The sequence below is a fragment of the Salvelinus namaycush genome, chromosome 6, assembly GCF_016432855.1.
Source record: "Salvelinus namaycush isolate Seneca chromosome 6, SaNama_1.0, whole genome shotgun sequence".
Taxonomy (NCBI): Eukaryota; Metazoa; Chordata; class Actinopteri; order Salmoniformes; family Salmonidae; genus Salvelinus; species Salvelinus namaycush.
The window spans coordinates 36,837,474-36,908,415 of record NC_052312.1 but is presented as its reverse complement, the minus strand read 5'-3'; the positions used below and the strand labels follow the sequence as shown (position 1 = coordinate 36,908,415).

The window sequence follows — 70,942 nt, the reverse complement described above, 5'->3', positions numbered from 1 at the left end:
GATGGGATCCACTAGAACGGAGCAAGAAGAAAGCGTGAGAACATGAGAAGAAAAGGAGAAAAGAGGAGATGAAAGACCAGAATGATGTAGAGTGGACATGGACATACTAACTGACAGATAGCTTGACTGACGGGCTAGAGGGGGGAGAAAGTCTCAAACTATTGTGATAACGCCTCAGAAATACTTCCTAAAAGGATGACACAGAGTAGATCATACACAAAACAAATAGTTGAGATCCCGCACAAATAGTTGCAGCAGGTGTCTCTGTTCAAGCCCCTTGATTAAGCTGTATTCTGCTGATCCATGTCAACATGACACCAGAGCTGGCTGAACTGAGGAATCCATCTCACTCAACAGAAACAAATCCAACTGGAAGCTAACAGACAATGGGAGCCAAGCCCAGAGAGGTTAGGACCTCTGGCAGACACTCTGACCTCCGTGGGAGGCTGCGACCTTCTAGCTGCTACAGGTGGCTACTCCGGCTGGAGTAGAGTTCCCACGCAGGAAAGGACAGTGCTGACAAAGAGCACAGCAGAGTTATGGTAGGGCAACCTGCCAAGTTTACGAACACGCACAAGTAGAGAAGACGGTCCACTGTTCTTTTCTCTCACCCTATCAGGGGTCTCGGTTCATGTGGGCTGCCTGGAAGGCCCCTCTCCTGTTAACTTGATCTTTCCCTAGTTCCACCTCACTCTTCCTCCTGCGTCCTATATTTTTTCAACCTGACAGAATTTAAATCTTTCTGCAGATGGAGCCGAGCAAGCGTACCCGTTTTCTCTGGCCAGACCATTATAGAGGGAGGCTGAGGGAGAACTGTGCGCTGATGTTTCTCGCAGTAGCAGAGCTTCATCACCAGCCCTAGCTGAGGCCTCTCTCTCCCCACAGCCCTCATCCTAACCAACACTTTAGAGCATTTAAGCAGGGCGGAAGGAGATTGAGGAGATAATTCAACCATGGCCTGTATTTGATGACTGGAAGTGTAACCGCGAGTTCCAGGCTCCTGAAATGATGAGTTTATGAATAGAAAGCAGATGTTTCAGGTGTGTTTCTCATCCAGGGAGCTTTGGGTTTAAAGATGGATATGAGAGACGTGCTCTTTCAGGCTCTAGCGGAGAGAAAAGTAGGGGCCAGTCATTAATTTCTAAGCTGCTAACTTGATTAAACGTTCTCCCCCATCAATCACAGGTCAAACAATAAGAGCTCACATTGTGTGGGAAGGGGCAAAGAGGAAGTAGGATTTGGGCCAGGCTTTCGCCCTGTTTGGACCCTAGCTACAACCCTAGTTACTAAGGTAACAGGAGGTCCCTCATGTTCAGTGGAGGCTGCTGAGGGGAGAACGGCTCATAATAATGGCTGGAACGGAGCTAATGGAATAGCAAACACCGGGTAACTATGTATTTGATACCATTCCACTGATTCCGCTCCAGTCATTACCACAAGCTCGTTCTCCCCAATTAAGGTACCACCAACCTCCTGTGCCAGGTTACCCCATGGTTACACATTTGGCTAACGACACTCTTTCCTTCCTTGCTCCACTACCTAGCTACTGATTGATAGGCCACAATGGGGGACCTTGTTAAGAGTCAACCCTAAGGAGGGGAACAACCTCCACCAGTACTGCAGCTAATTGGATTTCCATATTTAACCAATTACTTTGAAAAGCTGGAGAAGCAGCGGTGTGATTCCGCACGGCAACACCGGGGTGTGTTGTGATAAGCATTGGGTTTCATTTTGGAAACAGTCAGGACTTTCTGCACCATTAACAGAGAACAGAACGCATATCCAAGAGCTGGGGGAAGACACACTCATATTATTCTTGCTGAATGAGACCGGGAGGAGGTTCGGACTGACCTGCATGTATGGTCATCGCTGACCGAAGCCATTTGTTTCCCCTCCGTGGGTTCGAACACTAAGTGGTTGATGTAGCTGGTGTGACCCTCCATCACCTAGACAACCACACAGACATCACCACAGAAACACAGAAGATACAATTAACAAAACACTGCATTTGGTGCAAGCCTGTAAGACAGTTCCCTGGCTCCTTATGTGCTGGGTTCTTGATTAGGCTAATATATAAAGCCATTCACTAAGTGCCTACTGTCAGTGTGCTATATACAAACGGCTTGATTTAAAGAAACCAGATGCCAACTGAACTGACAGGTGCAGTAGTTCCAGTGGGATCTAGTCGTGAGAGCAGGGGCTCCAGTACTCTACCTTGACTTCATGTTGATTCTGAAGATCAGAAGTCAACAGCCTCACTTTTCTGTCTGCTGCAGCAGTGCAAAATCTGAAGGGAAAGACGAAGAGAGAGAAAAACATAAACACAGAAAGAGAATATCAAAACAGAGCCCATCCTACTATAAGACACGCGTACGTACACGCACCCGGGCACATGTCCATGTCTATGTGTGTGTCTGACTGCACTGCAGCGTGGGCTGACACCTTTGGATGTGTGTGTGTGGTAAACTACTTGGACATGGATCAATGGAAACACTGCCAGGGAGATTAAGTGCGAAGATAAACATGGAGAAAAACAAAGATTCCTCATGCCATTTGAGCATTGCTAACGCCTGGGAGACGACTTTGCCTCTAATCAGTTGTAGTATATACCAGCGCCTGCAATTACTTACACAATTACACTAACTCACTTACAAGAAAAACACACATATCACACACATTTGCAGTCACAGGAACAGACGGATTTGGCATGATGTCACGATACACAGACAGAATATTCCCCCAAGCAACTGGTACAGGTGAGTATACCAACAACTGATACATAGCCTAGTAGTCAGCGAATTGTGGAGGGCATTCCACCCTTCTTTCACTCATCAAACCTATAATTCAATACATACTTCACAGTCTTGCAATACGAACTAGGCTATTGAGATTTAGCCTATGCTGCACGAATATTGTCAATGAAAGAACAAGTTCCAAGTGGGAGAACATTTCTTCATGAGACAATCTTCAAAGAGTTGTCAATGTCACAGGGTTGACTAATGACTGGGTCTGTTTTGGCCCTGAGCTAATGCTGGGGAAGTGTTCCTGACAGTTCCCCAGAATCTACCAGGAGGTTGCTGACTGGACCTCACATGGCTGGCCTAGTAGAATCTGGGATCCTCAGAGCGTAAGCCCCCTACCCCCTCCTCCTAGCACCCTCGACGGCCCCTGCCTCAGGCACGCCCGTGAGAACACTGTGCTTTTCCTGGAAGGCATAACTACGTGTAAAACTAGGGGAGGGACGGAACTTGAGCGGGGGAGCCATCAGTGCAATAACACGTGCGCACGTCACACGCCGGCCCCAGGGCCCTGCAGACTTAACCACAGAAGGCCAGGAAGTATCGTTGTCTTTCCCTTTCAATTAAAGCAACTTGGAAACATCTCCCGCGGGATTACAGCATTCCCATCCACCATTCCAATTAAGAGAAAAACCTTGCTTTCTAAGTAATAACGTTCAACTTCCCTTTTTTAATCAAACCACACCTGAAATAACTGGGTTGGTATTACACTGCTAGTGGGCCACAGACTAGAATGATGACTGAGCTTCATACGGTAGGTGAATGAGGAATACAGCTGGGCCAAGACTACTGAGGGTTTCATACCACTGACTGACACAGAGGTGGTGTAGATGGATGACCCAGAGACATAGTTAGATAAATATATGGCTCTGGGATAAGCAGGTGGTCAAGCCGTACATACCTACACGTACCCAACCTTCACAAGAGGCAGGCCTCATTGTTCCTAGAATTTCTAAGCAAACAGCTGGAAGCAGGGCTTTCTCCCATGGAGCTCCATTTTTATGTAATGGTCTGCCGATCCATATGAGAGATGCAGAAACGGTCTCAACCTTTAAGTCTTTCCTGAATTCTCATCTCTTCAGTAGGTCCTATGATTGAGTGTAGTCTGGAACCAGGGGTGCGAAGGTGAATAGCAACGCATTGGAGTGATGAACCACCCTTGCTGTCTCTGCCTAGCCGGCTCCCCTCTCTCCACTGACCCTATTACGGGGGCTGAGTAAGTGGCTTGCTAGTGCTCTCTGATGCCGTCAGTAGGAGGGGTGCATCACGTCTTGCCAGGCTCTTTTCGCTATACTCAACTTGAGTGGGTTGAGTCACTGATGTTATCTTCCTGTCTGGTCTTGCGCCCCCTCGGGCTCATGTGATGGGGGAGATCTCTGCGGGCTATACTCCGCCTTGTCTCAGGGTAGTAAGTTGGTGGTCTGTTGATATCCCTCTGGTGGTGTGGAGGCTGTGCTTTTGCAAAGTGTGTGGCCCTGTCCAGGGTTATCGTGGGACAGAGCCACAGTGTCCCCCGACCCCTCCGTCCCTAATATATATGCTGCAATAGTCTATCTACCGGGGGGCAAGGGTGGGTCTGTCCTATCTGACGTTTTTCTGTCTTACTGGAGTCCTGTGTGATCTTAAGTATCCCTCTCGCACTCTCCTGCTTGCTCGCTCTTTGGGGTTTTAGGCTGGGTTTCTGTATAAGGACTATGTGACAACTGCGGATATAAAAAGGGCTTTATAAATACATTTTACGTAGGAAAGATGAAAAAAAAAAAGAACAGTAGTGCAGCTTCAACCCACAGCAGTGGCTGGTCCAAATAACCACGTCTTCAGTCTGCACCATGATGAGCTGAATCAGCTGTTACTTACTGCAGGGCTGGAAAGAAAGCCTGAAACAACTAGCAGCACTCCAGGACCAGACACCCTGATGTAAAGACAGAAGACAGCTGTAAGAACTAAAAGGTTTAAGGTAGGCTACCTGATGAGTTGGGGCAGCTTGTCCAGCCGAGACTCAGGGCTCCATGCGAGGCAATCCACACGTAACGCATGATGGAAAACACGCAGTGTGGTGAATTCAACCCCCTCTACCTCCATGTCCTCCTCCTGCACAAACAGTGGTTCACGTCACATATACAGCAGTGGTTTACATCACACATAGCACCAAAAGACAGACCGTTTCTCATTTCCTTGTGTCCCCTATCCATGCCTCCTCAGAGGAGAGGAACCTTGGGAGGATCTTCTCTTCAGATGCATTTTGAGAAGGGAGGCTAGAAGAGAGGACATGAGGAAGAGGAATCTGGCAGGCTACCACTCACCTGGAAGCGACAGGTGCCAACCACCACATACTGGTTTCCTCCATAGGCCAGGAGGGACGCAGCTGAGCCACTGTCAAAGGGGCTGAACTCCACCACATGGACGTAGTCGTCACAGGGCACTGTGTAGCTGGCTCCTCGACCTGAGTCCTCCATGCTAAATGTATTTTTGGTGCTGTTTATGTCCGGTGTATTTACTCTTTGGTTTGACTTTACCACCTGCATCAGGATTGAAGAGGGGTTAATATTAACTTCCTTATACAGAAACAGCACATCTGTATTGAAAGCCAAAAATAATACCTCCGTATGCATACTCAAGCGAGCCAAAGCTTACATACTCCAGTATTGGGCTAACTCGTTGAGGGGGATTCATATAGCCTAAAGCCTGAACATTAATTAATGTGCCTGTATAATTTCTGTGGTAGTCACTGAGGAAATTACTGTAGGGAGTGACAATAAGATAACCATGAGATCAGAACTTCCCTAAATGCAAAACCAGTCATATAGATCCCTTGCTACAATTTGACTAGGAGAGAGATATACCAGAAACACAGACTTGCCCAGCTTTTCTAGGAAGGGTGCGGTGAAACACCCTTCTTCCGGCCCATGTGGGTCGGGGGGTTGTTTAGATGGAAGCTTTTTAAATGTGTGAAAGGTCATAGGTGACAGCTGTCAGTGATCACATAATGGGACATCATTCTTTCTGTTTAACTGACATCATGTAGGCTATAGGCTCCCAAACTGTACGTTCCCAAACCTTTTCACTCAGACCCCGCTTTCAGCATTGGAGAACATCCCACGCCACGTCTATTTCTATGGGCATAAGCACTGTTCATGACACAAATTGTTCACACCCCTCTTGTTGGCAGAGAGAAAATGTTGCTGTTTTAAAGCACTAATGTGCATTCATGTGAATTGAGTGACTCAAACATGACAACACTAGCTGACATGGGCTAGTTGATCTGGACATGTCTGATAAGTTATAAATAGGTATGCAATGATTGACATGACAAGAGGAAAACTGACAATGCACTACCCCCCAGTTTGAGAACCACTGGGCTATTGGACTCCAAAGGTTAACAGCAAGGGGGATCCACCAAGTGAAGGCAACAGAACACCATTTCACTACACTGGATCATTCAGTCTCAAGTGTCATTGATTGCAGTCTTAAAGGGGCAATGTGCAGTTCGAACAATTACAGAGCGGACCACACCGCCACTGATTTGGTAAACAGCTGCGGGATGGGGCTTGAGAAATGTTACCACTCAAAGTCATGGACAGAGCTATGGATGGAAGTACTGACCATCTATGACAGGGGTAGGCAACCTTGGTCCTAGAATGTCACAGACACTTCATGTTTTTGATTTAACTGACCTGAGTTCTGATGGGGGTATGACAGTTGAACTAAGCTCACGAGGCATCTACGAGTTATATTATTCAATAATCAATGGGTATGCAACATTTTTTTTTTTAAAGGTCTAAAAATGATTGTTGTAACTCCAGATTGCCCTTTTAAGTAGGCAAGCTAATTACTCTAGTTAACGTACTGGCGACTTAGTTCGCTCTAAAATGTTTTAGATAAACCCGTGTCTCATGAGTTAAAATAGGTCTGGATAGGCATGAACAATCCAAGTGTATATGTTACTCATAAGAAGACAGGCATATAGTTAGTAGGTTAGGGTCAATGAGGCATGTCCTGGCTATTGCTAGCTCAACAGTGCACAAACGGTCAGTACTGTAGCTAGCTAGAATACTTAGTTCGCGGCCGGTAGCTAGGTAGACTATCTTCCTTGTAACCACCAGAAAGGTGGTAGCCTTGGCTTCAGGACATGCTCTGATAATGTAACATTGTGAAATGCTATGTAACTAGCAGTCTCCCCACTGTTGTAAAAGCTAGCTTGCAATATAGCAGCGCTTGCTAACTAGCTATTAACGTCTAAACACGACGCTAGTTAGCTGATAGTAACAGACAGCTAATGTCAGCCAGCGAAACTACTCAAACGCTAGCAGCCTACAACACACTACAGATTAAAAGTGATGACAGCCTTTGGCAATGTAATACATAATATTTCAACAAATAACGCGGCCTTTTAGCTAGCATAGATAGCTAATTCATAACCATACCTACGCGCGCCTTTCAGCATGTTAGCTACAACTTCTGCCCCCCCCCCAAAAAATGCATTTGTTACCCAGTTGATGTCCTTGTTGGAACGTACCATGCCATTTTATTATTCAATTCTAGGGGGACCACGCTGAGATTAAAAACGCAATGGTGCAGCGCTTTGACACGCTACACACTATTGCTATATTAAAAACACGTTATAAAATAATAATTAATAAACGTTCTCACACGAAACATAGTCAGATATGCTAAAAACAATATTGGGTTCTGTGATAAAGAACCACAGATAGCAGTTGTAACAACATAGGCGTGGTTAAATGATGACACAGATTCTGATTGGTCAGAGTAGTTATTTAGCAGAATTTAAAAAATGTCAACGCATCAGCTGCTTGTGCATTGGCTACGTGGGTGAATAATGTATTTTGGCGATACGCGCACTACATCCTTATCCCTGTTTGAGGCTGTAACATTTGTTTAGGTAAGTATGTGTTTAATGGTGTTTTATTTTTTCACTAGCTACCAGCAACCTACATCTGTATTGTTGTAGGTTTTATATCCACTTTAATTAACGTTAAACATTTGAACTAATACATTGTTATAAGCCGTCATACAGTACTTTGTTTGTATTAGTTACATTGCCGTTTTGAGGGTTTCAGTACATATAACTAAACAGTCTTGTTTATCATCTTCACAGGGACAATGGCGACTTTAGAGGACAATCTGAAGACAATATTGAGAACCTTCAGGCCCCTGCAAGACTGAGAAAGCCCCCAACCTCTCCCAGGCGAGAATCCCACCGGGTTCTTGAGTCAGAGGACTACCATCCACGGGGCAGATGGAATGTTGATGGTTCTACAGCTGGCTATTGCAGAGGTCAATAAACAGGTACAACTGGTAACATTTTATAAGCTATGAATCCCTCACTGTGGCAAGTGGCCTACAGCAGTTTCACAGGGCCCCTGCAAGACTGAGAAAGCCCCCAACCTCTCCAAAATAGTAAAAAAAAAAAATGTGGGGGTGGGTCTGTTAACTTACTAGAATTCTACACTTTATGCCATGGGGCAAAGGAAAAGGGTGTTTTTTATAGCTACTCATGCCATTCTGCAATGAGGCTGAGAATTTGTCATTTTTAAAGCTAATTTCCTGTTATTCTTAGCATATTTGATATGGCTTATAACGTGTTAATATTCTATTGGGGACCATGTATATGCTACAATATCAGTACTTGTTGCATTTACAACTTGTCTAAGTCCTAGCATCTACTGATTTCAACTAGTTTATAGCTGTGGATTGACTGCATTGTTTGACTGTAATAGTGGCAGTTCATTTTTTAAATATTTATTTTACGGAATCATTCATCTAAATCTGGCTAGCTAACAAACAACATACAGTGCATACATTTTTCTCATTCATTATTTTACACCATCTTATCACAGCACTGGTAAACCATGGTTGACCAACTCCCTGACCTAAATGGCTGGTCTTTATCCCATCAGAAGAAGCTTCATGTCCATTCTGGTGTACCATTCTTGCATACCACGTAGGCCCCCCAAGCCTGCTGTGGTACGCAAGTGACTGTGGTCCTAACAGACACTGGGATCAAAGCCATAACATTTAGTGACAACACATTTTGGAGTTACGCCATTAAGGCAATGAGTTTATCTGCACCCCTATTATAGCCATTTGGGCCTGGTTTCCCCTGATCACATGGTCAGAAAAGACTCCTGACCCTATAATAATAACATCATTTGTCCCACCAGACTGTATGGAAGGATAATTCACCATGAACTATGCATTCTGATTCCCTTCACAGGCAGCAGTCATGGCTTTAAGCCATCTGCTTTTGCTCTCTTCTGACAGGAGAGTGGAGAGTTCAGTGTTGCCCTGAGCGACGTCCTGATGGCCTGGAAACACTTACTATTAGACAAACTTCACCTGCCCCTTGACAATGACTCTTCCTGACCAGAGAACTATGACATCATCAGGAAAGAATACGACGCCTTTCTGAAGCGCACCAACACTATGGACCTGATTGATATCCACTCTATGTACAAACAGCTGAGGGTTGATCCGGGACCCTGAGGAGCCTCTGAGCTCAGTGAGTATTAGGCCTGATTGAAACTAGGATGAATGACCATGATTGGAAGTTTTAGTCAACTGTTTGATATAGTCTCAAAGGCCAGTTACGCTAACTGCCAAATCTGTGTTCACGTTGTTGACAAGGTCCAGCTGTTTCAGTTTCTGTCCAGTAACATGGAGACCTATGAGGTGAGGGATTCCCTGTCCCAGGTCCCCTCGACTCCATCAAGCAAGTCAAAGTCATGCAGCACACAGGTAAACAGATATGTCATAAGCATGTATGAACATGTCAGCATAGTGTAAGCAAACTGACTCCCATTCTCTCCTCACATAAGAGGAGGTGGTTTGGCCAGAATATTAAATGTTACATTGGCTCATATCGTTGTGCAACCAAGGTACTTTCTTTCACTGTTCCCTCTCGTTTTCCCAGTCAGCCTGGCAAGCCTTTCATTCTCTCTTAGCTTTTCCAGTCTTTCTCAGGCACTGGAATCTGTCTTGCTCTTATTAACAGGAACTTTAAATCATATCACTCAGATTTAAGAGCGAAATGTGAATTAAATTACCAGGCAGATGTTTTAAAACGCAACAGACATTGTGGGCTAGGACATGCGCTGCTCTCTCCAGGCTGCTGCCCTGTCAACTGTCTGATTTATGAGTGGGTAGAATACGGGTTGCTACTGTAATACTGCCTGGGGATGACAAGGTTTTTGAAATGTTGGTTTGGGTTGAAGATGGTGTTCTGACTGTAAATTGGGCCGTGTGTGTGTAGTTTGTGGCATCGGCTGTTGTTTTTAAAGGCTGGTAAATCTCCAATAGGTAGGAAAGGTGGTGAGGAGGGTCTTCTGCTCCTATCTGGATCAGCTGGTCAACTCCAAGAACGACATGGCCCTAGTGCACACCCTTGACACCCGTAGCAGATCGCTCGGACGCATAGCCTTTACTGACCTGACGCGTGAAGCACGGAGCAAGAACATGTCACTCTTCTTGGTAAGAATGACAAATTGGCCTCTACTCTTTCCATGTCTGTTTCCTATCATTACACTGACATATGGGTTTAGCCAATTAATGTTAACGACATGACAATCATATGGTCTCGTAATGTTAATCATCTATATATTGCAGTCTGTGACATCATTTGTGAGAGTGGTCCAGCTGGGAGGAAAGGGCTATGCCCCCACTGAGTCTGACCTGAGGAAACATGTTAAAGGCCTGTCAGACTTTGTCCATTTCACAGACAATCTGGAGGAGATATTGGGAGACAACCCTAACCCAAGGTACTCAACCAGCTGGGTTGTATTCATTAGTGCACATTGTAGCAAAATGTTTTGGAATGGAAGGTAAAAACCAACCTTTATTAATGGATATGTTTATGTACTGTAGTCCCTCCTGGTTTGTCTGTTTTCTTCTGCTTGGTGCCTAATGAATACCACCCTGGCCTGGCAGACTCCGTCTCTGCTTACCCTTGTCATCAAATCCCACCTGCCTATTGCTGTGTACAGATCTGATTTTCCCCTAATGACTTCTGCTCCAGGTTCTCATGATAACATGTGAATTACTAAAACATGTTTATCTTGGCTACATCAAAGGAAAATTGACTAAAAGTAAAAAGATAATATGTTCCTTCCTTGGTTTGATTACTTAGTTAAATTATCATCAAACTTTAAGATTTCCTTGATCACTTTCATGGCCTGTGTATAATTGCAGATTGATTCAGGTTTTCTCCATCAAGCGTTTGGCAGTGCCACAAATGTGGTTAAGAGATTGTTTGGTCATTTGATGAAAACGTGTGGACTGAACTTTGATCTAAAGCAATGGGAGAAGCCATGCTGTGTCACAACAAGGCCTCATTTCCCCTGAATTCCAGTAGCAACTACAGCGCTAGATGATTGACACCTTGGCACTCAGATATATAGCTGTAGAGTCCATGATATTGGATGTATTGTCCCAGTTCCCTCATAGCAGGGGCCTTCTGGGTGTTTATGACTGAGGATTTTCTCCCTGCTCTGCTATGGTGCCTCTGATGGGACACTGGACTGATCTGATGCCAGAATGGCTCTTTCAACAGCCTGCACCCCTACCTCCCCCTTCACACCCTCAGTGGAGTACTGTATTTCCACACACAAACACCTTCTCTGAAGGGTTCAGGGCCTCTTGTTCAGCTAACATCTGGTATCCCAGATGATTCTCTTCCAGAGACTCACTCCCCTCATAATAGCTGGGTCAGGGAATCTAGCCTGCTCCTTCTCCACCCCACCTTGCTACAGTGTTGACACTTGCTGCTCTTTTCACACACCCCAATAATGTTGCAGTCACTTCATGGTCAGTGGTGAATGAATAAGTAAAGGTGAAATAAAAAAGTGATGAGTGAACCCTTAGAAAAAGGGAGCGTCTTTATCATCTTTCTACTCGAGGCCTATAAGTAGAAGGCTGCTTGACTTGTCTTCTTAATAGATTAGATAATTACATGTGTTTTATTATATTTTATGTACACCTGTTTTTCTCAGTATTGCTGGCATTCGTCTGGTGACCAGTATCAGGGCAGCTCTGTTGAAGGGGCGGGCCAGTGGAGCTGCAACTGACGAGACCGCTCAGATCCACCTGTCCCACAGACTGCAGTCGGCTAGTGGGACAGGGATCAGCCCAGCCAGGGTATGACACCTTTCTGGGCCAACGGATCCAACCTCTCTCAGCCTACATGTATATGTCAAGGCCCTTTTTGTTTGATCCACATTAACGCCATCATCTTAACACTATATGGTTTTGTGTATATCCTCTTCAGCCTAGATACCATGCTATTAACCACACCACTGCTTATGGAGGTCGGGAGACTGAAGGTCCTGATAGCATTGCTGGATGAAGATGCTTTGTCACCGCCCTGCAGGAACAAGGCGGTCTTACTCTCTGCGGATCAGGCTGTCCTCAGTGGGGAGGAGGGGACCTGCATGCTCACACTGTTCCGGTAAGTCTCATCTCGTGCACACACACACTAATCAAAGCTTAATATGCTAATAATTCATAGGTTTTCACAGCCTCTCTAACCCCTAACTCATAAACAGCTGCTTTCAGTCTGATTGCTTCTGTGTCCTCAGATCTCCTGAGGTTCCCACTGGCTCTTCTCCAAAACCCCTGCAGTCCCGCGTCCAGGAGCGACAAGATCAACTCAAACCCAAGGTACACACAGCCCGCCCACCCTCCAAGTAGGACCAGGAGACCCAAATACGAAACATCGAATCAGATGTCCGAACATTGAAAAAGAATGTCTTTACGTTCTGTACTTTCTCCCCGGTATTGTATTATTTATTTGCTCAGTTGACGCCCCTCATCTTATAACTGGCTTCTACACGTTCACATTTGTACAGCTGTGTTTTTGCTCCCAGCGTTAATCCAGTGTGTTGCTCTGAGTTGAGTCTGGGGTATAAAACTACTCCTCTACAATCGGGGATTCAACCCGGCAACCTCCCAGTGACACATTTTGTTATGCTTCTCAACAGGGCTCCACCCTCTTGGTTTGATAAGTAGCTGGTCAGAAGATGCTCTACTCTTCTGTTTTTGTCAATCCCTCTGAGGGTTTGCCTGTTTACTGTGGTCATTGTATAGCATCCCTAGATGTGTTCTCTTTTCATTCATTATCAGTAGGCCTGGGACAATACCAGTATCGCAATATTTTTCCATGGCAAAAATGAAAACACAAAACAGAACTTTTTGGTCCTTTAAAAATACAGGTTTTTAAAGGATACAGGTTGTCTGCTGTAGCTTGGAGAAAAAAATAAATGTGACTCTGGATGACAACATGTTTGTTTCCAACATTGGGGCTCTTTTCCTAAAGTGAAATCCGCTTCATGTTTGTTTGTTTTTTTCCTTGCCACGATACTAACGAGTATCGTGATACTGGTATCGGCCCAAATTATCGGGATGTAAACGGATTGATATAACCAGCGGATGTGGATAGATTCTCAGTTCATAGTGTGGTGTTTGCAGCCTGGAAGGCTGTGGGCTTATCGACTTGCCTCAGTGTACATGTTTGCTGTTTTGACTATGCACGCGCGTGTAGAATTGAGACCTGGTGCTAACATGCTGTGCTCGTCAATAACAAGTATACCATTCCGCAAATACAACCTGGATGTAGAAACTGCTTACTCCTCTAAAACAATGACAGTTTGAGATTTAAAGGGGCTGGGTTGTTCTGTCTCTACATAAAAGACTGCTTGAACCCCTTTCAAACATGTGTGCTAAACACATTTTGTGGAAATGGGCTCCTTTATTTGATTGCGCTAGCAGATGTCACTTTAGCTCCCCACATTCTGGCCGTCTTCCTGTGAGTGCGCTGTAATGGTCCCTGGGCTGCTCACCGCTTCCTGAACTCGGCGGGCGGAAGCTTTCTGCATCCACTTCACTTTAAAGATGCCATATCAGTCACTTAACTCGACTAGTAAGGGAAACTTGAATGGTTGTTGTCTGCTGAATGTCTTTATCAACCCGGGCCCCTGTCCAATAGTTTCATCATACGCTGACGGCAGTCACCTGGCACACGTGCAGATAGTCACATTTTAGTTTTTGCATTGTGGTTCTTTTTTCCATGCTTTTGTGTCTGTTTCAGACAGATTAAACACAGCAAGTTAAGTGCGCTTAATGATGTATTGAATTGCATCATTTGGATGAATAGTATGATACATTATTGATTGACGTCTCTGTGATAATTTGATCTCTGTAACAAGATGCCTTTCAATGCTTTGACTTATTCCTCTTCCCCATGAAATCAAAGCTGGCTCATCATAAGAGGAGCTGCCATAAGAACACAATGTGTCTGCCAACTTCTCACCTAATATCCTGATCTTGCAGGTGGGCTATTGGGCTTGTGTGCGTGCATTCAAAAACAAACACCAGACCCGAGAACAGAGCAATAGCTTGCACCTGCTGTTCCTTGAGGTCTCATCAGGATGGGCTTACCTTAGCCTGGCCAGGCCAACCAGTCTATAGAGGTTGTCTTAGGACAGCCTCAGAAGCGGTGAAACCAGAACCCCCCCCCCTTATGTCATCCTCTCCCTGTAATAGAACTAGATGCTGCTCTTTCCACCTGCTATAATTGGATTACGTGTGAGCTGCATGTCAGGAGGACGTCATGTCAGTCTTTTACCTCTTTGCCTGCGTTATGTTCTCCCCTGTCCGTCATTATTTCTGGCTTTAGCGAGGTGTTTTTATTAGCATGTAACGACGGTACGTGTACATTTCATGCCTGGTGATCCAAGGGTTAAATGTTGTTTTAGGTGCTCTTTTGAGAAGTGATTTTGAGTTCTTTGAATAGCCTTCTCTCGGGGCTTTAATTTCCCCCCTTTGCTTTACAGTCCCACCCAGTTTTGCACACCGTTCTTTTTTCTCCACTGGATTCCTCCTTCCCTACTGCGGTTCTGCTGCTGGCCTGGAGGGAGAAATCCTTGAGTCGTGATAATCCCCAGCAGGCCTAGATCAAACAGGGGATAAAGGAGTGGATCAGCCAGGGCCCGGTTTCCCGATAGCGATGGAATTTAGGCTTACGGGTGTTTTTAACGATGCATCTTGCCTACAACGGATAAATATGTAACATGCGTCTCCCAAAACATAACGCAGAGAGAAGGGTCGTGAAGTGCATCTTGGAGCATGTGTCGAGACTAATGGGAGCGCTGCTCTCGGATCCGCTTTCAAATATTTCCTTTATTATAAAAAGTTATTTCACAATACTGACAACAGATCAGCTCCGAGAGATATTACCACCCACTGCTGCACAATTTGACGCGGCTTATTGTAATGCCTACCCATTTAAATCGCAGATTTGGCACATTGTGCACATGATACAGTAGGCTACACACCATGCAATGTATTGAAATTATACAGAGCAGCCTACAAGTAGAAACATTTATAACTCAATTGATTGAACGTAACATGTATATTTCAATGTTGTCGTCTCGATTTTCATTTGTAGCATATTTTTATACGTCGCTTGTTTGTTAATTGCAAAGACAACTTGGTATTTCTGTTATCCGTGGTCAGACGGATAAACCATGTGATTCTTTGTTTTGCGGGGATCTGTATATAAAGTGATGCGGGAGGGCAAAAAAGCATCTGACGCACTTAGCTGTTCTACGAGTGTGAGGCATGCGTTACATGCTGACCAGACCGGACACGTCGCGTGCGCGAGCGTCGCAAAATAAATTTAGAAACCCATGTTATTCAATTATTGCACCCACACTGCTTGCGTGCCCAAGGAGCGGCTGCGACACCAAGGGCTAAAATAGATGTCGTTCCTATTTCTGACGCAGATCGCGCTGCAAGTCCTGCCTCTCCCATCTCCTCATTGGTTTATAGAAGCAGGTATCCACGTGCCATCTCCTCATTGGTTTATAGAAGCAGGTACCCATGTGCCATCTCCTCATTGGTTACACCCACATGGGTGATAGAAAGACGAAAACTGTTTTACCGGTAGTCGTGGTAATACAATGAAAGTTTAGATGTGATCACCATATAATTTAAACGATGAAAAAGCCTGGAAGGAGGAGAGATGACTAGAAACGATACGGTTGGCCGTTTTATGTGTGGATTAATTGTCGGAGTAGAGATCCTTGTCCATTTCAGGTAAAATAACAACTCAAGGTTTATATCCCAGGACAAATTAGCTAGCAACAGCAAGCTAGCTAAACAGGACAAATTAACGTTAGCTAGCAAGTGCAAGCTAACTAGCTAAAATACCATACATGTTTAATGCTTTTCGACCTGTCCCCAAATGAATGTCATTGGTTCAGAGTTTGTTTAGATATTTTAACCTGCGTGTCGTGATCCCGTTTGGTGTGGGGGGGCAAAATAAATTTATGCACGATAGCGCACGCGCCGCAGCCGGTTTGGGCAAGGTGTTACGCTTCGAACACACCGACAGCGTCATTGCATCACTGCTGCATAACATTTTGCGCAGCTAGCCAACTATACTGATGCAGGTACCTTTTGCAAATGGTCGCATGCGGTTGGACACATGGAGGAGAGAATCATTTTCGCAATATCCTCAAAACCGTGTCTTTTTGACACAACTGCTGACAGCTACAGGGACATAAACACAAAAAATGCTGCTTGGAGACAAGTGTCCACGATAGTAGGATTGCCAGGTCAGTTTAGTAGTGAGCTTGTGCTAGATGTGGCTAGTTAGCGTTAGCTAGCTTTCGGCGGGGCTGGTCCCGGCCCAACAGCGCGATCAAGACCACCTTCCTCAACGTTGGTCTCATTGTTGAAAGAGCCTACTCTGCCTATCTTGACTATTTATTATTGCATTTCGCTCCAAAACTGCATTGGAGGGAAATTATATTATAGGCTCTCACAATTAATTTGAGGATGTCATCGAATAAATAATATACTTGGCAAATAAATAAAAAATGTAAAGAAATTATGCAATCAAACTGTTTTTATGTAATCCCAAATTTTTACTGAATGTGTGCAACAAAAAAAATCTACATTCATATTTTGCTACTTTCTGTCAAGTCCACTCATACAATTTGATGCATACGTTCGATTTATCGAACGTATCGCTTCGAACACACCGACTGCGTCATTGCGTTTCGATACACCAGAAGTACATTCATTTCCAATGGAACGCTGCATTTGCCTTGCAGCATTGCGTTGCAGAGGCAGTTGCAGTGCGTTCTGTGTGGTGCATACGTTCGATAAATCGAACGTATGCATCAAATTGTATGAGTGGACTTGACAGAAAGTAGCAAAATATGAATGTAGATTTTTTTTTTGCACACATTCAGTAAAAATTTGGGATTACATAAAAACAGTTTGATTGCATAATTTCTTTAAATGTTTTATTTATTTATTTGCCAAGTATATTATTTATTCGATGACATCCTCAAATTAATTGTGAGAGCCTATAATATAATTTCCCTCCAAAATGCAGTTTTGGAGCGAAATGCAATAATAAATAGTCAAGATAGGCAGAGTAGGCTCTTTCAACAATGAGACCAACGTTGAGGAAGGTGGTCTTGATCGCGCTGTTGGGCCGGGACCAGCCCCGCCGAAAGCTAGCTAACGCTAACTAGCCACATCTAGCACAAGCTCACTACTAAACTGACCTGGCAATCCTACTATCGTGGACACTTGTCTCCAAGCAGCATTTTTTGTGTTTATGTCCCTGTAGCTGTCAGCAGTTGTGTCAAAAAGACACGGTTTTGAGGATACTGCGAAAATGATTCTCTCCTCCATGTGTCCAACCGCATGCGACCATTTGCAAAAGGTACCTGCATCAGTATAGTTGCCTAGCTGCGCAAAATGTTATGCAGCAGTGATGCAATGACGCAGTCGGTGTGTTCGAAGCGTATGCACCACACAGAACGCACTGCAACTGCCTCTGCAACGCAATGCTGCAAGGCAAATGCAGCGTTCCATTGGAAATGAATGTACTTCTGGTGTATCGAAACGCAACGACGCAGTCGGTGTGTTCGAAGCGTTAGATTACGAGCGTTTTCAAGTGCAACGTTAACGAGGCAGATTTAACAGCTGAGATTTAACGCTACTCCTACGAAGGTTCTAACGATGAATGTAGTCTTAAGATGCTTTTGAGAAACCGGTCCATGAGCCCTATACTACGTACGTGGTTTGAGACGTTAACGGGGTAACTTTGTTCAACTCGAGAGAACCAGTTCCATTGCCAATTTTAGCATGTAAGTATTGGTGGGGCTAACTACCCCAATCGTTTTTTTAATGCATGCCAGCAAAGCCACCTCACAACACTAAACAATACATGAATTGCACTGTGACAAACGGTGCCCACAAACTGTTAGGGCCCACATAAAGCTTTCCCAACAGCAGAGCTTTCTTTTCAGCACCATGGAGTTAATCTTTACCACCACTACACCTGGATATCAGTGGAGCCTTGTCTGGCTGCGAAACAGTTCATTCAGCCTCATTTACTGCCTTTAAAAAAACATAGCTGATATGGCTGACTTGCTTAAACAAATGTGGTTTCTACTGACAATTGAGATGTTCAAACTATGGCATAAGGGAATGATGAGCGGATGAGGCAATCCGTAATTTTGAGTAAGACATTTAATGAGCGAGTTAAGACTGTAGTCTATTTCAGCACTTTTGAAAAGTACAGCGACACAATTCAGAACATGGGAAATTCTTACAGTATTCACACTGTACACCATGACCTTTCCAAATATATTTTCCAAGTCAGAGCTTGTCTGAATTTCTCCCATTCTTCTCTCAAGCTCTGTCAGGTTGGATGGTGAGTGTCTCTGCACAGCTAGTTTCAGGTCTCTCCAGAGATGTTCGATCAGGTTCAAGTCCGGGCTCTGGCTTAGCCACTCGAGGACATTTAGAGACTTGTCACGAAGCCACTTCTGTGCTTTGCTCCATTCATCTTTCCCTCAATCCTGACTAGTCTACCAGTCCCTGCTGCTGAAAAACATCCCCACGGCATGATGCTGCCACCACCATGCTTCACCGTACGGATTGTGCCAGGTTTCCTCCAGACATGACGCTTGGCATTCAGGCCAAAGAGTTCAATTTTGGTTTCATCAGACCAGAGAATCTTGTTTTTTTTGTGGTCTGAGAGTCTTTAGGTGCCTTTTGGCAAACTCAAAGTGGGCTGTCCTGTGGCTTTTCCTGAGGAGTGGCTTCCACCTGGCCCCTCACCATAAAGGCCTGATTGGTGGAGTGCTGCAGAGATGGTTGTACTTCTGAACAACTTCTCCCATCTGCACAGAGGAACGCTGGAACTCTGTCAGAGTGACCATCAGGTTCTTGGTCACCTCCCAGACCAAGGTCTTTCTCCCCTGATTGCTCAGTTTGGTGGTTCCAAACTTCTTCCATTTAAAAATGATGGAGGCCACTGTGTTCTTGGGGACCTTCAATGCTTCAGAAATGTTTTGATACCCTTCCCCACATCTGTGCCTTGACGCAATCTTGTCTCTGAGCTCTATGGACAATTCCTTCAACCTCAGGGCTTGGTTTTAGCTCTGACGTGTGTGTGTGTCTTTCCAAATCATGTCCAAAATCAATTGAATTTACCACAGGTGATGATCAATGGAAACAGGGTGCACCTGAGCTCAATGTTGAGTCTCATAGCAAAGGGTCTGAATACTTATGTAAACAAGGTATTTGTTTTATTTTTTATAAATTTGCAAACATTTCTAAACCTGTTTTTTCGCTTTGTCATTATGGGGGATTGTGTGTAGATTGGTTAAACATTTTTTTAATTATTAACTCTTAGAATAAGGCTGTAACAAAATGTGGAAAAAGTTGAGAGGTCATAATACTTTCCGAATGCACTGTATGGTTGATGAGTACCGATACGTTTTATCTTCGTATGACAAGGATTTGCCAGTAGATTGTCGACTTGATTCACGATTACTGCTTGCTAGCTAAGATTTTGAAAGTATGATTTTGACATGATCAGTCCAATCAAAGCTACGGTAGTTATGTCATTTTATCTGTGGCCAATGAACTTCAGCCTTCTTGGATGGGCACTTCTAATGCAAATCTATGGCAGCACCCAAGGTGCTTGAATTTTCGAGCTCTCCCGGTAGACTTTGATGTGGCTTTGATGTGGCATAGTGTCTCCATGAGTGACAACACTGAGCCTATCACGGCACAACTAGAGAAAATTACCAACACCTACGCTCTGTATTTTCCGCTGGCCCAGCACCACAGAAAGCACTAGGCTGAAACGCCTGCATTTTGGAGCTGCCTTAATCAAGAAAGCAAAAAAGAGACCACGTTTGTATGCGGCTTTAACTCCACGATACATTTTTAAAAAATATATAGGTTTTTACATTGTTTGTGAACTGTTGTGACACTTATTGCCAAAATAACATGCAAAAAACAAAAATATTGTATTTTAGCTAATCAGGTGCAGCTCTGCCCCACCTGCCCTGAATGACAGGTCGCCACTGGCCAGTTTCACAAAAGTGCTCGCTCACCTTTAAGCCAGCTACATTTCTACAGCAACGAATACTTCAGAACTAACCTGATCCCAGGCAGGCAAACTCCATTTATCCTGAATGAAGCCACAGTTGAGGACCAATTAAATCAGATTCCCTCCCTCTCTCAAATATTGCGTCATCCCCTTAATTTGAGGAAGTCTACTGATTTAAAAATATTTGATTGATCAAATGTTTGTTAAAAGAATGCCTCAAATTACAGGTATCCTAGTGGTTAAGAGCGTTGGGCCAATAACCGAAAGGTCGCTGGTTCGACTCCCCGAGCCAACTTGGTGAAAAAGCTGTCGCGCCTTTGAGCAAGGCACCCTAATTGGGTCTGGATAAGAGCGTCTGCTAAATGACAAATGTTAAATTTCACATTAGTAATGACAATGCATTTGAAACTTCACGCAGAGTAAAACTTGTATATGATGTAATGCTATTTTATCAATAGGAGTGTGTGGGGGGGGGTGCTTGTGCATTGATAAGCACAGTAAAACTATATTTCAAATAAACACTGCACTTCAAGCCTATTTCACACCATCGCCTATGGAATTTGCAATGACTTTTCATTCATTTTGATTTCAGCAGAAATTAAAGTGTGGCACTGACTCGCCCATGGATTAAGGTTTCGGCATTGTCTCGATGAAGAGTTTGGCGTTTGACTAGCCATGTGCGACATGCATGTGCAGTTACGGCGGACAAGCAATATACACTGTTGTAGTATGGAGGAAACCTGAGAATGTGAAGTTAACTGAAGCTGGCTAGATTTAGAAAAACCTGAGTAGCTCTAGCTTCAATCATAGTATACTCCTGGGGCTGCTGCGATCGTGGGCCCTGGAGATCAGACTCACTACTTTTTTTAAAATCTTTTTTTGTATTTTAATGGGCTTCTAGGTTCATTGTCTAATGGCGGCTTGGCTGATAAATTGTGACGTAATGAAGTTTTTCCTCCAGAACATGCAACAAAATTGTTTAGATTAACATGCCTGTTCCTGGAGAGCTACCATCTTGTATGTTCACTCCAACCCTAATCTAGTGCACCTGACCCTAATAATTAGCTGTTTGATAAGCTGAATCCGGTTGGTTATAACTGGGGTTGGATCGAAAACCTACAGGAGGGTACCTCTCCAGGAACAGGGTTGGAGAGCCGTGACAGTTTCTCTTTATTTTTTTTAGTCCAGAGAGCGAACCATCCGATCTCAGTTTGCCTGCACGTACCAGGACGACTTGGAGCTGCCCCTCAACCGAGTGCTGGACTTCCCCAGCATCATCCAGGGCCCCACCTGTGTGCAACAGGCTGCCAAGCGGACCCTCACTACTGTGGAATCCACCTCTGCCCAGCTCCTCGACAGCAGAGGTAAAAAATGTCTAGTTGTGACATCATTCTCCCTTTTTCAGCAGAGACCTGTAACTGCATGTACTAATCTGCATGCATGCTGGTGAACTGCTCCAGATTTCCTCACATATAGTGCAGCGCAGCTACATACACACAACCCCCCCCCCCCCCTCCCCCCCTTCAGGGATTGGCGTCTATTCCCTCTGACGCCACAGATTCGGATCGATGCCCAGACCCACCTTCCCAGCCCTGGCCTCGAACCCTGCCCAGTCCCAGCCCTGGGACTGGTACTTACGATCAACCTTTAAATGATTCCCCATTTTATAAAACCTGGCCGCCCCCACATCTGTAGTAAAAACCTAACCCCCCCCCCCTTCTTTCTGTGGGAATCCAGGCTCTGCGCCATCGGGTTACATGACAAATGTTCACTTTCAGCTCGCTAGAATAAACACTCTGGCTGTTAAACTGCAGGCTAACGTCAGCAATTTTATCAGGTTCTTTTTGTTTTTTTCCCCCCTTTTTCCTTCCTCTCTTATGTCAATTTTTTTCGCCCCCAATTGTTAAGCTCTATTTCTGTTTCCTCTCTCCAGTGGAGGTTTACCCAGAGGCTGGGAGGAAAGAGGCCCAGCGAGGAGGCACGACCCGGGGGGGTGCCACAGCGCTGGGGCCCAGGAGTGGAAATGATGCCCCAGGCAGCAGAGCAGGCGGGGGTGGTCTGAAGACCAACATCCAGACAGAAGGAAGCAGCAAGGCCTGTAAACGGAAGCTGGTGGATTGTAGCGAACATTGTGGATTAGAGAACCAGCTCCCTCTGAAGAAACCCCCCACCACTGTAACATCAACCAAATTGTCAGGGAAGAATGGAGGGGCTAAAGCCCCAAGTAAGAAGAAACTGATTGCCGGACAGGGCAAGCTCACCAGCTTCTTCAGATTGTAAACTATTCATTATCGTGTTGAAGTAGAATGCAGTACTACTAATGTTGCTTTATTTAATCAATGGTCTGTCTTCTTTGAAGCTGAATGTTCCCGTAATCAATTGCACTTGTTTTTCCCCCAGTGGAGTTTGGCCTGATTTCAGAGGCTTTATTGTACTTTTTATTTATTTTTTGCCTCTGTTGTGCTTTCCAACAATTGACAGACATCATCATTTTGAAAGAAAGATCACCAGCTGTAGTGTGTCTGTGGGAGAGTGTAATGCAATGATGTAGAATAGCTGTTGAGGCAATGTGGGAAGTCTGAGAGTGGTTGAAACCCAAGCAGATCTGTTTGATGGCCGATCTGCGGAGGCTTGGCCTGCAGTTTATCTCCCTCTAAGACAAAAGGCCCACCGCCAGACACTTCTCCTCTCTCACATGCATCTTCACTACTACTATCAGAAACAGTATAGAATGTCTTATTTTCTTCACCTGTACAATGGTGACTTTCCAAATGTAGCTATATTATGTGACCCAGAATTGACACGTACAATTGTTTTCAGGTTTTTCAAAACATTTTTAATAGTTTTATACATGTTTTGTGTTTTAAAACAACGCCACAGATGTAAGGAACAAATCAAGAAAGCGTATCGTGTTTTGCAGGAGATTGACAGACGGCAGTGTAGGATCCACCACACTCTTATGCTTGCGAACAGGGTCGGTACACTCGTCCTATCATGCATCGCAGCACTGGAGGGAATAAAATTGGTAGAATTGCAGTGATTTTTTTTTTTTAAGCATTAACTGTTAATAGTGATGTCATAACCTTCAACAGTCTTCAGTTTGTTGCTTTTATACGTCTGAAATGTAACACGTCTAGCTGATAAAACTCTTGTTCCAAGTAATGAATGGAATATCATGGTGAAAAGTGTCAACACCCTCATTGATGGTTTTAATGCCAGTATCGTGTAATCAAGTCACCCATTTGACATGCTGAATGACGGTGACCTGGATCTTTCTAATGCGCACGATTGAACGGATACAGGAACCATAGAAGGAAAAATAACAAAAGGAAGTCGCTGGTCGATACTTACTCTCAAGGTCGGCCTCCCTGCGCTCTACTTTCAGGCTATATTCAGCAGGAGAGTGATCTGTGCCTCGGTCGGGGAGGACAGGAAGGGCTCGGGAGAAAGCTGTGTTCATGCCACGTCTGGTGTGCCCTTTCAGTCCAATGTCCTGTGGGACAGAAGGCTAGGTCAATGTCTGGCAGGCTTCCATTAGTGGATCAGCCAGCCTCTACATTAGTATTCTCTGTCCACTGATGATTCTATTGCACAATCAGATTTGGTGAACCAAAGCCGAAGGTTATCTAGCTTGCATGATACAACAAAAATATAACAATACACATGAAAGGGCTATAGAATCCAATGTCAAAATTAATTGGACTTTGGGATGGTGTTTTTCTTTTCCATTCATTTGGGATTGATGCACGCCATTTGCCAGATGGACATTTAAGAAGCGGCACAGATCTTCTGGGTCCCAAACCCCGGCCTTCTGGAGGCTGGTCCTGAGCCAGGCCATATGAAACCTGTATGAGAGGGGCCCCAGTTATCCAGACATCTAATCTGCCAAAGTGGCTTTATAACCTCTCCTCATCGCTCTCTCCTTCTGTGCCATTACAGCAGAGATAACCATGTCCATGACTTGCATGACATACAGATGCCAGACAAACTGAATCACTCCACATGCCTGCCAAACCTTTGATGGAGCGGAGACATTATCATAGATTTTGCCACTGTGGGAATCTAATCAAGATAAACACCTATCCTTTTCATCTTTGTTTGATGATGGCTCAAGTTTGAGCAAATGTAAAATGAGGAAGGTTAGTGTGATGATGGACATGGATGAAGGAAGATACTTACTGAAAGGATGATGATCTTTGTGTTGCCGTCGTCCTGTCCGTTGTCCAGGATGTGGTCCTGTCTGAACCTCGGGGCAGCCAGAGCGTCGTCGCTCATCATGTCTTCGCCTAGTATCGATCGCAGGCTCTCCTGCTCTGTCCTACCCTCGTCCAGCTTGCCTGTCGGTACAGCTAAGACGACCGAGCGGGTGTTAAACTCAGAGAACAGCACCAGTGTGAATATAACAGAGTATAGGGAGATCATGATTCCTACTATATTATCTTGGTCCTAACGGCCTTGCGAGGGTAATTGAGAGTGGACTTCAGTTGCGCTCACCTGTGATGACTGTTGATCAGCGGCCCATCAGGTCTTTTTATATCACGGAAAGCCAAAACAGTGGATTTTTTTAAACCATCATAACAAAGCCGTCAAATATGTGCGTAGAGGAGATTTGAAGTCTCCTGCTGAGCTTGCCCATGTCATCTTTGAAAAGGGTGACATGGCACAGGTCAAAGGTCATAGCCAATTTGTAAAGCAGCTTTGAATGCTCCTTTATGTAGTCTAATCAGAAGGGAGGGTAGGTGAATGATAGCTGGATTACTGTCAGGTGTAAGGACATGCTGGATTTGAAAGAGGGGGGCAACATCTTTTGCACAGTCATCTTTTCCCTCCTGTAGAGGGGTCTCCTCGGGCCCCTCAAAGATCATAGGTCTCAAATTGGTCTCACAAAGGTCTCACTTCTCAATGCTGTCCACTTTCAAAGGTGGAAAGTAAATAGTGGAACATATGCCTACTGTGCAATCTGAAAGAAACCAACAGATTGCCTACAGTGAGTTATCATCACCGAACTACGTCAATGGCTACAGGCATCAATGCTCTGTGGGGAGAATATCATCCAGGGTGAACAGTCCTGGTATGAATAGAGGCTGGGTCACTAAGGTCATGTCATCAGACTTCAACAAGAGAATGAAAAGAGAATGAAAACAGAGACCCAGGTAGCATCAACCGAACTGACCTATTGGTGATTGAGTATACACCCTTACCGGTTGGGTATTAGGTGGGAGGAAGTCCCTGACTTTTCTGACAACATAACCTAAAGGATACTCCAGGCGCTAGTTATAGGCTATGTAACAATAGTTTATTCTGTTCTGATCCCATGGTCACAGGTTAGGGAAAACTCTGGGTTCTAGTCATTAGAACCTTGAGTGTTAGCTTCATTGCCCCAGGACTAGGCCCTGCCCACAATGAGAAGCCCACTGACTGCCATCTGTGGCTTACATGGCTGATCACCTCATGTTCACAAGGGTAATGGCTGTGAGTTTAGGGAAATGAGCATGGAAGAGTTTTACAAACCAATACTAAAGGCCTTGTTGACATAGCTCTCCCAAGCTCCTCTTCAGTTCAGTTAGGGAAACAGACAAGGGCTTACCTTATTAACATCACAGTAGCTACAGCAGAGGGATGGAGAAATGGGACATGAATAATAGGTATTGAACTCAGCTGAAGTGATTGTTCTTGGAGTTCACAACCTTTATTTTGTGAGTATTTTTGTTGGAGGCTGAGGGGCTCTAGTGAAGGACTGAACTGGTCCACAGGGGCCCGACTGTTCCAGGAGCAGCACAACTCACCCTGGGAGCTTCAAGATCTATTGTTTTAACCTCGCTCTATCTATCTCTCTATCTCTCTCCCCTCTATCCCCCTTTCACTCTCGCTCTCAATCTATCTCGCTCACTCCCTCACTCGCTATCTCCCTCTATCTCCCCCTCTCAATTCAATTTCCAATTGAAGGGGTTTTATTGGCATGGGAAACACATGTTTACATTGCCATATAAAGTGAAATCGATAATAAACCAAAGTGAAATAAACAATACAAAATTAACAGTAAACATTACACTCACAAAAGATACAAAATAATAAAGACATTTCAGATGTCATATTATGTCTATTTACAGTGTTGTAATAATGTGCAAATAGTGAAAGTACAAAGTCCAAAAATAAATATAGGTTGTATTTACAATGGTGTTTGTTCTTCACTGGTTGCCCTTTTCTTGTGGCAACAGGTCACAAACCTTGCTGCTGCGATTGCTCACTGTGGTATTTCACCCAATAGATATGGAAGTTTACCAAAATTGTAATTTATTTTTAATTCTTTGTGGGTCTGTGTAATCTAAGGGAAATATGTGTCTCTAATATAGTCATACATTTGGTAGGAGGTTAGGAAGTGCAGCTCAGTTTCCACCTAATTTTGTGGCCAGGTTAATTTCTCTATAGGTGATGGCTTTGTTATGGAAGGTTTGGGAATACTTTCTTTTTAGGTGGTTGTAGAACTTAACGGCTCTTTTCTGGATTTTGATAATTAGAGGGTATCGGCCTAATTCTGCTCTGCATGCATTATTTGGTGTTTTACATTGTACACAGAGGATATTTTTGGCAGAATTCTGCATGCATTGTCTCAATTTGGTTTTTGTCCCATTTTGTGGATTCTTGGTTGGTGAGCGGACCCCAGACCTCACAACCATAAAGGGCAATGGGATCTATAACTGATTCAAGTATTTTTAGCCAAATCCTAATTGGTATGTTGAATTTTATGTTCCTTTTAATGGCATAGAAGGCCCTTCTTGCCTTGTCTCTCAGATCGTTCACATCTTTGTGGAAGTTACCTGTGGCGCTGATGTTTAGGCCGAGGTATGTATAGTTTTGTGTGTGCTCTAGGGCAACAGTGTCTAGATGGAATTTGTATTTATGGTCCTGGAAACTGGATCTTTTTTGGAACACCATTATTTTTGTCTTACTGAGATTACTGTCAGGGCCCAGGTCTGACAGAATCTGTGCAGAAGATCTAGGTGCTGCTGTAGGACCTCCTTGGTTGGTGACAGAAGCACCAGATCGTCAGCAAAAAGTAGACATTTGACTTCAGATTCTAGTTGGGTGAGGCCGTGTGCTGCAGACTGTTCTAGTGTCCTCACCAATTCGTTGATATATATGTTGAAGAGGGCTTAAGCTGCATCCCTTTCTCACTCCACGGCCATGTGGAAAGAAATGTGTGTGTTTTTTGCCAATTTTAACCATACACTTGTTGTTTGTGTGCATGGATTTTATATTTGTTGTATGTTTTTCCCCCCAACACCACTTTCCATCAATGTGTATAGCAGACCCTCATGCCAAATTGAGTCAAAAGCTTTTTTGAAATCAACAAAGCATGAGAAGACTTTCCCTTTGTTTGGGTTTGTTTGTTTGTTAATTATGGTGTGCAGGGTGAACTTGTGGTCTGTCACACTGTAATTTGGTAAAAAGCCAATTTGACATTTGCTCAGTACATTGTTTTCACTGAGGAAATGTATGATAATGCAGAGGATTTTCCCAAGGTTGCACTTGACGCATATCCCACGGTAGTTATTGAGGTCAAATTTGTCTCCACTTTTGTGGATTGGGGTGATCAGTCCTTGTTACCAAATATTGGGGAAGATGCCAGAGCTAAGGATGATGTTAAAGATTTTAAGTGTAGCCAATTGGAATTTGTGGTCTGTATATTTGATCATTTCATTGAGGGTACCATCAACACCACAGGCCCTTTTGCGTTGGAGGGTTTGTATTTTGTCCTGTAGTTCATTCAATGTAATTGGAGAATCCAGTGGGTTCTGGCAGTCTTTAATCATTAATTCTAAGATTTGTATTTGATCATGTATTAGTTTTTGCTGTTTGTTCTTTGTTCTAGGGCCAAAAAGATTGGAGAAGTGGTTTACACAAACATCTCCATTTTGGATAGATAGCTCTTCATGTTGTTGTTTGTTTTCCAAATTTCCCAGAAGTGGTTAGTCTATGGATTCTTCAATTACATTGAGCTGATTTCTGACGTGCTGTTCCTTCTTTTTCCGCAGTGTATTTCTATATTGTTTTAGTGATTCATCATAGTGAAGGCGTAGGCTCAGGTTTTCTGGGTTTCTATGTTTTTGGTTGGATAGGTTTCTCAATTTCTTTCTTAGGATTTTGCATTCTTCATCAAACCTTTTTTCATTGTTGTTATTGTTCTTCGGTTTTCTGTTTGACATTTTTTGATTTGATAGGGAAGCTTGTAGGTCAAATATACTGTTTAGTAGGTTTCCACAGCACTTTCCTTCCATCTCTAGCATTTCTTAATTTTATTCAGTTCCTTTGGCTTTGATGCCTCATTATTGAGTATTGCTCTGTTCAAGAAGACTGATTTTGCTGTGATCTGATACGGGTGTCAGTGGGCTGACTGTGAACGCTCTGAGAGACTCTGGGTTGAGGTCAATGTTAAAGTATTCTACAGCACTACTGCCAAGAGATGAGCTGTAGGTGTACCTACTATAGGAGTCCCCTCGAAGCCTACATTGACTATGTACATACTCAGCGTGTGACAGATCGTGTCTATTGATCAGTTGCTCTATTTTGAGGTGTTTGCTCCTGTTTGGGGCTGCGTTTGAGGGCGATGTCCTTTAGGGTCCGGGCAAAAGGGGGCACTGCTGCCTTATATAGGTGGACCTGGTCGTAAAGGCTGTTCAAGTCCAGGGTGGAGTGGTGGGCCAGGTAAACATTTGGTTTTGAGGCAGAGTCACAGGAAATACTTGTGTTTACCCACTGTATGGTAGCAAGGTAGAAGTCTTTTTGTGAAAGCAGGGTGGAGATAACCACTTGTGCGTTGGGAAAAGTAGAAGAATCTTTTTCAATCAGTCTCTTGAGTGCTGTGGCTACCCTTTCCTGCTATGCTCAGGTCATTTGTGCCCGTGCGTATTATTATGTGGCTGGGTGTTTGGACACCACAGTTTAGACATTGTGTGTTCGGGAAAAAGTTTATTTTCTTGTATATATTTCCAGTTTGAGACTCTCACTTCACACCTCAGTGCTAATTGAAGTTGAAGTCCGATATGTTCTGTCCTAGCAAGCTTGGTAGCCTTAGCATTCAGTCCAAATAAAGTAAAATATATCATTGTAATGTGTTTTTCTTCTTGACTTTAAAAGTAGCTTCAGACTAAACATTAATAACTCTGTTCCAGGTTGGATGGTGTTTCAGGTTTCTGTTGTTTGTTTGTCAGAGCATTTGCTGTATAGCTTGGAAATAAGAATCTTTGGTAGTAGGAATCCTCCCAGGTAATTTTTTTCCAAAATCAGGTTGTAGGTTTGGAGTTTTGATTTGGAGTGAAGGTTATGTTTTGGAGTGTAGTATCCTACATATGTCCTTGCCGAATAAAAAAAAATATATATTATTATTTGTCACATGCGCCGAATTAAACAGGTGTAGACCTTACAGTGAAATGCTTACTTACAAGCCCTTAACCAACAATACAGTTTTAAGAAAAAATAAACTGAAGTAAAAAATAAATAAAATTAAAATAAGAAAAATAATTAATTAAAGAGCAACAAAAAAAATAACAGTAGCGAGGCTATATACAAGGGGTACGGGTACAGAGTCAATGTGCAGGGGCACCGGATAGTTGAGGTAATTGAGGTAATATGTACATGTAGGTAGAGGTAAAGTGACTATGCATGGATAATAAACAGTAGCATCAGCGTAAAAATGGGGGTGGGAACAATGCAAATAGTCCGGGTAGCCATTTGATTAGCTGTTCAGGAGTCTTATGGCTTGGGGTAGAAGCTGTTTAGAAGCCTTTTGGACCTAGACTTGGTGCTCCGGTACCGCTTGCCGTGCGGTAGCAAAGCAAACAGTCTATGACTAGGGTGGCTGGAGTCTTTGGCAATTTGTTGGGCCTTCCTCTGACACCGCCTGGTATAGAGGTCCTGGATGGCAGGAAGCTTGGCCCCAGTGATGTACTGGGCCGTACTCAGTTGCCATACCAGGAGATGATGCAACCAGTCAGGATGCTCTTGATGGTGCAGCTCTAGAACTTTTTGAGGATCTGAGGACCCATGCCAAATCTTTTCAGTCTCCTGAGGAGGAATAGGCGTTGTCGTGTCCTCTTCACGACTGTCTTGGTGTGTTTGGACCATGATAGTTGGTTGGTGATGTGGACACCAAGGAACTTGAAGTTCTCAACCTGCTCCACTACAGCCCTGTCGATGAGAATGGGGTGCGTGCTCGGTCCTCCTTTTCCTGTTGCCGACAATCATCTCCTTTGTCTTGATCACGTTGAGGGATAGGTTGTTATCCTGGCACCACACTGCCAGGTCTCTGACCTCCACGCTATAAGCTGTCTCATCGTTGTTGGTGATCAGTTCTACCACTGCTGTGTTATCGCCAAACTTAATGATGGTGTTGGCCATGCAGTCATGGGTGAAGGAGGGGACTGAGCACGCACCCCTGAGGGGCCTCTGTGTTGATAATCATCGTGGCAGATGTGTTGTTACCTACCCTTACCACCTGGGGGAGGCCCGTCAGGAAGTCCAGGATCCAGATGCAGAGGGAGGTGTTTAGTCCCAGGGTCCTTAGCTTAGTGATGAGCTTTGAGAGCACGATGGTGTTGAACGTTGAGCTGTAATCAATGAATAGCATTCTCATATAGGTGTTCCTTTTGTCCAGGTGTGAAAGGGCAGTGTGGAGTGCAATAGAGATTTAATCATCTGTGGATCTTTTGGGGCGGTATGCAAATTGGAGTGGGTCTAAGGTTTCTGGGATAATGTTGTTGATGTGAGCCATGACCAGCCTTTCAAAGAACTTTGTGGCTATCGACGTGAGTGCTACGGGTTGGTAGCCATTTAGGCAGGTTACCTTGGTGTTCTTGGGCACAGGGACTATGGTGGTCTGCTTGAAACATGTTGGTATTACAGACTCGGTCAGGGACAGGTCGAGGATGTCAGTGAAGACATTTGCCAGCATGCTCAGACTACACGTAATGGTAATCCGTCTGGCCCTGCGGCCTTGTGAATGTTGACCTGTTTAAAGATGTTACCGAATATATTTAACTCTAAATCCATCTTTTTGTAAAAGCTTGCTGAAAAATGCAGGAGCTCATCTGCTCTGTCTCTCGCTCTCTCTCTCTATGTCTCTCAAAATGTGAACAGCTCAGTCCTGTGGTATTTTTTGTATTTTAGCACGCAAAAACACAATTGATGTCAATTTGTCTTACATCAGCCCTGCTTGTTCATCTTGGAAGACCCTGTAGTTAAAGCATATGTGGATGAACCTCCTTTCTTCAATGACCTTTGAGATGGTGAGGCTCAGGCTCTTTATCTGGGGGTTTTGCTGTTTTCCCCTGAGTTACATTTCTAGGAAAACATCACCATAATTCTACAACTAAAGTACATGAACATAAAAGGGAATAGCTAAATAATCTTAAAGGAGCAAGATGTCCATTGTGTTCTCAGGTCATATTTGTTTGATCTCCTTTGAAGGAGAGTTGAACATGAGTGTTTCCAATCTTCAGTTGTTGGATCAGAGAATCTGTGCACCATGTTCTGCTGATTTTTATTGGCTCAACCAATACATCATGAAACATTTCAATTGGGTAGTAAACAACTCAAACATAGGGATCAGGAGAGGTAAATAATTGTGTATGTTATGCGGAACAAAAACAGGGCACTGGTGTATGAAACTGTTGATTGACTTGTCACAGTATGCCGCTACTGCCTTAATGTTTGCTATCTTGGTTCAAAGTTTCCCTCTGGTTTTGACAGCTTAATTGCCCTTCAAAACTTGGAGAGATGGCTGGCTGTGGGACAGTTTTCCCATCATCTCTCCCTGCTGCTTGCGTCACCTGTCAGGAGGCGGTGTTGTAATTCGGTCAAATACATCTTTCAGTCAGAACCGAAACCCTCTGAAGACCTCGCCAGATGACATCAGCAGCAGCATCATGTTATGGTTCTCTGTGGAGCAACATATTATTTCCTTGTCCTGTTTTAACACGCTGCTTTTCAACATGCTGCTTTTCATCGCCAACTCTCAACTCCTATAGTAAAAACAGTACAGAGCTGGGAGAGGAGTACGTAATGCTGGGAGCTCCAGGATGCCCACTATGTACAGATTTCTGTTGTTGTTGTGAAGATAAAGGTGGGGGCCTTGAAGTCTGTCTGGTGTGAGGGTGGATGCTTGGAGGTGGGGGCCTTTAGGACTGTCTTGCAGCAGGCAGAGTTGTGGGTGTAAGGGGCTACGATTGGGCAGGCCTCTTTGTTGCCCAGAGAACAGACCATGGTTTCCTGGAACAATGCAGCTGATGAGAGGCTCTCCAAGGAAAATATGGGTCTGACATCATGGGTTCTTAAAGCACACAGCTGAGCCAACACTCTCCTGCCATAATCAGTACTCAGTGAATTTCCACTGCTGAGGGAAATGGAGGAAAAATAAGACAGAGAAGCCCCTATGGGCATGGGTCCCTTCCCCTTCTACACCCAGGTATGGCTAGAAGTTCAAATTGAGAGTTTCAGTTTGAAATGGAAATGCATAATCCAATGATATACAAAGTTACTGTCAAATTGGCTGGTGTCCTAAGGAGAGAAGAAAGCCAGGAAACAGTAGTGATGGGGAAAGATGCTGAGTTGAAGGACTAATATACAGTGAGAACAATAAATGCAATTGCCAGTCCTTCGTACTACTGTAGAAGTAATTGATACCCAGTATTTATTATTAAAAGAAATCTACGTAGAATTTTGCCAGACTAACACAAATCATCCCTCCCCCTAAAACAACCAAGAGGAAAAATAGTGAAATTGGAGTGTATTAAAATAAACCACAAGGTCATTTAAAAGACAATAGCGTATGTAGTTGTAGTAGGGTTTTGGAGCTTCCACTTCAGGGCTGGTCCAAAATTGGTGTCCTTAGGTGCACTCAGCCCAGAGCACATAGAGTCCATCTGATAAATTTGGGAAATAGATACATGAGACTGCTCCTTCCAGAATCTTTCTGCTGGTGTAGCAGAGGTGCAATGGAGAAATTCACGATTAGTTATGATATTACAGAATTACAAATCAGGAATTAGACCGCAGATGTTAAATAGATTCTACTTTTTTTTTTAACATAATACAGCATTGAGGAAAATTTCATTTAGTAAGGAATCAGTAGTTTACTATGAAGTATAAAAGTTAATTATGATGATAAACTGATTTGTTATGGTGTGGTCATTGTGGTCCAAACCACTCCATGCAGTTACCCCAATACCCAGCCTCTTGTATCCAGCAGAGGTTTCTTGGAGATTTATTTAAACTCTAAATCCTGCAAGCTTGCAAACTGCAATTTGTCTATTCGGGCCTAATAATTGATCTTGTATTAGTCATTGAGAGGCTTGGATGAAATACCATCCAGGATTGCCGGGCCAGACACTTGCCAACTCCCTGCTCCACACTTGAAACTGTTATGTCTGCTGAATGGAAGCCAGAAGGCCAATTTATCTGTGAAAATGACTTAAATGTTTGGTTATATATTCATAGAAAAAGTGCTGACAACGAATGAAAGCTTTGTCCTGTCACTGCAGAGCCGTCCGTCCTCTAAAAAGCTGAAAACACAGGCGCAGCTCTCCCCTCAGTGAACCCACACCGACTCTGTTTGCCTTGGCGGTACATGCCATCTTTTAGGAAGTATCACTTTGTCATCCAGTGTGTATTCAGTTTCAGACTGATGGTGAAATGATCTCCAATCTGAATCGTGTGTTGACATACAGCCGACGGACATAATTGATTTTTTATAGTTTTTGCACATGCTCAGAGAGACAAAAGTGAGCTTTGTTAGAATGCAACACTAATGTCTATGTCAGTGACATCAAGGTTTATTTTGCAGGTCTGACCTTGCTGTGGATAGCTTACTGTGCTATAATTACATAATAGGGAGAATTGTGTGTTAATAAGAAGCATTGCTGTAGAAAGTCTCCTGGACCTCTTAGTTTCATTACATCCATTGGATATTCATACTTGACGTTCATTGGTTGGTTTTCCCTTGCATCAAGCGAGAGGGACATGGTGATCAATTATACTCCAAATACTGATACAAGAAAGAAAACCGTTCACCTGGCTGTTTATGTTTTTCTTCTTATGTTTGCTTGCCAAGTAACAGTGGTAAAAACATCTTCATGTTATTTTATTAATGGAGGATATTCAAATGTTTCTCAAACGTGCCTGCAGAACCTTCTGACATGAGCATGACAAATGATATGAAATAAGTGCCCAGACGTTGTCATAATGTTGATAAGTGGTTTATTCAGCAGGAATGGTGAACAATCTGTTGGTATTTAAACATTTTCTACAGAAGGCAATCGAGCACCAGAAATAACAGCGCTGTAATTAAACAGTTTCTTAGATGATGGTGAGCTTTGGAATCCCATGGCAATCAATTCAAATGTTTTCCTATTCTAGAGCGCTTGATAGAGTCAAGTTCCTATATGTAATTCAAAATACAGTTTTCATTCCTGTTTGTGACATTGTATCTGCTAATTGTGAGATAAATGGTGACAAAGAATCAGTCAAAATAGTGTTTTGGGAGTCAGATAACTGGATTAAAAATCTAGATTCTATCATGCTCATAGCTTTCCTCTGTCGCTGCCTCTCAAGAGGCCACCATTATTATCCTTTATGCCTGCATATTGACAGTCCCACAAAGTCCCACATGATAAACTTCCATCTTCAGCTTTGTTTCAGGGAGAACTACACTCTTAGAAAAAAAGGTGCTATCTAGAACCTAAAAGAGTTCTCCAGCTGTCTCCATAGGTTAACCCAATGAAGAACCCTTTTTGGTTCCAGGTAGAACCCTTTTGTTTCCACGAAAAACCCTTTTCACAGAGGGTTCTACCTGGAACCAAAAAGGGTTCTCCTATGGGGACAGCCGAAGCCTAAGAGTGTAGAACTGAACTGGGGTCAGTCTGACCAGCGTATGCTTCAGGGGATGAATGAAACCTACACTTGTATTACTCAAGCAGCATTAGCATAGCTGAACAGCTGATCAGATGGATGGAGACATCGATCAAATGTGATAGCTTATGATTGACAGTTGTCAGTTTACCTAAACTGTCTTTCATTAAATACAAAGCTGACAATGCAAGTTGAATTAGATTGTGTCTTAATTTAGCTGAGATCTTTGGTATCAGTCTGGTGATATGGTACTGATGGACAATCGTGCTGATAATAGGTTTTAAAACCACATACATGCATCTCACGGAGGGTCAAATGGGATGCGGCCATAGAGGTCATCCTGGCTTTCAATTCACCTGGCAATATCGTCCGTAGCTATATGTGAATGGACAAGATGGAGTACTAATCTTAACCACTACACAACAACTACATTTTATTGTATGTGGTGATGATTACAGCTGTGGGTTGCTGATAGGATATAAGTACCACATTAATACTTTAGGTCAGACTGTCATTTGAATACTTTTTTGATCATTTCTATCCCATTTTATTGATGTCCAAATGCATCAACAGCCCAAAATTGTAAAAGGTTGTAATAAATATAACATGTCTTACTTTGTGGGGAGCTGAGAACCAGATCTGATTCACTGTGTCACTTAAGCTCTTTAACACATGGGCATGGTTTTACAAAACAAATCATTCAACCTTAATCATACATATTCGTAAGCGTTAATGCCTTGGCTTTCTGATCATCAATGTGGTGCGTTTACATACATTTCGTTCAGGACAAACAAAAGTACACTATGACTTTTAACACCTTAATATTATTGAAGGATCACAGTTCACAGTGCTTTTTGTCAAGTTATTTGGCATAGGGATCTATATTGAGTAACAATAATTTAAAAACAGTAGAAAAAATAGCGTTTTGCCTTCTTGGGACCACAACATGATACTTTGTTTTCATGCATTCACAGATTTCACACAAAGACATTTGCTCGCTTATACTACTACCTTATTGAAATCGCTTACAAATAAAAACACTATTAATAAAATGGTGGCCACAAGGCTGTGCAAAAGGGACGACCTCCAACGATAAGCTTTGCCATCTCTCTTTCTCTTCCTGTTTTAGCCCACCGTTGCAAGTAACAAACTACAAAATAGCACCATTATACAGTGGATAGGATTTTCTTAATACGGTTTTGCTATATGATACCATCATGTACAATAATAGTAGAAGAATGCATAGGATAACATAAATGGGAGTATTGGTTGATTATACACTGACAGAGGAGGAAGAGATGTGATGGGTTGTCAGGTTGCTGAAATGGTACAGTAAGACTGTCAGGCATCCAGATTGTGCAAACAGCCATTACTCTCTGTAATCCTGACACAAACACAGGAATTCTCAGAACATGGTCTGATGGAACCAGTGTGTGAACCTTGCTCACAGTAGCAGAGCTCTGAGTGGCTTAGCCACAAAACGGACTGTGTTTGTGTGTGTGCACAGCATTTTTCAACTGCAGTCCTGTTTATTTGTAGGTGTGTTTCTGTGTTTCTAACAGTATTTGAGTTGCATATCATTCACTTGAGTGAACTATATGTGTTGCTGTTCATTTTATCGCTTTTTTATGAAAAATCCATGCAGTCCATGTTCATACAGAAGAAGCAAAGTTCCCTCCCTAAGCTAACAAAATAAAAGAATGCAGGCCAAGTGAAATCAATCATTAATCGTCTTCCTGTAGCTGGCTATTTTTAGCGCCCCTCTGTCCTGTCCTCTGCATTAGAATCCATTTTTAATCAGACCACATATTAGACCCAGAGAATCTACGGTGAGTCTTTACAAATTAAATATAAATTGAATCTCCTCAAAACTTTCTGTTTACAGTACAGAATATAATATTACTGTCAGTTTCACTAGAATGGCTTAGCAGTACAAGAAGATTGTATCATCAGAATAGGTCTCTGGTCATGTTGTTGCCTCAAAGCCAGGTTCTTATGGTATGGTTGCATGTAGTACGCTTATTGTCTGTTGAAGCAGACAATAGTAAATAAATAGCCTTAATGAAACACGTGACAACTGTGAAATCATCTTTTGGCCAGAACTGACTGAAGCTGAAATAACATTCTTATTGAGGTTCTAATATATTATCAAAGCAGTGGTTGTTAGATGAGAATGGGGGGATTACTTATCCAATAGCCCGACTACTTTGCATGGCCCAACCTCTCAGTGTAAAGCTTGAACTCTTTCAGAGTTCAGGTAAAGAGGATGGACCATTGGCTCCCATAGACAGACAGGTAAAACTGCTGGCTGCCCTCCTATTGGCTGTATGTAGCACAGAGCCTATCAGAGGCCACCAGGGACACTATAGCTCAGCTCACACATGGAGGTATAAGAAGAAGAAGCTCTTTGATGTGTAAGCAGCTAAACTAGTCTGTTACATTGGTTTGACATGGAATATAATTCCTTCCAATATGAAATGGTGCAGTGTATAAAATAATCAAAATACCTCTCATATAACCCCAGCACTTTAACTCTCAGCTAGAGACATTACACACAAAGCTTATTACCATTAGCATTGTACCATTATCCACCTTTTGTTGTTTTACAGTGAACCATTCCACAGAGGCACCAGGTATGGGCACACCCTTCTCTCATCCTTGTCCGCCTGTCCGTTAGCTTCTGTCTTCTTCTACATTCGGTAGTTCCTTCCCCCTGTGTTTCCTCGACTTGAGTTCTTCTGATGTACCTCCTGAAAAGGGTGGAGGGGGAACAGATTTTTAGGAGGAGAAACATTAGATAAGTGGATTAGGAGAGTGGGAAAAAAACAGCTTTGGGTCCAAACCCAGTACCTGTGCCTAGAACAACACAGCTGTACAATTAATGGGTGATGATTTCATAACCTTTTGCTTTATTGAAAGATCCACAAACAGTACAGTATCGAGTATCCTCCCTACCAGAGCTGATAGGTCATATTTAAACCACAAGCCACCAGAGCGGCACTGACATTCAACACACTGTCCCTCTGCACATGAATAAATCAATGTGATTATATGCATGCCGTTACCCTCTGTAACTAGCATGCCACAAATCTGTTGCAATCTGAGGACCAGGGTTTCAGCACAAAATGTACAGTATGAAAGTATAATCTGTCTGGGAGAGAGAGTGCCCATGGGTCTACCACAAAAACCACTTAGTCCTCCACCTCTTCGCTAATGGCTTTCTTTTTTTGAGGAGAGTTGTAAAATGCACCAAGTCCAAGCTTAAAAGGACGACATGGACACACAGGTGGAATTGGGAAACTAAGGGAGAGGAAAGAAACGTTTCTTCTGGTTGGGTTGACTACTTCGTTTGGACTGGGATTTATTACTAATTAAATTCTGTGCCTGTATTTCCTTCCCTCTCACAAAGAAGTCAATATATGCTGACTGTATTCTGTTGTAACCTGGCCAAGGAGTCATTGACTTTGTATCTACTAAACGAAGGTATAAACAGCTACTTATAACAAAGACAAGTATGTATCACATATGATGGTAGTCATGGTACCAATCATAGCATGCTATATTCTACACTGAACAAAAATATAAACACAACATGTAAGTGTTGGTCATGAGCTGAAATTATAGATCCCAGACATTTTCCATATGCACAAAAAGCTTATTTCTCTCAAATTTGGTCCACAAATTTGTTTACACCCCTGTCAGTGATAATTTCTCCTTTGCCAAGATAATCCATCCACCTGACAGGTGTGGCATATCAATAAGATGATTAAACAGCATGATCATTACACAGGTACACCTTGTGCTGGGGACAATAAAAGGCAACTCTAAAATGTGCAGTTTTGTCACACAACACAATTCTACAGATGTCGGAAGTTTTGAAGGAGCATGCAATTGGCATGCTGACTGCAGGAATGTTCACCAGAGCTGTTGCCAGAGAGCTGAATGTTAATTTCTCAAATTATTCCTCTTTAGAGAATTTGGCAGTGTGTCCAACCGGCCTCACAACCGCAGACCACGTGTAACCACGCCAGCCCAGGACATCCATATCTGGCTTCTTCACCTGTGGCCACCCGGACTGCTGATGAAACTGTGGGTTTGCACAACCGAAGAATTTCTGCACAACTGTCAGAAACCGTTTCAGGGAAGCTCATCTGCGTGCTCTTCGTCCTCACCAGGGTCTTGACCTGACTGCAGTTTGGCATCGTAACCGACCTCGGTGGTCAAATTGTCACCTATGATGGTCATTGGCTGGAAAAGTGTGCTCTTCACGGATGAATCCCGGTTTCAACTGTACTGGGAAGAAGTGTGGGTGAGCCCCATGACACAAGGATCTGTACACAATTCCTGGAAGCTGAAAATGTCCCAGTTTTTCCATGGCCTGCATACTCACAAGACATGTCACCCATTGAGCATGTTTGGGATGCTCTGGATTGACGTGTACCACAGCATGTTCCAGTTTACGCCAATATCCAGCAACTTCGCACAGCCAATGAAGAGGAGTGGGACAACATTCCACAGGCCACAATCACAAGCATGAACAACTCTATGCGAAGGAGATGTGTCGCGTTGCATGAGGCAAATGTTGGTCACACCAGATACTGACTGGTTTTCTGATCCACACCCCTACCTTTTCTTTAGGATATCTGTATTCCCAGTCATATGATATCCATAGATTAGGGCCTAATTTATTTATTTCAATTGACCTATTTCCTTATATGAATTGTAACTCTTAAGTTAAGTCTTAGAAATTGTTGCATGTTGCATTTATATTTTTGTTCTGTGTAGTTATAGTAGGAAAGTACCACTGCAGTAGTGAAGGACAAACAGCCTACCTTGCAAGATGTGTGACTATGCCCAGATAAAGGTTTCTGTCAGGAAAAATAATAAAACCGTTCAGATATGACACATTTGCTTTCCACTGTGGTAGTTTATTGTCCACAATGGAATAGTTAGCCACTCTCTAAGGGGTAAAAGTCAGTTATTGGTGTTTTCTGTCCTCATCAGCAGCCTTAGCCTTAACATCTTAACTTGGAGTGCATGCTCTGGAAAAAGCCTGACACACAGTGTCTTCGGAAAGTATTCAGACACCTTGACTTTTCCCACATTTTGTTACGTTACAATCTTATTCTAAAATGGATTAAATAAAATAAAAAATCTCCACAATCTATACACAATACCCCATAATGCCAAAGCAAAAACAGGCTTTTAGAAATGTTTGCAAATGTATCCAAAAATAAAAACAGAAATACCTTATAAGTATTCAGACCCTTTGCTATGAGACTCGAAATTGTGCTCAGGTGCATCCTGTTTCCATTGATCATCCTTGAGATGTTTCTACAACTTGATTGGAGTCCACCTGTGGTAAATTCAATTGATTGGACATGATTTGGAAAAGCACACACCTGTCTATATAAGGTCCCACAGTTGACAGTACATGTCAGAACAAAAACCAAGCCATGAGGTCAAAGGAATTGTCCGTAGAGCTCCGAGACAGGGTTGTGTTGAGGCACAGATCTGGGGAAGGGTACCAAAAAATGTCTGTAGCATTGAAGGTCCCCAAGAACCTTCAATACTCCAAAGTGGGCTGTATCACAACCGACCGTGATCGAGAGTCCCATAGGGCGGCGCACAATTGGCCCAGCGTCGTCCGGGTTAGGGGAGGGTTTGGCCAGGGTAGGCCGTCATTGTAAAATAACTATTTGTTCTTAACTGACTTGCCTAGTTAAACAAAGGTAAAATAAAATAATTGTAAAATAACACATTGGCCTCCATCATTCTTAAATGGAAGAAGTTTGGAACCAGCAAGACTCTTATTAGAGCTGGTCGCCCGGCCAAACTGAGTAATAGGGGAGAAGGGCCATACGGTGAAGTATCATACTTCATACGGTGAAGTATGGTGGTGGCAGCATCATGCTGTGGAGATGTTTTTCAGCGACATGGACTGGTAGACTAGTCAGGATCGAGGCAAAGATGAATGGAACAAAGTACAGAAAGATCCTTGATGAAAACCTGCATCAGAGCGCTCAGGACCTCAGACTGGGGCGAAGGTTCATCTTCCAACAGGACAACGACCCTAAGCACACAGCCAATACAAAGCAGGAGTGGCTTTGAGACAAGTCTCTATGTCACGACTTCGACCGAGGCAGGCTCTCCTTCCCGTGCGGGTGGCATTCGGCGGTCGTCGTCACCGGCCTATTAGCTGCCACTGATCCTTTTCTCCCCCTCCCTATGTGGTTATTGGGTTCACCTGTGGTGTATTAGGGTTAATTAGTTGGGCTTATTAGTCAGCCGGCCCGCACGTTTCTTTGTGCGGGATTGTTTGTTTGTAGGTAGTGGTGTTGGTTGTGTGCTACGTGTTTTCTGGACTGTGTTCCTTTCCCCCCGTGTCTGGGGTTGGTTATATAGTACACCCAGTGTGTTAATAGGGTGGACTAGTTGGTCCGTGTTCATTAAAGAACATTTTGTATTGGCACCTGCTGTTTTCTGCGTGTTGACTCCACACTCCAACACCCAGGCCTTACAGAATCCCGCACCGGTAATGGAGTCAGCAGGAGCAGCGGCCAACCCTCTCCCATCGATGGAGGAACGGGTGCTCCAGCATACCACTGTTCTCCACCGTGTTGGATCAGCGATGGATTCGATGATGGAGCGAATGGACCGATGGGAGAGGAGTGGTTTCCTCTCTCCACCTTCGGCTCCTCCAGCCCAGGACTCTCCATTCCTCGGCTCCAGCGCTCTCCGTCTGACACTCCCGAGGGATTATGATGGATCGGCGGCGGGGTGCCAGGGGTTCCTACTCCAACTGGAACTGTACCTTGCCGCCGTAAGACCCACTCCCTCGGGAGCGGAGAGGGTGAGTGTCCTCGTCTCCTGCCTCACGGGTCGTGCTCTGGAGTGGGCCAACGCAGTCTGGAATGGCCCAGACTCGGCGAAGGAGCATTACCCAGAGTTCACCCGCCGTTTTCGGGCCGTATTTGACCATCCTCCAGAGGGCCGAGCGGCGGGAGAACGACTGTTCCACCTTAGGCAGGAGAGGAGGAGCGCCCAGGATTACGCGCTGGAGTTCCGGACCCTGGCTGCAGGATCTGGGTGGAACGACAGGGCCCTTATTGATCGCTACCGGTGTAGTCTCCGGGAGGACGTCCGCAGGGAGCTAGCATGTCGGGACACCGCTCTTTCTCTGGATGAGCTGATTGACATGTCCATCCGTCTGGACAATCTGCTGGCTGCCCGCGGGCGTTCTGAGAGGGTCCTGTACGTTCCACCACCCAGCCCCTCCGCTCCTATTCCGATGGAGTTGGGAGGGGCTGGGCCGAGGGATACCGGAGGAGGAGGCTCTCCCTGCACCAGCTGTGGTCGGAGAGGACACACGGCCGATCGGTGCTGGGGGGGTCCGTCTGGGAGTCGAGATGGCAGGCGGAACGCTTCTCGATCACCCCAGGTGAGTCAGCACCAAACTCACCCAGAACCCCCTGTTAGTCACATGTTTGTCTTGATTTTTTTCCTGAAATGTTTCCCCTCTTCCCAGCATAGGGCGCTAGTCGATTCAGGCGCAGCTGGGAACTTTATGGATCGCGGACTCGCTCTTAGGTTAAGGGTTCCGCTTGTGCCGATAGATTCTCCCTTTCCCGTGCACTCCCTAGATAGCCGGCCATTAGGGTCAGGGGTGGTCAGGGAGACCACGGTCCCCCTGGACATGGTGACGCAGGGGAATCATAAGGAGTGTATCAGCTTTTATATTATTGATTCGCCTGCGTTTCCAGTGGTGCTAGGGATTCCCTGGCTGGCCCGGCACAATCCTAAAATTTCGTGGAGACAGGGGGTTCTCCAGGGGTGGTCAAAGGAGTGTTCTGGAAGGTGTTTGGGAGTTTCCATCGGTGCCACGTCGGTGGAAAGTCCAGACCAGGGTTCCCCGGTGTGCATTCCCCCCGAGTATGCCGATTTGGCAATCGCTTTCAGTAAAAAGAAAGCGACTAAATTACCACCTCATCGACCGGGAAGGGATTGTGCGATAGATCTCCAGGTAGATGCTGCGCTTCCCAAGAGTCACGTGTACCCATTGTCCCAAGAGGAGACGGTGGCTATGGAGACATATGTCACTGAGTCTCTGGGACAGGGGTACATTCGGTCCTCCATCTCACCCGCCTCCTCGAGTTTCTTTTTTGTGAAGAAAAAGGAGGGAGGTTTGCGTCCGTGTATTGATTATAGAGGTCTAAATGCCATCACCGTAGGGTTTAGTTACCCACTACCTCTCATTGCTACGGCAATGGAATCATTTCACGGAGCGCAGTTCTTCACAAAATTGGATCTCAGGAGCGCGTATAGTCTGGTGCGTATTCGGAAAGGAGACGAGTGGAAAACCGCATTTAGTACCACATCGGGCCATTATGAGTACTGCGTCATGCCATATGGGTTAAAGAATGCTCCAGCCGTTTTCCAAACCTTTGTAGACGATATTCTCAGGGACCTGCACGGGCAGGGAGTGGTTGTTTATATCGATGACATTCTGATCTACTCAGCCACTCACGCCGCACATGTGTCTCTGGTGCGCAAGGTGCTTGGTAGACTGCTGGAGCATGACCTATATGTCAAGGCTGAGAAGTGTGTGTTCTCCAAACGAGCCGTCTCTTTTCTGGGTTATCGCATTTCCACCTCGGGCGTGGTGGTAGGGAGTGACCGCATTAAGGCCGTGCGTAATTGGCCGACTCCGACCACGGTAAAAGAGGTGCAGCGGTTTTTGGGTTTTGCCAACTACTACCGGAGGTTTATCCGGGGTTTTGGTCAGGTAGCAGCTCCCATTACCTCACTGCTGAAGGGGGGTCCAGTGCGGCTGCAGTGGTCAGCAAAAGCGGACGGAGCTTTCAACAGGTTGAAGGCGCTGTTCACGGGCGCATCCGGATCCCTCTCTAGCATTCATAGTGGAGGTGGACGCGTCCGAGGCTGGGGTAGGTGCCGTGCTATCACAGCGCTCTGGTACGCCACCAAAACTCCACCCCTGTGCTTTCTTCTCGAAGAAGCTCAGTTCAGCGGAGCGTAACTATGATGTGGGGGACCGGGAGTTGTTAGCAGTGGTCAGTGCCCTGAAGGTGTGGAGACACTGGCTTGAGGGGGCTAAGCACCCTTTTCTCATCTGGACCGACCACCAGAATCTGGAGTATATTCGGGCAGCTAGGAGACTGAACCCACGTCAAGCAAGGTGGGCCATGTTCTTTACCCGATTTCAGTTTACGTTAACATATAGACCGGGCTCTCAGAACGTAAAGGCGGATGCACTGTCCCGTTTTTACGACTCGGACGATCGGCCCACCGAACCCACTCCCATCCTTCCCGCCTCAAGGCTGATAGCACCAGTGGTGTGGGAAGTGGACTCGGACATCGAGCGGGCGTTACGGGCGGAACCCGCTCCTCCTCAGTGTCCGGTGGGGCGGAAGTACGTGCCGCTTGGTGTTCGGGACAAATTGATTCGGTGGGCTCACGTTCTACCCTCCTCGGGTCACCCTGGGGTGAAGAGGACGGTGGGGAGTCTTCGGGGGAGGTATTGGTGGCCTACCTTGGCGAGAGACGTTAGGGTTTATGTTTCCTCCTGTTCGGTATGCGCCCAGAGTAAGGCTCCTAGGCACCTTCCTAGAGGGAAGTTACAACCCCTCCCTGTTCCACAACGGCCTTGGTCGCACCTGTCCGTAGATTTTCTGACCGATCTTCCCCCGTCTCAGGGGAACACTACGGTACTGGTGATTGTGGATCGGTTCTCGAAGTCCTGTCGTCTCCTCCCGTTGCCCGGTATTCCTACAGCCCTACAGACTGCGGAGGCATTATTCACCCACGTCTTCCGGCACTACGGGGTGCCGGAGGACATCGTTTCTGATCGGGGCCCCCAATTCACGTCCCGAGTATGGAGGGCGTTCATGGAGCGTTTGGGGGTCTCGGTCAGCCTGACCTCCGGGTATCACCCTGAGAGTAATGGGCAGGTGGAGAGAGTGAACCAGGAGGTGGGTAGGTTTCTGCGGTCGTATTGCCAGGACCGGCCAGGGGAGGGGGGAGATACATTCCCTGGGCCGAAATGGCCCAGAACTCACTACGCCACTCCTCTACTAACGTGTCCCCCTTTCAGTGTGTATTGGGGTACCAGCCGGTCCTGGCACCATGGCATCCGAGCCAGACCGAGGCTCCTGCGGTGGAGGAATGGGTGCAGCGTTCCAAGGAGACATGGAGGGCCGTCCAGGAATCTCTCCAACAAGCCAGTGGACGGCAGAAGAGGAGCGCTGACCGCCACCGCAGTGAGGCCCCCGTGTTTGTACCGGGGGACAGGGTCTGGCTCTCGACCCGAAACCTGCCCCTCCGCTTGCCCTGCCGGAAGCTGGGTCCGCAGTGTGTAGGGCCCTTCAAAGTCCTGAGGAGAATAAACGAGGTGTGTTATCGATTACAACTCCCTTCCTATTATCGTATTAACCCCTCGTTTCATGTGTCTCTCCTCAGGCCGGTGGTAGCTGGTCCCCTGCAGCACGGTGAGGTGCCGGAGGTCCCTCCTCCCCCTCTGGACATCGGGGGGTCCCCGGCGTACACGATACGGGCCATTCTGGACTCGAGACGCCGGGTGAGGGGCCTTCAGTACCTCGTGGACTGGGAGGGGTACGGTCCGGAGGAGAGGTGCTGGGTACCGGTGGGGGACATTTTGGATCCGTCGATGCTGAGGGATTTCCATCGCCTCCATCCGGATTGCCCTGCACCTCGTCCTCCGGGTCGACCTCGAGGCCGGTGTCGGCGCGCGTGCGTCAGAGGGGGGGTACTGTCACGACTTCGACCGAGGCAGGCTCTCCTTCCCGTGCGGGTGGCGTTTGGCGGTCGTCGTCACCGGCCTATTAGCTGCCACTGATCCTTTTCTCCCCCTCCCTATGTGGTTATTGGGTTCACCTGTGGTGTATTAGGGTTAATTAGTTGGGCTTATTAGTCAGCCGGCCCGCACGTTTCTTTGTGCGGGATTGTTTGTTTGTAAGTAGTGGTGTTGGTTGTGTGCTACGTGTTTTCTGGACTGTGTTCCTTTCCCCCCGTGTCTGGGGTTGGTTATATAGTACACCCAGTGTGTTAATAGGGTGGACTAGTTGGTCCGTGTTCATTAAAGAACATTTTGTATTGGCACCTGCTGTTTTCTGCGTGTTGACTCCACACTCCGACACCCAGGCCTTACACTCTAAATGTCATTGAGTGGCACAGCCAGAGCCCAGACTTCAACCCGATCAAACATCTCTGAAGAGACCTGAAAATAACTGTGCAGCAATGCTCCCCATCCAACCTGACACAGCTTGAGAGGACGTGCTGAGAGGAATGGGAGAAACTCCCCAAATACAGGTGTGCCAAGCTTGTAGCGTCATACCCAATCGTCATACCCATATTTCATCATGAGGTATTGTGTGTACATTAATGAGAGAAAACAATTTAATTAATTTTATAATAAGTCTGTAACGTAACAAAATGTAGAAAAAGTCAAGTGGTCTGAATACTTTCTGAATGCACTGTATGATCTAAAAATCAAATATATTGAAAGACCCACTACAATGTTCTATATCTATGTCCATTCTGTTTCGCTGATGTCAACTGTGCATCCTCTTATAATGTATATCTGTTTGGTGCTGTGCTCACCTTCTTGGTTTTTGTCTTGTCTGGGTGCTGTGCTGTCCTACGCTCTGTGCCTCTGTCCACGTTTTGCACTGCAGTACTAACCTTAGGTGTCCTTGGCATGTCTGTGTGGCGCTGTGCGCGCACAGAGCGAGCTGCCTTGCCAGACTTGACAGGGGCACAGTACATTTCGAGCCGCCGCAGCTCGCAACTCTGGAAGCAGCACTCGTCCACAATACCACGGTTATGTGACCGCCGTGAACTGGGGCCATAGCCCGTTGGTTTACCTGAGGGACAGAAAGGAAGAAGAATTTGTGTTACTACATGTGAAGACGTAAATAGCATGTAGAGAGCATGTAGAGAGCATGTAAAGAGCATGCAGAGAGCATGTAAAGAGCATGCAGAGAGCATGTAAAGAGCATGCAGAGAGCATGTAAAGAGCAAGGATAGCTGTCGTTCCAGTTTGTTCTGTAAGTAAATAAAAAAGATAACTGAAGACAGCTTGTTGCTTAGGATTATAATTTTTGGACCTCCGTGTATGTTTGTCTTCATGTTATAGGTCGAAGTTAAACGTTGACGTAAAAGTAGAGGTCATAGGCATGTTAAGTGTTGTGTCACGGGTGTGTTAAGTCAACCACAGGTGCTTTAAAAGAGCCAATGGAATCATATACAACATAACCCATTACAGTCTTGGATATGGACCAACTTCTTTAGTGCAGATGTCCTGGAAGGTTTTATATCTTTGAGCCGAATTAATCCAAAAAGCTGTAATCATTTGTGGCTGTGCGCCAGACCCTGGGCCCTGTAATAGCTGAGTGCTAACGGTATGGTTGTGGACTTGATTATTCTGATATATGGACAGTGTTAATGACATTGATTTCTTCACTGCAAAATGTACAGGGTATCGCATTGTACTGTGCGAACCCTTTTTGGCAGCCGTGAGGCAGTAAAAAAGGTCACGGTCACCGTAACATTGAGAATATCACGTTCGGACATTTTATACCCATTAGGCCAAACCTCAACCCCTCGGGGCCCAATCAGCCTGCAGAGACAGTAGGCCCAGGCCTAAGTCACACTCTCTGGCGGACGGGTTGGTTGTTTCATTCACATTTTCACATGGCAACCCAGCAGCCCTTTATTGCTGACAATCTCAGAGCCAGTTGAACTCTGGATACTGTGGATGCTGTTACAATGCAGCCATGCTGTTGTTTACTAACAACTATATGGCTTTCCTGAACCATGACTAGACCCATAGTTCCCATACGTGCAAAAAACAGGCAGTTGTTGGCACCTAAATTGTGTGTGGGGGGGGGTCATAGTAATGGCAGGAAGAGAATAAATGAAATGGTTATCAAACACATTCCACACATGGTTTCCATGTGTTCGAAATCAGTTCATTCACTCCATTCTAGCCATTATTATGAGTCGTCCTCCCCTCACCAGCCTCCAGTGGTGAAAAGCCAGAGAGGCTCACATGGAGGTCTGGTGCTCTTCAGTATGAATCGGAATCTGAGCACTTCTCTGAGAGCCCAAGTCACCTTCTACAGTGATGTGAGTGGAAGGGAGGAGGAAGTTAGGAGTTGCTTTGACACCTGAATGCCAACAGCTTTCGACTCCCTCTCTCCAAACCCACTTTCTTTCAGTGGCCTTTAAAAAAATATCCCACTCTCCATTTACAATTCCCCGCTCACCTCGGGCAATATAGCCTTGATAGGCTTTTCCCTGTTACCAAATGAAATAATAATAATGTAATATGGCATTTACAAGGAGGAAATGCCTTTCCCTTTCAGAGTTAATAGCTCTTGGCCCGGGAGCCTGCCAGTGCTGACAAAGTGCATTAACTTCTGCTCTATGCCTTCCTTATCTTGACAATGTTGTTTTGGACAGAGAGGAGCTCCAATTCAGAAACAGATGCATCTCTTCACAGTTCTCAGTCAGGACCCTGGGTACAGTGTGAAGAAAGATTATGGAGGGAGTTGTACTGTGTGAGAGAAAACACTGATCTCAAGTCAGATGATGAGATATAGTGTGTGTTCATGGATAGTTGAAGGTGAGAGGGTTCTATACTGGCTAAAAGGATTAAAGTAAGAGGGTTCTATACTAGTTAAAATGTTGAAGGTGAGAGAGAGGGTTCTATACTGGCTAAAAGGTTGAAGTTGCTGCACTGGACAGCAAGAATAGTTGATTCAGCAGGCAAGGTGCTCTAAGTCTAAGAGTACAAAGAGCTAGTTCTCACCCAAGGTCTATAGTTATAGACCCCAGACATCCCCTGTATGATGAGCTTCAACTATGTCCAGGTCAACAAGGTCAATCATTGTTTTGAGGATTTGACCACCACAATGAAGCTATAAGTAATCAGGCCATGTTATAGCCTCTTTACAATGAGAACTGCATGTGGAATACACCAGTTTTCACCTTGAGAATGAAAGGTAGCAGGTCTCATTGTTTGAAGACTATTTTAGGACTTTCTTTCTTTGTGTCCTCAGCTGGGCCCAGTTAAAGATGCACTCTCTAACTTTTGTAACAATTTCAGCAAGTAGTTTTGATAGTGGCGCTCACGAGCCAAAACGGGTCCCTGCTTTTTGTGTACTACGTCATTCCATTGTGTAGGGCGGCAGGTAGCCTAGCGGTTAGAGTATTTTTATCAGTAACCGAAAGGTCGCTGTTTTGAATACCTAAGCCGACAATGTAAAAAATCTGTCGATGTGCCCTTGAGCAGGGCACTTAACCCTAATTTGGCTGACCCTCTAAAACAACAAATTTCACTGAACCTATCCAGTGTATGTGACAATACATTTTTTTTTAAATGTACTATGTCATCCATTTTGTTTGATATGTTACAAATCCAATTCATGCAATTTTTTGTGCTTAAGATCCCGGAGTGCATCTTTAACCCCCGCTTACTGAATGGCATGTTGTAATTAAGTCAGAATAAACCATGATAAATTTGTCCCTTAACCATTGTTGCTGACGTATAACAAGGAATTTTCATGACGAGGGAAGCCTTCTTGCGAGGCCAAGCTTGTGATTATTCAATCAGACAGGTTGTATTGTGAGCCAGGAGTCGACTGTGCTGGCCCTGTTTTCCAATCCCTCCCAATAAAGCCCTCCAAATGAACATCCGCTATTATTCTCAAAATAACCTGTAACCTTCTAAACAAACAGCTGGAGAGGAGAGAAAAATCATCTGGATGCAGATTTGAACATGTAGAAGAATCAGCTGTAGCTGGTTGTAAAAAGCAGAAAGCATCAGTAATCAGGTGGAATAGGTTTTGGAAGGTTTTAAGTGCCACGTTTCAAGGGATAACTGACTGTAATCCCCCATGAACAAAGAGTTGGCGTCCTGTGTATGCTGTTGTCATCAACAAACTCAGACAAACCACCTTCTCCTGCCTGCCGTGTGGTGTGGCCATCCAGCCCGGTGGACAGTGTGAGAAACAGAGGCTGTTTGAGAAGGGGGATCCGTGGTGATTGGTAAAGGCTATTGTTTTGGAGTTAGGTCGCAGCCATTCAGGGCACGGCAGATTAGTGGTAGGCTACACGTCTTTTGTTTGTGTCACGGTGTCATAGACAGACACCCACTACTACAGATTAGGGTGCAGTTTTGTTTTTGTGTTGTGTGTTGTTGCATGCATCTATTGGATGGAAGGGGGCCCATGTGCCCTTTTTGTAGGGTGAATGAGTTTGAATAGATTAGATTTAGATCTAAGCGCTGCATAACAATTGTTTGGCTGCGTAGAGAGAGGCTCCATCATGACTTGAAAGAAGGAATGTCTGCAACTCTGTAATGCTCCCCAGTGGTTTATTAAGATGCACACAAGACAAGGTTTTGATCCCACTTGGATCCTTGTCAGGTCAGTCGACAATGTCTTAGCTGAAGAGCAAGGCAGCCTGTTAAGATCAACCTGTCTGAGATGCACACAAGCTAGAGGGATCTTTTCATCAAGCAGCATTGACCTTTTGGCAGTCTATTTTTTTTATAACCTTTATTTAACTAGGCAAGTCAGTTAAGAACACATTTTTATTTACAATGACGGCCTAGGAACAGTGGGTTAACTGCCTTGTTCAGGGGCAGAACGACAGATTCTTGTCAGCTCGGGGATTCGATCTAGCAACCTTTCGGTTACTGGCCCAACACCCTAACCACTAGGCTACCTGCCGCCCACAGCATGATGGTAGTACCACAACAGCAGAGAGGCATGGGTTGAAATATAAACCGTACCTTTAACTACCATTATTGTGCTCATGATCATGCTGAAGTTGCTATGTGATTTTATTTGTTATGTTCAGTGCATTCGTGAAGTATTCAGACCCCTTCCCTTTTTCCACATTTTGTTACGTTACAGCCTTATTCTAAAATGGATTAAATTAATACAAATCCTCATCAATTTACACACAATACCCCATAAAGACAAAGCGAAAATAGTTTTTTAGAAAATTTTGCAAATGTACAAAGAATGTAAAACATAAATAGCTTATTAACATAAGTATTCAGACCCTTTGCTATGAGACTCAAAATTGAGCTCAGGTACATCCTGTTTCCATTGATTATCCTTGAGATGTTTCTACAACTTGATTGGAGTCCACCTGTGGTAAATTAAATTGATTGGACATGATTTGGAAAGGCACACACCTGTCTATATAAGGTCTCACAGTTGACAGTGCATGCCAGAGCAAAAACCAAGCCATGAGGTCGAAGGTATTGTTCGTAGAGTACTGAGACAGGATTGTGTCGAGGCACAGATCTGGGGAAGGGTCCCAAAACATTTCTGCAGCATTGAAGGTCCCCAAGAACACAGTGGCCACCATCATTCTTAAATGGAAGAAGTTTGTAACCACCTCAAGAGTTCCGCTGTGGAGATGGGAGAACCTTCCAGAAGGACAACCATCTCTGCAGCACTCCACCAATCAGGCCTTTATGGTAGAGTGGCCAGACGCAAGCCACTCCTCAGTAAAAGGCACATAACAGCTCGCTTGGAGTTTGCCAAAAGGCACCTAAAGGACTCTCAGACAATAAGAAATAAGATTCTCTGGTCTGATGAAACCAATATTGAACTCTTTGTCCTGAATACCAAGCGTCACATCTGGAAGAAACCTGGCACCATGCCTACTGTGAAGCATGGTGGTGGCAGCATCATGATGTGGGGATGTTTTTCAGCGACAGGGACTGGGAGACTAGTCAGGATCGAGGCAAAGATAAACAGTGCAAAGTACAGAGAGATCCTTGATGAAAACCTGCTCCAGAGCGCTCAGGACCTCAGACTGGGGCGAAGGTTCACCTTCCAACAGGACAACGACCCTAAACACAAAGCCAAGACAACGTAGGAATGGCTTCTGAACAAGTCTCTGAATGTCCTTGAGCCAGAGCCCGGATTGAACCCAATCTGACATTTCTGGAGACCTGAAAATAGCTGTGCAGCAACGCTCCCCATCCAAACTGACAGAGGTTGAGAGGATCTCCGGAGAAGAATGGGAGAAACTCCCCAAATACAGGTGTGCCAAGCTTGTAGCGTCATACCCAAGACTCAAGGCTGTAATCGCTGCCAAAGGTGCTTCACCAAAGCACTGAGTAAAGGGTCTGAATACTTATGTAAATGGGATATTTCAGTTTTTAATTTATAATAAATTTGCAAACATTTCTAAAAAAACAGTTTTTGCTTTGTCATTATGGGGTATTGTGTGTAGATTGATTAGGGGAAAAAAACAATTTAATCAATTTTATAATAAGGCTGTAATGTAACAAAATGTAGAAAAAGTCAAGGGGTCTGAATACTTTCCGAAGTAAAGAATATAAACGCAACATGCAACAATTTCAATGATTTTACTGAATTACAGTTCATATAAGGAAATCAGTCAATTGAAGTAAATTCATTAGGATCTAATCTATGGATTTTATGACTGGGCAGGTGGCGCAGTCATGGGTGGGCCTGGGAGCGGATAAGCCGGCCAATAAGAATGAGTTTTTCCCCAAAAAAGGGCTATATTACAGACAGAAATACTCCTCGGTTTCATCAGCTGTCTGGGTGGCTGGTGTCAGTCGATCCCGCAGGTGAAGAAGGTCCTAGGCTGGCGTGGTTAGGCGGCTTATGGTAGAGAAATTACCATTAAATTATCTGGCAACAGCTCTGATGGACATTCCTACAGTCAGCATGCCAATTGCACGCTCCCTCAACACTTGAGACATCTCTGGCATTGTCTTGTGTGACAAAACTGCACATTTCAGAGTGGCCTTTTATTGTCCCCAGCACAAGGTGCACCTTTGTAATGAACATGCTGTTTAATCAGCTTCTTGATATGCCACACCTGTCAGGTGGATGGATTATCTTGGCAAGGAGTGATGCTCTCTAACAGGGATGTAAACGAATTTGTGCACAAAATTGGAGAAATAAGCTTTTTGTGCTTATGGAAAATGTCTGTGATCTTTTATTACAGTTCATGAAACATGGGACCAAAACTTTACATGTTGCGTTTATATTTTTGTTCAGTATATTTGAACGACTTCTGAGACAAAAGTCAAAGAGGCAGGCCACTCACTGCTCCATCCTGCTACTTGGATAAAGCTATGCTGGAGACACTGCAGCACATAGCTCACATTCCTCAAACGAGTAAGGCTGGAAAGACAAGGCTCTCCTCCAGAGTGGGCACAGAAAGGATCTAAGTTTTACAGCCTCGCTGTGGATAGTAAAAAACAGTGAATTCTTGGAACCGGTGCAGCGCACTGCTTGTGGAGTGTCAGGGAGTTTATGGATTGTCGGGGTCTACGAAAGCTGCTATAGACCTGGAAACGACCTCTTTATCACTGGTACCACAAAGAGTTTATAGCCTAGCTAAATTTCCCTCACATTTTCAACTGAGGTTTTGTCTGCTTTTGTTAGGTAATTAAATGCCAGTATGTAAGGGCATTTAGGATCCTAACTCAGTGAGTTAGGGTCTCGTGGTATGGGATAGACTGGATGGGCCAGGCAGTTCAAAATTATGTGACATAGCAAGCTTGGCTAGCTCTGGCTAGTTACAGTCTAGGAACCATTTACCAAGGTTTAAGTTTCAGTTTTAGACCTAAGTAGAGGCCTCAGATGAAACTGTAGGCTATAATAATGTGGGCACAATGTGGACAATATCTGTACGAGTTCTTTATGGTCGAGCCTGGCCAACATCTCCAATAGAACAGGTTTATTTCATCTCAAACCTTTGTGTCTTGACTCCAAACTGACAGAACTCAAATCTAACATCCCCATCCTGTCCTTTTCCTGAGATGTCTCTTTGTTCTGCAGAGTAGTTCTTTAGTGAGGATGGTCAACGTTCTCATTTCAGCACTCCATGGAAAAAACAACACCTTTTCACAGTGACAAAGTGCACACAAAGTGCAAGCAGGAGGCCTTTCTTTCTTTAGTGCTGAGTGCCTTCTGCTGAGTGTGTGTGTTCAGGTCCAGTGTGTAAAACTAGAGAGGTGGGGAGGTGGAGGGGAGGGGGGCATCCTGATCATCCTGTAATCCCCCATAATCCCCTGCTGCTCCGGGACAAGGCCTAGCTGTGTGTGTAGTGAGGCTGATGTGCTGTTTACACGTTCTCCACTCTCCTACTCCAGCTGCTTCAAATAGAATAGACACGGAGAGACAAACAAGGCTGAGAAAGGATAGGATGGCTCATCAATGGCTGCTTAAAAGCAATTTACTTTTACTTTTGCTTACTTTTGCTTTTTTTGCAATTTACAATTTACGTTCTGTTTAAACTACATGCTGTTGGGAGGGCGATGGCACAGTGCCAATCTGAATTCGTTTTCATCTCGACTGTAAATGTATCTCATGTACAACTCTCTCTGAGCTAGTGGCTTATGACATGGCATTATGAGACAAAAAGGACAAGACTGGTTTGTCTATTGCCCTGTGTGGCTGAATCTCTGTGCCGTTTGCTGAATAGGTTTATCTCTGACCCTGACATGGTTCCTTCTGACTAAAATGTATATGACTAATACATTTACGAATACTCCCAGCATCATCCACATTAGAGATTTGGTATATGCCATGACATTGTATTTATGGAGTTACTAAGAGAAAGGTGGTGCGCCATAGAAGTCCTTTTTCATTTTAGTCAGTTGTAATTTTCCACATCCTAGTCCTCTGGAGTGTAGGTGCATCATAGGGGTTCACTATTAGACTGTGAGAGGAAATTCTTCATAATAGAATAACCAGCTTCATCCAGAGTACATTACAGGAAGTGGGTGTGATATAGAATAAAAGCTCAGGAAGAGTTGATTCATGTCTTCCAGAGAATCTACAGTACCCCACTGATCAGAGAATGTTCCTACCGATTTTCCTCACAATTTTCCTGTCGTCCAGTGTTCCTATTTGCAAACTGGGGTTACCCAGATTCTGTTCAAAAGACCCCCACGAAGACCAGATTCATGGTATGTCTGTATATCCACTCTACTCCACTCAACCCGAGAGGAGTTTGCCTGCTAAAGCATTACTAAGACAACTGAGGATTTCTAGGTCAGGCTAATAATTGGAAAAACTGACTACGGTTGTGGATTTAGTTTTTCTTCTTCAGACCACATTTTGTTTCAATAAAATATTTTTCCACCGAGTAGTATTTCACATTTCTGTCAAGGTAATGAAATCTGAAGTCTTGAAATGCAAGTGAGGCTACTTTAGCAGTGACATGGTGGGTAAGGTGGATTGGCCCTGCGTCTCAGCGCGCAGAAAGCCCAGTGTCGCTGCAACACTCTGGGGACACATCATCACTGTGGTGGCTACCAAGTTCAGCATGGTGCAGCAGACTGGAGGAGAAGAGTTCAGGTCGGGAGCAGACCAGACCTGACGACTGCACGGAGCTGTCATACTTCCCAGTGCAAGAGACGACAGAGCCGAAAATGGATAACCCAGATATCTCACTTAAAGACTCATTGTTATACATGTGGTTCCATCTGACAGCCGGAGAGAGAGACATACTGTCCACACAGCGAGCCACCTGCTGTACATACCTCAATGTTCCTTTCCAGAAAGAATGGAGTGTGCCTGAAATGTCCTCGACTCAATGTACCTTTTTTAACACGAGAACAAGGCATTGATGGATGGGCACTTTGCAGCTCAATGATCGCACAGTACAGTATATAGTCACATGGAGGTATGCTGTCTAGTTCCAAACCTCGACAGATTGAATTCCCAGAGCCAAATAAGGTCTATCTGAGGTCTGTGAGTTCATGATAGGAATGATTTGCTATTTCTGTCCATTGTTCGGTTCATCAATTAATCATCATAGAATAATCTTGTTGAAGATACAGTTCTATTCCAAATACAAGGCAAAGCAGCAAGTTCTGGCAACTCAAGATTATATTACATAGGCCATGTGAAGTAGTGAAGTAGCCTGATTGATAAAAAAGGTGCAGAAATCCCTTAAACACTCAGAGAACACATAAACCCCTTTCACAGTCTCACATCATCACATCTCCCAGATCGTCTCCCACCTCATCAAAAGTCTTTACACATATTAAATATTTCATCAAGTTCCCAGAAGAATTGTTATCACGAAATATTCTCAACTCTGTCACAACTAGTCAAAACCCCCCACCCCCTCAAGAGAACTTTCAATTAAGTCTGATTAAGTTGGAGCATAGAGCCTCTTTCAAGATGATTGACATCTCTGAGCTGTATTGATATGTCAATGTCAGAGATACAAAAAGATGGTGCACAATAATTGTTTAGCCTTGGAGAGGTGGTAAAGAGAGACTTGACACTTGTATGTGCAGTGATTTCATTCAACACCAGCTAGGGACCCTCAAGGCACCACATTCAGTATATGGCACTAATGAGCCAAACCACAACCTTTCTGAGTCCATGGTTCTAATGGGAAGAAGTAGTCCCCTGAGGGAAGGATCAGGGTCCATATCATAGGAACACTGGCTACTGATGAGTGGGAGAACGCAACACCTTGACACAGCTCAGTACTGCCATATATTGCATGTTGTTCTGGCCTTTGTGCCTCCAATGGAAAATAGGAGATTTAAGTCCTGGATTCTTAGCGGATGGTTTTCTTTGGGTAGCTTTCCCCATTTCTGGTGGAAAAAAAGTTCACAGCAACATTTATGTCTTTCCCTTCTCCTTCTAACAGATAGTCAGCCTCAAATCCACTTAAAACCCCATCTCCATAGACCCGGCAGCTGTTTCAATGAGAATAATATACATATAGCTGTTTAACATCATTCTACACTTCATTTACCTCTCAGCAACCCCCAGAACCTCATTCCTGCTTCAAGATTCTATATATTCCATTAGTCTAAGTCAGTAGTCCATCACAATCAGGGATAGAGACTAAATATACATAGGCATCTATACTCATCAACTCTTTCAAATCTGATAAGTCTACAGCTGAAATGTTTAATAGGAGTGAGGAAAAAGACAGAGGGAATGATTATTAGAAAGTGAAGGCCAGATGAGAGAGATCTGATACTGTTTAATTTATGAGGTTGCGCATTAGCGCTTTGGGAGAATGGAGCAGCAGCAATCCTTTATGAATAAATAAAAGGTGCACTTACTGAAATAAAAGCCTCTCTCTCCACACACAAACTGCAGCGTGTCCACCAGCTCCGCCCCACACAGGGTCTCGGGCCCCGCCCCTGTTGCCGCCGAAGTCAGGGTTAGGATGCACAGCAGCAGTGAGAGGGTGTGGGTACAGGAGACACAGCACATCGCACTCTGCGTTCAATGGGGAGAAGGGCACAGTTAGTAGGGCATGGCAGGCAGAGAATGTCGTCAGTCTCACCTTCCATATCCTATTTCACCAGTGTCAGTATAACTTGATGGCAGTGATTTCATATGCCTTCACCAGCCTATTTCAACACCATCGTCATTTTGATTACTATACATTTGCGAAATATATAGCTAGGTTTTCTAATAGGTTCACAATAAGTGAAGGAACAGGTGTCTATGGAACCGTGACGTCCAAAACAATCGCACAATCATAATACAAAGAGCCTACAATAATACCAGTCTATGAGTTTTGGTCAGGATTTACGCACGACTTACGTACGTATGGCCCTTGAAGTGTATTAACCCTTACAAGCATATTAGGATGTATGGAGCGGTGACTGCACGAGCCGCTTCCTGAGGAGAGAGTGCTTTCCCGGTTCGAAGATCATACACATCATTATCTTGTCGGTAGGCTATTTCACTGATAATATTCCTGCAGCCATCAGACAGTGATGTTTCACAACCCGATAATTAAAATTTTGGGGTGTCCTAATAAAGAACAATTGCATAGGAATTAGTCACAGAGGGTGAAAGGTATGCATAAAACTAATGCAGAAATCAATCAATGCGATAAGATATCTTTAAAATCGATTGTTCCCAAACAGTGGTTTATCTTCTTTAAGTAGGCTTAGTTTTAAGATAATGCAATGATGCCCTTGGTTTCTCTCATTCTCAGCTCCAAAAACGATCGCTCAGGACAGGAGCCACAGAGCCAAGGATCTTGCCTATCCAAACATGAGATGGAAAACGGTTCACGCGCCAAACCCAGCAGATGAAGCATAACGGGACAAATTTACATAATAAAGAGAATATACACAGGATTCGTATACATCACAACCGCTACCACATAGTTATCCTGCCCAAAGGGCGCCTTCTTAAACGCCTTAAGCCCTTCCTTATTGTTTGTTTTCATACAATCCAATGTGGTATCCAAATGCGGAGTCAGCAGAAATTACTTTGAAAGTTCAGTAACGTATGCAGCAACATTAGTGGTTTATATTCATGGAAACGGCACCGGTCAGCGCGCAATGCGCAAACGTGTCGAAACTCATGTTGGAAACGCATTGAAACATCCACACGAGTGTGTTAACTCATGCACGCAGACATGCCAACATAACCTTATTTTCGTAAAGTCAATTAAAGTAAATGTTATAGCTAGGCTACAAAGAATGTCTATGTGAAAACAGTCAAACGTGCACTCACAGAAAATGCATGCACATCTACCTGCTGATATGTTCTGATAGACATTTTGAAATAGTCTATAATAAAACCGATTTGTACCTTAAATCCCTGAACTAAAATCATCTGCTATAATCAAACATGGGTCTTTATTAATTTGTGTTTTGATACTGCAAATAAATCAGTTTGGTTCTTGCAACAAAAAAACAAAAAAAAGAGTAAGTAAGGTGACAATCTGATGTCAAAGGAAATGATTTAAAGTTACCTTGAAGACATCACATAAATGCCACTGAAAGAAATGACCGCTAGACATCCCCACGGGTCTCCGCACGACAAAGCCCAGCAAAAATGAACTTGTTTGAAGTCATTAAAAACAGTGAGAAAGAAGATAAGATGCAGGCAATGTCACATCTCAATATTCCGACTTTGTTCCATTGCGCAGGATCGTTTTGGAGAAGTGAGATTTAGCGAACAGGAGACGGATTTAGAGAGAAAATCCCTCACATGTATCTACATTACACAGACATTTTCAACAGGAAACAGCTGGGGCAGCATTTGCCTTCTCCTCATCCTAAGTTATTCATTAAGGATTTTGGGCACATATTCAAATAACGTCATCATTGATACTTTTCTTAGAATGGAATTGAATTTTGATCTCTTTAAGGCTTGGTTAATAGTTCAAGATAGAACAAGACCCATACCAACCGCTCTTCTCAAAGCTTGTTATGTGTAGAAATCTCATAGATGAGTTGTTATAGGCGTTGGAAAATATAATTATTGTCCATGAAGCGCTCGTGCGTAATTTATGTGGCACATGTAGGCTATGTGTCTTCATATTCATCATCTATTACATACATATCTATCTCCAACTTTTGATTTAGTGGGCTGATTCATCATCATGATTTAAAGATTTTCATAAACTACAATATTTGAGTGTTTATGTACAGTGCACACACAGTCAACAGTTTTAATGGATAGCCTGCACATTGGTCTCTTTTTTCATACAATTCATATACGTTTATATTCATATATGTGAATATCATCCCTGTCCTCAGGTCATCAGGATTAAAATCCTACATCTAACCACCTGATTATTCATGTAGTTTTATACATGTAGTTTTAAATGTCCTCTTGTCAGGTCTATCTGTGCACACCATGGCAATAAATCATATTTTACAATGCAAATATTATGACCACTCAGTGTTTGTCACTGAACAATGTATTGCCACTTGACAGCCCAAATGTGGGCTTTTTCCCAATCTGTGAATCTGCACCTTGCTGTCCCTTTGAATTGACATGTGTCCCAGTATCTGTTGACAACACTCTTTCCATGGAAAATATGTATGCCCTTGAATAGGACAATCCTCTTTTTCCCAATAAAGGACAGTGTTTTGAAAGACCACTACCTAATTGTCCCAGGGCTTAAAGAGGGTTGATTTCGCCAGCACTGATCCAATCACTAAACAGGAGATCAGTGCTGACCCAATCATAAAGCAGGACATCAGCAGCACAGCTCCAGTTAGCTCAGACAGTGTCAGCGCATCACATAAACAAGGACGTATCCAGAGAGGGCAGTGCGTGGACACAAACAGGCAAACATGACACCTTATAATGCCACCAAAGTGGGTCACAACATGCAAGCATATTCAAAGACGTCACAGGGTGTATGAGGACATTCAATTCACCTATTTAAACCTAATATGGGCAGATAGTGCCTACATTCATATACCGTTTTCACTCATTGCAATATGTTATGCATAACACTATTACCAGTGTTAAGTGGATGAGCACAGCAGGGAATATAAAAGGTTTCAAGATGCCTTGATAACTATGATCAAGCCCAACATCCTATCCACCCCAAAGCCTACTGCCTCCAAAGGTCCTCCCTGCCCCTGGCTTAGCTACAGCTCCAGCAGATTGGGTGTATTGTCATAACCATTAAGTCATTGTCTCTCTCTTCAGTTCAGAACATTGGGGCATTATCATCCAACATGCTGAATGGCACAAAACAGGAGCACAATGTACCATACACATTTTCACTCCCTGCTGTGTCTTGTGTCATGGTAACGAGTAACCATATAATAGTAAACAATGATGCACCCCTGATTAAAGACAAAGCTGCTTGAGCTGACCTTGTCAAATCAGGGAAATCAAAATAAAATTCCTCTGGTTCCAAGAAACTTACAGAAACCTCGCTATCAATCCGTGTTTTCTGATGAAAAGCTCATCTAATTTGGCAACCATCTTCTCAGGTGATTATAAGTCCCACTACCATGAATTATGATAAATATGACTGTTATCATTACTACTGGGGTATGGCTATAATGATGGCCTGTTCTTGTCTGATTATCCCCCAATGCAGTAGTAGACTGACCTTTCTTTCCTTCTCCTGCCCACTCCAATATGCAGCATTCAGGGTTGTACCTCTGCCAGCTCTCTCTCTCTCTCGCTCTCTCTCTCTCTCTCTCCCTCTCTCTCCTCTCTCTCTCTCTCTCCCTCTCTTGCCCTGTCTCTCTCTCCCTCGCTCTCCTCTCTCTCTCTCTCTCCTCTCTCTCTCTCTCTCTCTCTCTCTCTCTCTCTCCTCTCTCTCCTCTATCTCTCTCTCTCTCTCTCTCTCTCTCTCTCTCTCTCTCTCTCTCTCTCTCTCTCTTTCTCTCTCTCTCTCTCTCTCTCTCTCTAACTTTCTCTGTCTCTCTCTCTCTGTCTCTTCCGCCCCCTTGAACTCATTGACCAGGAAAAGGCTTGTTTTCACTCACAGGGATTCTGGACAGGGAAGAGGTGCTGCCAAACAGCCAGGCCAGAGGTAAAGACAATGGTCCAGCATACAGATGAGTATATGAGAAAGATAAGCATTTTAAGTTCACATGAGGACACACAGGGGGCTGAGAGAGCAGTTAGACTCTGTGCTCTCAACCCTGTTTCATTCTTCTCCTTCATAGCATTGATCTTAATTGGGGTGAACTATTCCCTCTTGATTAGTTTGAGATGGCTCTGTGAGTTAGGCTGTTCTTTTCTGATCAGTGATTTCAACCCAAAAATATTCATATGAACTAAGCAAACTAAGCTATTCATTGTGTGAGAGAGGGGGTAAGTTCGTTTTTTTCCCAGTATTTAATCTACTCAGTGATGTGGAGTGGGTTTCATTGAAAAAGAGGGGTGTGGTGCTGATGTGTGTGCATGGGATATCAAAATCATATTTCGGTGCCATACCATGTCTGTTCATATGGAAGAAATAAAGGTGCGTCATGGAGCAGCAGAGCGAGAGGGGTGCTTGTTTTGATACTTGCCGTTGCCGCAGCAACATGTAGGGGTCACAAATGTTTCGGTGAAGTGGGCAGGAAATTCCATGGCGCCTGTTGATGATCAAATCCCAATTTAAATACTGTTCTATGATAGTTTAACTATCCGTGTCAGATTGATGAACATGCTGGATTCCAGTAAGAGAATGTTTGCAGAAATAGCCTAGTGTGCTCAGAAGGAGGGTTGCCAAATTCCACGAACTTTCAATAAATTCCCTGGTTTTCTGAAAATTCTGGTCGGAGGATTCCTGGAGTCAGGAGGGAATAAGCAGGAAGTCCGTAATCCTCGAACCAGGATTTCTGAAAAACCAAGGAATTTATTGAAAGTTCCTGGAATTATAAAACCCTACTCAGAAGACATTCAGAAATTTTGTTAACAAAGCAAATATTACCCAGCTACCAGGGTATCAGGTCAATATCTATGGAAATTGTGATACAGGAGAAAGCTATTCCTCAACTTGCAGGATTGCAGTTCTATTATTAAGAGCCATGTATTTATTATCAATGTTTAATAATGCTGTCATTATTTAATCATTGTCAAAATTCCCAAACTCTCTCTTTTACGGCACATAGGAAAGTTCCGCTGAGACTATTCATCCTATCCATGTCAACTTGCTTACAGACACAGGATTCTGTCAAAACAGTGAACACTATGCAAATCCTGGGTGATGCAATCATACCAATACAATTCCAGTATGCACAAGTTGCCAGTAGTTCAACGAGTGCTCTTGATGTAGGAAAAACCCTGAGAAACATAACTTTTTAATTACCGTATGCTGTCTATGCCCCACCACACTACACTCTCAGAGGACCCCCTCTAAGTAAGAAACCTGTTAATTCTGTAAGTATCCCTATAGAGAAGTACTCCCTCCTGCAGAAAGCCCTGTCAGCAGAGTGAATGTGTTTTTGTGAAACATGTATGGGAAGCTCTCAATCAAATGTATTTATAAAGCCCTTTTAACATCAACCGATGTCACAAAGTGCTATACAGAAAACCAGCCTAAAACCCCAAACAGCAAGCAATGCAGATGTAGAAGCACAGTAGCTAGGAAAAACTCCCTAGAAAGGCAGGAACCTAGGAAGAAACCTAGAGAGGAACCAGGCTCTGAGGGGTGGCCAGTCCTCTTCTTGCTGTACCGGGTTGAGAAAATAAAAGTACATGGCCAAGACGTTCAAACGTTCATAGATGACCAGCAGGGTCAAATAATAATAATAATCACAGTGGTTGTAGAGGATGCAACAGGTCAGTACCTCAGGAGTAAATGTCAGTTGGCTTTTCATAGCCGAGCATTCAGAGTTAGAGACAGCAGGTGCGGTAGAGAGAGAGAGAGTCGAAAACAGCAGTTCCGGGACAAGGTAGCACGTCCGGTGAACAGGTCAGGGTTCTGTAGCCGCAGGCAGAACAGTTGAAACTGGAGCAGCAGCACGACCAGGTGGACTGGGGACAGCAAGGAGTCATCAGGCCAGGTAGTCCTGAGGCATGGTCCCAGGGCTCAGGTCCTCTGGGAGGGGGGAGAGGGAGTGAGAGAGAATTAGAGTGAGCATACTTAAATTCACACAGGACACCGGATAAGACAGGAGAAATACTCCAGACATAACAGACTGACCCTAGCCCCCCAACACATAAACTATTGCAGCATAAATACTGGAGGCTGAGACAAGAGGGGTCGGGAGACACTGTGGCCCCGCCCCGCCCGACAATACCCCCGGACAGGGCCAACCAGGCAGGATTTAACCCCACCCACTTTGCCAAAGTACAGCCCCCACACCACAAGAGGGATATCTTCAAACCACCAACTTACTACCCTGAGACAAGGCTGAGTATAGCCCACGAAGATCTCCCCCACGGCACGAACCCGAGGGGGGCGCCAAACCCGTACAGGAAGATCACGTCAGTGACTCAACCCACTCAAGTGACGCACCCTTCCTAGGGAAGAGATGGAACAGCACCAGTAAGCCAGTGACTCAGTCCCCATAATAGGGTTAGAGGCAGAGAATCCTGGTGGAGAGAGGGGAACCTGCCAGGCAGAGACAGCAAGAGCGGTTCGTTGCTCCAATGTCTTTCCGTTCACCTTTACACCCCTGGGCCAGACTACACTCAGTCATAGGACCTACTGAAGAGATGAGTCTTCAATAAAGACTTAAAGGTTGAGACCGAGTCTGCGTCTCTCACATGGATAGGCAGACCATTCCATAAAAATTGAGCTCTATAGGAGAAAGCCCAGCCTCCAGCGGTTTGCTTAGAAATTCTAGGGACAATAAGGAGGCCTGCGTCTTGTGACCATAGTGTACGTGTAGGTATGTACGGCAGGGCCAAATCTGAGAGATAGGTAGGAGCAAGCCCATGTAATGCTTTGTAGATTAGCAGTAAAACCTTGAAATCAGCCCTAGCCTATACAGGAAGTCAGTGTAAAGACACTAGCATTGGAGTAATATCACATTTTTTGGTTCTAGTCAAGATTCTAGCAGCCATGTTTAGCACTAACTGAAGTTTATTTAGTGCTTTATCCGGGTAGCCGGAAAGTAGAGCATTGCAGAAGTCTAATCTAGAAGTGACAAAAGCATGGATTAACTTTTCTGCATCATTTTTGGACAGAACATTTCTGATTTTTGCAATGTTACGAAGATGGAATAAAGCTGTCCTTGAAAAAGTCTTGATATGTTCATCAAAAGAAAGATCAGGGTCCAGAGTAACGCCGAGGTCCTTCACAGTTTTATTTGAGACGACTGTACAACCATCAAGATTAATTGTCAGATCCAACAGAATATCTCTTTGTTTCTTGGGACCTAGAACTAGCATCTCTGTTTTGTCTGAGTTTAAAAGTAAAACATTTGCCGCCATCCACTTCCTTATGTCTGAAACACAGGCTTCCAGGGAGGCTAATTTTGGGGCTTCACCATGTTTCATCGAATTGTACAGCTGTGTATTGTCCACATAGCAGTGAAGGTTAACATTATGTTTCTGAATTACATAATTACATCACCAAGAGGTAAAATATATAGTGAAAACTATAGTAGTCCTAAAACGGAACCTTGAGGAACACCAAAAAAAACTGTTGATTTGTCAGAGGACAAACCATCCACAGAAACAAACTGATATCTTTCCAACGGATAAGATCTAAACCAGGCCAGAACTTGTCCGTGTAGGCCAATTTGGGTTTCCAATCTCACCAAAAGAATGTAATGATCGATGGTGTCAAAAACAGCACTAAGGTCTAGGAGCACGAGGACAGATGCAGAGCCTTGGTCTGACGCCATTAAAAGGTAATTTACCCACTTCACGAGTGCAGTCTCAGGGCTATGATTGGGTCTAAAACCAGACTGAAGCGTTTTGTACACATTGTTTGTCTTCAGGAAGGCAGTGAGTTGCTGTGCAACAGCTTTTTCTAAAAATTTTGAGAGGAATGGGAGATTCAATATAGGCAGATAGTTTTTATATTTTCTGGGTCACGGTTTGGCTTTTTCAAGAGAGGCTTTATTACTGCCACTTTTAGTAAGTTTGGTACACATCCGGTGGATAGGAAGCCGTTTATTATGTTCAACATAGGAGGGCCAAGCACAGGAAGCTCTGACAGAGCAGTTCACTCCTCACGATATGATAGAGTGGCTTGGGGGTAAGGGGGTAACCATCCACTGCTCACTCCCTGGCGGAGGGTAGGGTAGGGGGGGGGAGGGGAGGGGAGTGGGTGCGGTACTCCTCTGCCAGCTGCCTGGCTCAGAGTATGTCCAGGGAAGAGGCTCTGCCAGGCCTCAATTATGGGGGAGTCATCCAGGACACACTGAAGCAATTACAGTCCCATATAAATCAATATGCTGCTGGTTTAAAAAGTGATCTGCTCCCAACACTCTCTGGATAGGGTCTGACTCAGGAGGTCAGCTTAGATTTTTTTGTTGAGTTATTCATAAATCAAATCAAATCAAATGTATTTATAAAGCCCTTCTTACATCAGCTGATATCTCAAAGTGCTGTACAGAAACCCAGCCTAAAACCACAAACAGCAAGCAATGCAGGTGTAGAAGCATCATAACAATTTTGTTTGAAACTGGGCAGAGACTCTTCCTGCCTGTTGAACTAGGTTGAATTGGCATGGACTGGGCTTTCAGACTTGTTTACGATCAGATGGGAAGTACTAGGCATGGACTATGGCTTCAGTTTGCTCTTAGGTCAGGTTAGAGGGTTTCATTTCTGGCTGACATCAGGTTTAAGGGGCTCTTATTTCAGACAAGTCCATTCAAATCAAATGGTTGGAATCGTTTTAGAGTTCAGATTGAGGTCGTTGGACAGCATTTTCGGTTTCCTTTGTTTTGTTTTTCATTGGTTCTGCTGCTTTCCTATGTAGTAATAGTTCACAACTAATCAGGCATGATCCAATGCAACACATGTACACTCACATTGTGGGTTGTCTCCAAAATACTATAGCATCTGAGGCATCATCAAAATGAAGTTGTCAAATAATTTGTGTTGATGGCTTTATCCATTAACTCATCATCTCTGCAAACCATATTACAGTAACTAAGTCCTCCTTGCCTGGATCAACATAATTGGGGCTTGTTTTGAGACGCTGCACATTTATTAACCATTATACTGTACTCCCTCCTTGTGGTGTATTGAACACACTGCATTTGTGGCAATGAACTGTTAACCCTCCAGTTCAGGTGATGGAGGTATGCACCTTCAGCCTTGGGTTCATTTTGATTTCCAATAAAGAAGAAGAAAAACTAAGCACCTCATTGGCTGATATACCCGGAAGAGCAGAATAATAATGACGTCCGTTTTGGATCACAGTGAAGTCACATGAAGCGTATTACAATTCCCATCTCTCTTTTGCAGATTGTCAGTAAAATATTACTATTAAACAAAGTAATAGCGAGTTGACCGATAGTTTGCCAAAACGATAAAAACATGGACGAGGACGGTTTACCGATTGTGGGATCGGGAATAGATCTGACCAAGGTGAGTGTTTTCCGTAGCCGAAGATATCTTGGTGGCTACTGTAGCTAAATTAGCTTTAGCTTGTTTTGTAAACAAGCTGAATGACTCCCAGCCAAATAATGTAATCAAGTAAATGTTGTATCTAATGAGTATGTGTAGTAAATGTGTTTGAACTCCCCATCTCTGTAAGTAAATAAACATTGCAGTTTTTCCATGATACTGAATGATATGGTCACAGGTCCCAGCCATACAACAGAGGAGAGTCGTTGCCTATCTCAACCAGTTCATTGTGCACACTGTTCGGTTCCTCAATCGTTTTTCGACAGTTTGCGAAGAGAAACTTGCATGCATATCTCTTCGGATACAGCAGATTGAAACTACCCTCAGCATTTTGGAAGCAAAGGTATGTGTTTTGTATACAGTACGATAGGACTTTACTCTGTCTTTGATGTTGTTGTACTGTTATGTGCTTTGCTGCTCTGGGCATACCAATATGATAATGTCAGTACTGGTGATTTTGTTCTATGTAGCTATCCTCTATTCCTGGTTTGGAGGATGTCAGGGTGGCGGGTGTTGGTCAGCGGCCAGCTACGGAGGTCAACGGTCCAGTCGTGGTCCCAAGTCAACCAGAGACCCCTATAGCTTTGCCTGTGCCATTGCCACCTCCTGAGGTACCCCTTCCCCCCCCCCCTTTTGCTATGACACTCCAAATTGAGCTCAGGTGCAGCCAATCCTTGAGATGTCAGTAACTTGATTGGAGTCCACCTGTGGCCAATTGAATTGTTTGGACATGATTTAGAAAGAAACACACCTGTCGATGTAAGGTCCAACATTTGACAGTGCATGTCAGAGCAGGAACTGTACCATGAAGTCCATAAAGCTCCAAGATATAATTGTGATGAGGCATATATCTGGGGAAGGGTTTAAAACTATTTCTAGAGTGTCAAAAGTTTTCAACAGTACAGTGGTTTCCATAACTGGGAAATTGAAAAAATATGGAACTACCAAGACTCTGCCTAGAGCTGGTCGTCCTACCTAACGGGCAAGAAGGACCTTGGCCAGGGAGGTCACAGGAACCAAATGACCACTCTGATAGAACTGCATAGTTCCTTGGTTGAGATGGGAGAACTTGTCAGAAGGACAACAGTCTCTACGGCACTTCACCAATCTGGCCAGACGGAAGCCACTCCTGAGAAAAAGGCACATGACAGCACACCTTGAGTTTGCAAAAAGGCACCTGAAAGACTGCGATCATAAGATAAAAGATTATGTGATCTGAGACAAAAATGTAACTCTTTGGCCTAAATGCAAAGCGCTATATCTGGAGAGAACCAGGCACAGCTCATCACCCGTCTAACACCATCCCTACTGTGAAGCATGGTGGACGACCTGCAAACGGCCTTAGACTGGGGCAATGATTTACGTTCCAACAGGTCAATGACCCTAAGCATACAGTCAAAGTACTTGAGTGGCCCAGCCAAAGACGAGACTTGAATACCATTACATCTGTGGAAAGACGTGAAGATTGCTGTTCACCGCCGTCCCCATCAAACTTAACAGAGCTTGAGAAAATCTGCAAGGGAGACTGGGAGAAAATGGAACGGCATCAAACACCTGGAAATCATGTTTGATGTATTTGATACCATTCCACTGATTTCGCTCCAGCCGTTACCACAAGCCTGTCCTCCCCAGTTAAGGTGCCACCAACCTCCTGGGATTTCAACATATCCATTTTGATGGAACATTAACTTAAAGACTTGGTATATTTGTGCATGATGGAAATACTGAATTGCAGTATTGACTCTCTTGTAGGCCTCTCCAAACATACCAGACCCAAGAGCAGCAGAGGCAGCAGGAGACAATAGGATGACTGTGGCCAAGGACCCACGCTATGCCAGATATCTCAAGATGGTGCAAGTGGTGGGTCTCTATACATTTTCACATTTCTACAGAATATGACATCTGTTCAATTAAATCAGTAATGTAGAAAACTATCCAAAAACAGGGTGTTCCAGTTATGGCGATAAAGAATAAAATGGTCCAGGAAGGTTTGGATCCAAACCTGCTTGAGTGAGTGTGCTTACATTACGTCTTTGAAATATCTGTATTCTCATACCTCGTAATCAATACGTTTTGTTTTATACCCCACATCTGAATCTTTCTGATGACATAAAATGGTGGTCCTACATGTATTCGAAGTAACAATCGTGATTCCTACATGTTTCTGTTTGCAGCACACCAGATGCACCTGTGCCTGATGCCGTCAAAAAGAACACACTAGATCAAGATGATGACAGCAACGATGGCAGTGACTCATCTTTCAGCGATTGATCTGCTGTTTTAGCCATGAAGCTGCCTATAGGGAACTTCCTTCCCTGTCATCTGTGCTCCAGGCCTTTTCCACTGTGCTGCTGCAGGGGCACAGAAGGACTAGATGCCAGTGTGTGCTTGACAGGCAGAACTACAGTGCTACCAGACAAAGTCCCACTTCTGTGGATGATCTCCAGGGAGGCATGGGACTTACAAAAGCAGGCAGATTAAGTATCTGAAATGCATTGTAGATTGAGTGAATGTAAACGAGAAAGAGTTGATCATGTTTGTATCCAGGTCAGCCACTGATCTTGTGGATGTTATATTTTTGTTTCCATTTCTTCTCCTGAAACATTTGATTGGACATGGTGTGTCTTTATGTAGTTTAGCAGTAAAACAGATGGAATGACAACCATGGAAAGTATCAACCAGATAATCGATTAGTAATTGATCATTCTTTCCTTTAGACTGCACCTGGGCAAACATGCCTCTGCCCCTTTTGTCAATATCATGTGAACATTGTAATGCCTTTGAAAGAGATTGTGTGGCAGCAGGTAGCCTAGCGGTTGAGAGAGTTGAGCCAGTAACCGGAATGTTGCTGCTTGGAATCCCCGAGTCAACAATCTGTCTGCCCTTGAGCAAGGCACTTATTGCTCCTGTAAGTCGCTCTGGATAAGAGTGTCTGCTAAAAGACAAAAATGTAATTGTGCTTTAGTCACATTTGTTTTATTTTGACAGTGATATCTGCATGTTACACTTGTGAGAGGGGGATATGTTGTATCATTTCCATAATAATGTTTGTGACAACATTTGATGGGTACTGCTTTACACTCCAACTGCTGTATGAAGAATGTCATGCAGAAATGTTGACTGTTCTCTGGCCGATTCGTCATTTTTAATTGAGACATTAAGCTGCGAAATGTAACTGTTCCTGGAGTGAACAATGTGAAGAACAAATTAAGGAAATTGCACTTTTGGGTAAATATATCATGGGAAAAAACACCACTAGTTGTGAGCAATGTGTCAATTGCAATGGTGCCGTGTAGACTAAATTAACAGTAGTACCTAATGTGAATTCACCTCAATCTTCTAAAATGATGCAACTTAATCCCAGATCTAACCATGTTAGCAAGCCTTTCAGGCCCTTGGATCCCACTGTTGTGAAGGCATTATGCCTAGGCCTTTAAGTCAAGAGAGTTTTATACAACATCCCTTTTATCCTAAAAAATGCTCAGAGATCCAAATCATCTTCACATTGTTTGTAGTCGTCTCTGGACAGAACACTGCAGTGATGGGAGTTTTTAATCAATTGATTATGAAAGAGGGTAGATGGAGAGGTGTTAGACTGGAAAGCACTTTGTTCACAAGCGCAAGGCAAGCAGCATTGAGATCTGTGTGTTTATGCAGTTTAGCGTGAAGAATAAAGAACACATTTTGCCTAAAAATGTGGACATCATTTTATTCAAACACTATTGGGTTTTGTGTTTGGGACATAGAAATATTTCACACATAAAGTAGCCCTGTATGTATTTTGAGTTACTTTATTACAAAGGTATACCATAGATATGCCTCCTCAATACCATGAGAAACAAGAGTTTTTCTTGAGCAAAATACCTAACTAGAAAAATATTTACATTCTAATATAAAACAATTAACATTGGAGTAGGTAAGTGTATATACAGCCTCTATCCATAAACTGGTGATGTGTGAAATTAAGTTTC

The 70,942-nt window shown here is 44.1% G+C and overlaps 4 protein-coding genes and 1 pseudogene across 9 annotated transcripts in view; 2 read left to right on the top strand and 3 right to left on the bottom strand.

Annotated features, from left to right (window-relative positions):
* Positions 1-7,441, bottom strand: part of LOC120049365 (nucleoporin Nup37-like) — a 10,789-nt gene extending 3,348 nt beyond the window's left edge. Inside the window, exons 1-5 of one of the 3 annotated variants that reach the window (XM_038995631.1) lie at positions 7,288-7,441; positions 5,102-5,317; positions 4,765-4,889; positions 2,215-2,287; positions 1,852-1,946 (exon numbers count right to left, since the gene is read on the bottom strand). In XM_038995631.1, coding sequence (XP_038851559.1) covers positions 1,852-1,946; positions 2,215-2,287; positions 4,765-4,889; positions 5,102-5,317; positions 7,288-7,317 — 539 coding nt within the window. In that variant the 5' untranslated portion in view covers positions 7,318-7,441. The other 2 variants (XM_038995632.1, XM_038995633.1) reach the window with 2 other exon arrangements.
* Positions 7,442-7,540: 99 nt separating this feature from the next.
* LOC120049109 lies at positions 7,541-26,294 on the top strand (annotated as a pseudogene).
* On the bottom strand, positions 23,061-24,762 carry pmch (pro-melanin-concentrating hormone). The gene is made up of 3 exons (XM_038995351.1): positions 24,418-24,762; positions 23,590-23,746; positions 23,061-23,245 (listed from the first exon to the last, which is right to left on the bottom strand). The coding sequence occupies exons 1-3, from the start codon at positions 24,658-24,660 to the stop codon at positions 23,196-23,198; spliced, it is 450 nt and encodes a 149-aa protein (XP_038851279.1). The 5' UTR covers positions 24,661-24,762; the 3' UTR covers positions 23,061-23,195.
* An 8,180-nt stretch (positions 26,295-34,474) lies between the features above and the next one.
* LOC120049944 (insulin-like growth factor I) lies at positions 34,475-59,203 on the bottom strand. 3 transcript variants are annotated; one of them, XM_038996463.1, is made up of 5 exons: positions 58,945-59,203; positions 57,287-57,446; positions 46,780-47,042; positions 39,975-40,010; positions 34,475-37,892 (listed from the first exon to the last, which is right to left on the bottom strand). In XM_038996463.1, exons 1-5 carry the CDS (start codon positions 58,990-58,992, stop codon positions 37,833-37,835), a joined length of 567 nt encoding a protein of 188 aa, XP_038852391.1. In that variant the 5' UTR covers positions 58,993-59,203; the 3' UTR covers positions 34,475-37,832. The 3 variants fall into 3 exon arrangements, with proteins under 3 accessions (XP_038852391.1, XP_038852392.1, XP_038852393.1); XM_038996464.1 differs by lacking the exon at positions 39,975-40,010; XM_038996465.1 differs by lacking the exon at positions 39,975-40,010 and having other exon boundaries at positions 46,861-47,042.
* A 7,546-nt stretch (positions 59,204-66,749) lies between these two features.
* Positions 66,750-70,666, top strand: LOC120049943 (WASH complex subunit 3). Of its 2 annotated transcripts, XM_038996460.1 has the most exons (6): positions 66,750-66,932; positions 67,150-67,314; positions 67,442-67,582; positions 68,724-68,831; positions 68,917-68,981; positions 69,146-70,666. In XM_038996460.1, the coding sequence occupies exons 1-6, from the start codon at positions 66,882-66,884 to the stop codon at positions 69,240-69,242; spliced, it is 627 nt and encodes a 208-aa protein (XP_038852388.1). In that variant the 5' UTR covers positions 66,750-66,881; the 3' UTR covers positions 69,243-70,666. The 2 variants fall into 2 exon arrangements, with proteins under 2 accessions (XP_038852388.1, XP_038852390.1); XM_038996462.1 differs by lacking the exon at positions 67,442-67,582 and having other exon boundaries at positions 69,146-70,639.
* The last annotated feature ends 276 nt before the right edge of the window (positions 70,667-70,942 follow it).

Coding starts and splice junctions, on each gene's coding strand:
- LOC120049944 (XM_038996463.1), bottom strand. CDS start 58,992: ATGTCTAGCGGTCATTTCTTTCAGTGGCATTTATGTGATGTCTTCAAG. Junction 47,043..57,286: donor AGAGAGAGGCTTTTATTTCA/GTAAGTGCACCT, acceptor TCTGTCCCTCAG/GTAAACCAACGGGCTATGGC. Junction 37,893..39,974: donor ATAGTCACACATCTTGCAAG/GTAGGCTGTTTG, acceptor CACCCTTTTCAG/GAGGTACATCAGAAGAACTC.
- pmch (XM_038995351.1), bottom strand. CDS start 24,660: ATGATCTCCCTATACTCTGTTATATTCACACTGGTGCTGTTCTCTGAG. Junction 23,747..24,417: donor CAAAGATCATCATCCTTTCA/GTAAGTATCTTC, acceptor ACATTGACCTAG/CCTTCTGTCCCACAGGACAT. Junction 23,246..23,589: donor CAGGGAGGCCGACCTTGAGA/GTAAGTATCGAC, acceptor TATTCCCTCCAG/TGCTGCGATGCATGATAGGA.
- LOC120049943 (XM_038996460.1), top strand. CDS start 66,882: ATGGACGAGGACGGTTTACCGATTGTGGGATCGGGAATAGATCTGACC. Junction 66,933..67,149: donor CGGGAATAGATCTGACCAAG/GTGAGTGTTTTC, acceptor ATATGGTCACAG/GTCCCAGCCATACAACAGAG. Junction 67,315..67,441: donor TCAGCATTTTGGAAGCAAAG/GTATGTGTTTTG, acceptor TGTTCTATGTAG/CTATCCTCTATTCCTGGTTT.